The sequence below is a fragment of the Gastrolobium bilobum genome, unplaced genomic scaffold (assembly GCF_033153095.1).
Source record: "Gastrolobium bilobum isolate Gb01-03AN ecotype WA unplaced genomic scaffold, APGP_CSIRO_Gbil_v1 utg14319, whole genome shotgun sequence".
Classification (NCBI taxonomy): Eukaryota; Viridiplantae; Streptophyta; class Magnoliopsida; order Fabales; family Fabaceae; genus Gastrolobium; species Gastrolobium bilobum.
Genome location: NW_026898237.1, coordinates 84,922 through 157,010, shown reverse-complemented (window position 1 = coordinate 157,010; position 72,089 = coordinate 84,922). Strand labels below are relative to the sequence as shown.

The window sequence follows — 72,089 nt, the reverse complement described above, 5'->3', positions numbered from 1 at the left end:
CGGGATGGAGCAGGGAAGATGTGGTGGACTCGCTAGGTGTCGTTGGAGACGAAGGAAAATCGTGGTTGGAATTCCACCAGGAACAATCCACCCTCAACATCAAGGACCTCTAAGATTCTCACTTGTCAATTTGGCTTTGGTGTCCTTTCCAATTCCAATACTACTAGCTAGTCAACCACTCACCCTTGATGATTTGTCCTCGTGGTACATTTTTTTCACTTACCCTTTTATCAATTTTTGTGCATTTTAAAAAGTACAAATAGAATACAGATAGATATATTCTTTTTTGTAAACAAATTTTCTGGTGGCAATTGGCATGACTTAGATTTTATGGACTCCGTTTATACACCTAAAAACAAAAATTGCATTATTATTATAGGAACCGAATCATACGACTTTGCATGGAATATGACAATTGACAAACGCCATTTGTCACGCATTACTGTACGATAGATGTGCTTCTGTTTCGAGCTTCCTGAACCACTATTGGACGGTGTACCCGTATAAATTTTCGTGAAGGCAAAAAATACAAAGCAAATCTTTTGTTTTTTTTTTTTGTTTTTTTGTTTTCAATGGGTGACCGTGAGATTTTTGAGAATTAGTAGTATGCCAGTCAATACGGTGGTGTAGCCGTGTGGAGATGTGTGTGTGTGTGTGTGTGGGGTGGGGTGTTGTTTAGCACAATTGGGCACATTTCAAAATTCAACATGCGATTCGAAAAAGTCCTTTCTCTGACTTGTTCGTAGAAAAGACTTACGTGATCGTAGTAAGGGGAAGGTGAGCTTTACGTTAGACAAAGAAAACCGGCCGAAGAATAAGTGGTGCCGTTTCGATGCAAGTGGCAACCCATGTGGAATTAATGCAACACTGATTTTAGATCCTTAAACAATTTCAGGATTAAGTACATCTAGAACTTCAGTTCAGGTTCAGTCTTCTTCCTACCAACGAATTCTTTATTATTTAAGGGATTATTACCCTTTTCTTTTTTAGTTAGCATAAATTATATTTATATCTTTTATTTGAAAAATTACACCTGTATCTTCAGTTATTTTTTAAGAGATTTTGTGTTTAGTTAATTATAACTAATATTAACTCCAAAGAAATCTGTATACTTATCTAGTTGGTCTCTATCTTGATAAGCTCAATAGACCTGACTTGAGCTCAATTAATTACATATAACAGTTATCTTTTTTATAAATTTATAATTATAATAAATTAAATATTTTAAATTTATAACTAAATGAGTTTCATTTTAGAAATAAAAAATACTAAATAAAAAAATTTAGACAAATTTAAACGTATGATTTAATTTGATTATATAGCGAGTTGATATGATCTGTACAAATTAATTGTTATGATTTGCTAGTTTACTCAGGGATCACTTTGTTTTGGTTTGCACTGAGCGTATCGCCATTAAAGGGTAAGTGAAAATGTCTTTATTCCTTTAAGTTAAAGAGCTATAAGTTTTGATGACAGGAAGCACCGTGATACCATATAATTTAATGTTATGTCGCTTATCTTTTGGCATATATATTTATTAATTTGTATGTTAATTTCTACAGTTTACTTCATTTTCTTTTTAACATTTTTAAAAGTTAAATTTGGTTTTGGAATAGAAACCAAATTTGGTCTCTATAATGGTTGGGGTCAGCAATTAAACCTTGTATGCACGTTGACTCCTTTGACCTTGAAATTTTCGGTTCAACCTGTGATTCCTGGGTCAGAAGGGATTATTGCATTTCTTTTTTTAAATTTACACACAAAAATATGTCATTTAATTAAAAAAAAATTGCTATTACCTAAGATATGATATGAGCATGATAAATAGGTCCACACACATAATACATCAAACAATCATTCCACCTCATTATACAATTAGGGCTCATTTGGTGGACATGATCGAATAAAAGGACCAGATAAGGATAGGATATGATATGAGCATGATAAGCTCATATCCTGTCATGTGTTTGATGTATACTGGATAGAACAATCTAATAGGATTATATTATCCTATCATGTGTTTGAAGTTAATCAGATATCATCATGATATAATATAAATGGAATAAAATATCCTTTATAACAAAATATCACATAACATATTAAAAATTAATTTTTAATTTTATTTATACAACTCTGAAAATTATAATTTTGAACAAAATATTTTAAATTAATTTTTTGTTTAATACAAAGAGAGAGTACCAAAATATACTAAAAAAAAGAGAGAAAGTAAAAAATTACAGCAGGACACCCTAACACAACCTAGCAACCTTCGCAGAAAGAGAAATGGGAAGAACGAAATGAAAACGCAAATCAGAGAAGCACGACATGAAGATGCAATTTGAAAAAAACTCAACTCATCCTGATTCACCTTCATTTTCTAGAGATTGATTTTGATTTTTATTACTATTATTATTATTATTATTATTATTATTATTATTATTATTTTGTGATTGGGATCAAGGACCATTGATTTTTCTTACAGGGAAACCATGAAGCTTTCCTTCTTTATCCTTTCAAAATCTTCATTCAAAACGAACCCTATCAAACCCTCTTCAACCAAACAAGGCAATGAAGCAAAATCCAAAGACTTATATCACTAAATTCGACCCTTCAAAACCCCCCAAAAGATCCCAAATCTCAAACCGTTATCATTCCCAAAATTTAGAAAATACAAAGAAGTTTTGTTCCTTGTAGGATTCCTCCTGAGGGTCGAAGCCGGAGAAGTCTTCAAAGTTATTGCGTTAACATCGTCATATTCGTCGTTGTCGAAGTGGTCGAGATCTGGGTAGTCATGGTGGGAAAGGGTTTGGAATATTATTTTTTAGGAATGAGCTGGAAAAAAATAATTAAATTTTCAGAATCCCTATAAGCATACCTTTCAATGACATGTTAGATTCTCTTAATTTATTGTTTCATAAATTGCTTCAGTATTGGAAGCTGAAATTTAAAGTTATTGTAGAAGAGTATACTATTAGCAAATAAAATTACAAAAAAATTTAAAATGAGTTATACATTTTTTTCTAACAAGATGAAACAATTTTTGATTTTGGTTTTATTTTTTTATAAAAATGCATGACCTGGTCGGGACACTAGATCATTGGTTTTGATCGGATTTTGACCAGGTATGATACATAAACGATCTGATACTTGACTCGAACCGGTCCTATAAGTGGTTCCTTCTGAATTGACCTGGCCGGATCGGGCCAAGTTTAATAACATCGATTAACACCTTTAAACTCCTAAAAAAATAATCAAAATATAAATTTTAAAGATATGATAGTAATATTGATAGTAACATTATTTGATAGTAACAATATCCTATCCCTTAAATAAATTAGTGACATAAAAATATTTTCCCAAAAAATAAGCTATATTTAAAATAAATAAATATTTATTATTTTAAATAATACAAATTTATATCATGTTAAGTGAAACTAACAGTACAATTTTCCATTCTTTCTCCTTCACTTAGGGGGCGTTTGGTTGAAGAAATTTTTTTATGAATCATAGGAAAATGTGATTAGTAGGAAAATTGTTGGGAAGTGAGTTTGGTAGGAAAATGTAAAAATAGTTGTTTGGTTGGAAAAAATTTTACCGGAGAAATTAGGTAACTTTTGTAAAGTCTATGTTTGGCTTTTGGTAAAATATAGATGGGAAAAAATGTGCTATTACGAAAATAACCTTGTTTTTCAAAAATGAATCAGTCATAAAAACAACTATGGATTAAAACGAATAGCTAAGGTATTCAAATCGTGTTTGTTTTTTTCTTTATAAAAAAAGGAAAAAAGAAAGAAAAAAGATGAATTACAGATAGTAATGCATGGACCGAAACAAAAGATGATGTTTGCTAAAATAATAATAAATTATTTGTCTTTTATAAGAATCAAAAGTAGATGGCAACATTACAATATTAAAATATTAAAACATTGATGTACACTCGTAACAGAAGGTAAGTTGTTCTTTTGCTTATTACACCCACTAAACCAAATACATAGCTAACAGCAAATACCATATATGAAAAGAATTTTTTTGGCTGGCAATCTCTTCCCAAAATAATAGACAAAATGGTTTGCTAGATAAATTTGGAACCTCTCTCAACCAAACATCGACACCCAATTGATGCACTTACAGTTGGCCCATTGTACATGGCTCAATCATTGATTGAAGAAGCTCGTAGTCAACTAGAGTTGTGGCCTAATAAATATGGCCCAATTGTTGAAAAAGGCAATGATTTAAAATATAACAAATTACAATCAAATCCAAGTCTCAATAAAGCAGCAGATGTGATTGTGATTTGTTTTGGAAGAAAATAAAGCAACATATTTGGCCTAATTTGAGATTAAAGATTTGGGATGTATTTTGAATTATTTATTTGTAATTTTTTATTTATTTTTGAGATGTTAATTACTTTTATTTATTTTAGGAAGTTTTATTATTTTTAGAATTTTAGATTTTTGAATTTTGAATCAATTTGTAATTAGTCTATAAAAGGGTGCTTATGACCCTTATTCTAGGAGTTGAATTTTGTTATTTGAGAATTATAATTGAGAACCGGAGGGTTACTCTTTTATGAAAATCCTAACTTTCTGTTTAGCCATCTTTTCTATGCGCTTTCGGCACCATTTGGTATCAGAGCACTAGGTTGCCTTCAACCAATGGCTGAAGAGAATCGTGGAAGCCGTCGACGGCGGAGTCACGAGAGTAGGGAACGTGGATTCGTTCCTGAAGAATATAGACAACTGCATCAGATTGACCCGCGAGACATAAAAACTAAAGAGCTCGGAAGGCGGATCCAGGATTTGAAAGAACAACTTGAGCAAGCGTTGGACAAGAAAATCCAAGTTTTGAAGCAACTATGTGTGCGGCCACCGAGAAAGAGAATTCAAGATTTGGAGCGACGACTCATGCGGGTATGCATGAAATTTCAAATTTTGAAGCAAACTCTAATAGAGGTGCAGAGCATGGAAAGTCAATATTTGGAGCGGCGACTTGCGTGGATGATGTGCCTCTGGCAAGTGTGGTTTTTCCATATTAAAATTGATAAGAATTGAATCATAACAGAGCAATTTAAATACATATTTGCTATTTATATTGATTCTTTCTATGTCAATAATATTCATCTTTTGGTTGTGTTTTTACAGGAAAAAGAGGAGTGAAAATTACAAATTATAAAAAGCATGTTGACACGACTCCACACGTACAAATGTATCACAGTATAAATGCCAGAGACTTGGCGCATGTTGGCACCACATTGGCGTAAACCAGCGCTAGATTGCGAACTTTGCAGCGGAGACCTTGTGCATGGCGCCACTAGGCGCCCAATCATGAAGCAAATGGCGCCTCCTAGCACCATGGCGCCGCTAGCACCCACAAAGAAGGAAATTGGCGCCAAGTGGACTGGTTATTGTAGTACTTGGTTTACAATCCCTGTGGAGATGATACTTTACTTACACATTATATTACTTGTGCGATCGGTATACTTGCCGGAGAGCATCAAGTTTTTGGCGTCGTTGCCGGGGATTGCTAATTCCAATATTACCAATAACCGTTGATCTTTGAGATTGGATTTTTACTTTTTATTTTATTTTGTTCTATCTTGTTTTGTGTTTGCAGGTGCTACTAATTATTTTGTTTTCTGAGTTTATGCGAGGTAGACTTGCTCCTACAGATTTTGTGATTGATTCTGAAATTGCAAGAACTGAGAGGAGACTGAGGAAAGTTGCCAAGCAGATAATTTGGGAAGAATTCAAGAACATACCTGTACAACCAATACAAGAAATGGCGGGTAACAACAATGCAAACAACCCACCTCCAAGATTGTTGGACACCATTCTGACTCCGGTGTTCAATAGGCCAAATTCAAGTATAATCAGGCCAACGGTGGAGGCAAACAATTTTGAGCTGAAGCCATCTCTGATTACTTTGGTGGAAAGGGTTCAGTTTTCTGGTGCTGAGGAGGAAGATCCTCATGAGTTCATAGATCGATTTCTGATGATCTGTGACACTACCAAGCATAATGGAGTGTCTGCCGATGCTATCAGGCTGCGATTATTCCCTTTTGCTGTTAAGGGAAAAGCTCTCAGATGGATAGAGAGGCAGCCAACTAATAGTATCATGACATGGGAAGACTTGTCCACCAAGTTCTTTGCCGAGTTCTTTTCTATGGAGAAGTACAACCAGCTGGTAAATGAGATCACAAACTTCCGCCAGTTTGAAGGAGAATCGCTGTGTGCAACCTGGAAGAGATTCCAGGAACTTATCCGGAAGTGTCCGTACTATGAGGGAGATGATGACAGAAAGGTAGCAATCTTCTTTAATGGCATCTCTCCTGAAACAAGATTGGTGATAAATAGTGCAGTTGGGGGTTCTATTCGCCAGAGTACATGTGAGCAAGCCATTGACTTGATCAAGAAACTTGCAAGAAATGAGAATGAGAGCTTCCCAGTTCAGGCAAGGAAAAGAGTAATAAAGCTGGAAAGTAATGATGTTATGCTTGCTGAACAAAAGCTGTTGTCCAAAAAGCTTGAATGAGAAATTTGAGAAAATGCGAGTGTCCAAGGTTCAATCAACTTCTGTGATGTGTGAATACTGCAAGGAAGCTCATGAGTCTAATGAGTGTCCCACTCTAATGGGTGATAATCCACAGCAGTTGCAAGTGAATGGGGTTTGGTATGAGCAGAAGCCCCAACAAAATTTTCAAAGAAATCAGAGTTCTCCTGGCAAAAGTAATTTTCAGAGGAGAGGTCAAGGAGGTGATCTTGATTATAGCTCAAACAACTTTCTGCAACCTCCTCCTATTCCACAGAAGGAACTTTCTGATTTGGAGAGATTAGTTGGACAAATGGCTCAACACTCCAATGCTTTTATGGAGGAGACTAGAGCCAATACAAAGAATACAAATGATTTCATGGAAGAGACTAGGGCTAATACCAGAAACATGAGTGCTTCAATCAGAAATCTGGAGAATCAAATTGGTCAGCTGGCCAAGCAATTTGCTGATAGAACTCCTGGTAATTTTCCTAGTAACACAGTTATAAATCCCAAGGAAGATTGTATGTTTGTCACAACTAGAAGTGGCAAAGTGGTGGCTGCTCCAGAAAAGCCGAGCATAAATGTGGAAGCTGAGAAGAAGCTAGATACTGCAGGTGAGCCCGCAAAAGAAAAAGAAATTGAAAAACCTGCTGAAGTGGAGAAGCCAGTTGAAAAGAAAAAGTTTGAGCCGAGTCCTGAATATGTGAGAGCCATGGCACCCTATCCTGAAAGGTTCAAGAAGGATGCTCAGAAGCAACAGTATGCCAGGTTCCTTGATATATTCAAAAAGCTTCATATAAATCTTCCATTTGCTGAAGCCTTGGCTTGCATGCCTAATTATGCCAAGTTCATGAAGGACTTGTTATCAAAAAAATATAAGCTGCAGGAATGCCAAACTGTAACACTCACTGAGGAGTGTAGTGCCATCATACATAAGAAGTTCCCACCCAAGCTGAGTGAGCCAGGGAGCTTCAATATTCAAATTGAAATTGGCAACACCAAAATTGGCAGGGCATTATGTGATCTTGGGGCTAGCATTAATTTGATGCCCCTTTCTGTTTGTAAATCCTTGGGGGTCACCGAGTTGAAGCCCACTTTGGCATCTCTTCAACTTGCTGATAAGTCTATAAGAAAGCCTAGTTGAATAGTGAAAGATGTTCTTATGAAGGTGGACAAGTTCATCTTTCCTACCGATTTTGTGGTGCTGGACATGGAAGGGGGAGCCGAGATGCCTCTTTTGCTGGGTAGACCTTTCTTAGCTACATCTCGTGCACTGATTGATGTTGAAAGCAGGAAGCTTGAGCTAAGGATGAATGATGAGACCGTTACCATCAACGTCTTTGATTCTTTAAAACAGTCTTCTCACAAAGATGATTGTTTTAGTCTTGAAGTAAAGGAAAAACAAAGTGTAGCGGATGATGCCAAGGAAGATGGTGCCATAAGGGTGGATTTGAAGGAGCTTCCTCAACCTCAAAAAAATGTCTTCTTGGGTGATAAGGAGGCAGTGATTGAAGCACTGAAGGAAGAGGAAACTGAATTGAAAAATAAAGATTCTTTTTCCCATACCAACAAAATTCTCAATGAGGATGATGACAAACCTGAGAGGAAATCTAAAAGGAGGCGTCATCCTATGCTGAAGAAGGTACTGAGAAAGGAAGTGGTGTAGCTCTTTGATACGAGTTGGAAGAGACATCGGGAGCTGACATTTGACAAGAGACACCGAGACTCTATCTCTCGGAAAAACCAAAGCTTCAAAGAGTTCCTCACATGGCTTCATGGTTTAGAGCAAATCTGGGAATGGTGGTCTCATACACCAAGGCATCCAGTACCACCAGATCCTCCATTTGCTGAGTCATCCCACGCTGCTGAGGGGGATGACATGGAGGGTTGAGTATATCTCCTTGCTGATGGAGAACTTGTATATTAGTTTATTTTTCTGTTTCGTATTTCTTTTCTTTAGTTACTTTGTGTTAGTATATTTTTCTCTGATGTTTTAATGTGCGCATTATAGTTTCTTCTATATGCCACTGTTTGTTCTATTGTGCAGGTTTTTCTTCTTTCTCGTGGTTTAATTATTGTTGAGGACAGCAATTCTCTAAATCTGGGAATGGTAGGCAGGCTTGCACCTGAGAACTGCAATTCTTCTATCAGGGGAGATACTCTAACTCTTTTAATTTTCTTAGTTATTTTTATAGTTATTTTGTGTGATATATATATGAAAAAAAAAATTTGAACATGTTTTCTGAGCAAGTCTCAGGTTTAGATATGCTTTCCCTGGTTAACTTGCCTGATTCATCCTAGGAAACATGTTTTGTATGAACTTCTGGCATGATATTGTATGGGCATGAGTAGACTTCATGATTGCTCGTTTGTCTGAATGTTGTGTTTGAATGATTAATGATGCCTGATGTTTCTTTTGGAAGTCTAGCTTGACATCGTAGCTGGTGAGGTTTTGTGCTTAAACACTTATTTTATTCTGAGAGACCTCATTGTGATAGCATACTAGAACTTGCTCTATTTCTCTGAGATGCATGCATTGGTTGATATGATAAAGGCATTTTGTTCTTGTTAGCTATTGGCAAAAAATAACCCACCTATATGAATTTTTTCATTGCTAACCCCTTTGAGCCTGAGCCTTTTTGTTCATAATTCCTGATTGATGGCTTAGCCTATATCCATGTGACTTACCTTAATTGAGATTGAATTACTGATGTGTTGAAAAATTAAACAAAGAAATTGAGGTAAGCTCCACAAAGGTCAAGTAATTAGGGGAGGTAGAATTTCATCTGAGCCCTTAAAACAAAAGGGAGAAAAAGAAAAGAAAAGAAAAGAAAAGAAAAAGCAAGAAAAAGAAAAAGGATGAATGTAAAGAAAAAGTGGTTGATAGGAATTAATTCCCAAAATTCTGTGGGAATCTGAGTGGAGCAAAAATCATTGAGTTGAATGTGTTAAAAATGAAATAATACCAGTTTTTCAATCTCATTGTTGTTTGAGCTACTAACCATAAATTCCTACCCTTAAGCCTGGTCAAGTTACAACCTGTGAAGTCCTTTTGATCAATTATGCATGTGTTAATGTTCCTCATCTTTAGGAACTTGAGAATATGATCAAGCTTATGGTAATGTTATTGCTGTGATGGATTGAGTGTTTGTTACTCCCTTAAACACTTGAGTGCTGAGCGTTATATGATTATCTTGGTGAGGGGTGTTCAAGCTAGATTCTGACATGTTCATGAGAATAGAAGGCATTGTTAGGAGTTCTTTGCATTGATTCAGTCATGCTTAGCATAATGGTCTCTTGATTGTTTGTGTGATGTTGTGTTGGAATAATTGATTGTTTCCTGGATTGAGTCTTGTACATTGCTGGCGACAACAACGTTTAAATCTGAGAATGATTTGATGTGCCTCTGGCAAGTGTGATTTTTCCATGTTAAAATTGATAAGAATTGAATCATAAGAGAGCAATTTAAATACATATTTGCTATTTATATTGATTCTTTCTATGTCAATAATATTCATCTTTTGGTTGTGTTTTTACAGGAAAAAGAGGAGTGATAATTACAAATTATAAAAAGCCTGTTGACACGACTCCACACGTACAAATGTATCACAGTATAAATGCCAGAGATTTGGCGCATGTTGGCACCACACTGGCGCAAACCAGCGCCAGATTGCGAACTTTGCAGTGGAGACCTTGTGCATGGCGCCACTAGGCGCCCAATCATGAAGCAAATGGCGCCTCCTAGCACCATGGCGCCACTAGGCGCCCACAAAGAAGGAAATTGGCGCCAAGTGGCGCCCAAAAGATGAAGAATGGCGCCAAGTGGCGTCGAGTCACAGGAATTGGTTCCGAATTGCAGCATACATTGGGCAGGATGTTGGCGCAAACGTGCGCCGGGTTGCGGGATAGAAGTACCGTGTTATCTCGGGGGTATTTTTGGAAGAAGGAAAAGAGTCATATAAATAGGATCCTTTTCACAGAATTAGGGATTCAGACTTCTTCTCTTTTCTTCTTAATTTTATGCTTTTGAATATTGGATTATTTTTAGCCATGATTATGCTTGGCTAGTTTTCTTTTATTGTAGTTAGGGTCACAAACCCTATGTGAACCCTTGTTACGCGGATTGATTTATAATTGCTCGTTTATATAATTATCTTTATCTCTACCTTGTTCGTATTTGATATTTTCTTTATTAGAATTGATCACTCTAATAGTTGATAATAGTCTGAGGGTTAGAACCCTAGATAGAGATATTGGGGTTTTCATCCTGAAAGGGGGTAGGATAACGGTTCGTATGCATGCTAGGAATAGATGTGTATTGAATTGCGGATGCCTAAATTATAGAGTTCATCGCTTAATTTTCATGAGGGGTCGCTAAGGGTTTAGGATTCCAAATGGGGATTAAAGGGTTAAATTGACAAGGGATTGGGATTTAACTAAATTATTTTAGATAATAATTTATCCGAGTAATTTTATAAATTAATGTTGTAAATCAATCCAAAGTAAGAAGTGAGGATCATAAGGTGAGTGCGCTCTAGCTACAATATTTTTCTCATTTTTACAAATCAATTCTCGTTTTTATTGTTTCATTTCTCTTAAATAAAAATATATAAAAACAAGTCTTTACTTTTATTTCTTATTGTTACTAAAAAATCATTTCGCAATTTTTCCAACAAAAAACCCGAGTTTTCCAACTTAAGGGGACTGGTTATTGTAGTACTTGGTTTACAATCCCTGTGGAGACGATACTTTACTTACACATTATATTACTTGTGCGATCGATATACTTGCCGGAGAGCATCAGTGGACAAAGTTGGGCATTCAATCCGAAGAAGGAATGGAATTAGATGACGCATCTGATGACGAAGAAGAGGACGTTAATCCCGTGGGGATTCTAAACCAAGGACAGAATTGGAAAGTACGACCTGGAAATCAGTCCACTTTTCAAGATATCGAGATGCAAATCAGGATTCGTGACTTTCATGTCTATGATCATAATCCAGTTTGTGATGATGATCCAATCTATGATGATGAACCGATCTATGATGATAATCCAATTTATGATGATTGCCCGATTGTTGATAATTATCCGATTGTTGATAATTATCCCATTTATGATGATTATCCATCTTATGATGAACATTCATTTTATTATGATAATCCAGTCTATGATAAATCTGATGGAGAATCAAATTATGAAGACTTAAAAGAGGAAGATTTATCATTTGAGTTTTTGTCCAAAAAAATTGATATCAGTGGAGATAAATAAGATTCGAGGACGAATCTTTTCCTAGCAGAGGAGAATGATGCACTTACAGTTGGCCCATTGTACATGGCTCAACCATTGATTGAAGAAGCTCGTAGTCAACTAGAGTTGTGGCCTAATAAATATGGCCCAATTGTTGTAAAAGGCAATGATTTAAAATATAACAAATTACAATCAAATACAAGTCTCAAATGTGATTGTGATTTGTTTGGGAAGAAAAGGAAAATAACATATTTGGCGTGATTTGAGATTAAAGATTTGAGATGTATTTTGAATTATTTATTTGTAATTTTTTATTTATTTTTTAGATGTTAATTACTCTTATTTATTTTAGTAAGTTTTATTATTTTTAAAATTTTAGATTTTTGAATTTTGAATCAATTTGTAATTAGTCTATAAAAGGGTGCTCATGACCCTTATTTTAGGAGTTGAATTTTGTAATTTGAGAATTAGAAATTGAGAACCGGAGGGTTACTCTCCTATGAAATCCTAACTTTCTGTTTAGCCACTTTTCTATGCGCTTTCGGCATCATTAATGAAATTGATATTTATTTAATGATATTTATTTATTTATTTATTTATTTATTTTGGATACATGAATGTGGGAAACGGTCGGTGTGTATATGTTTATGAAATTGATCTAGTTTGCTCTCATTCATGTTTTAAAACTTATGTACTTCAAAGCGTGCTTTTCAACTCAATTTGTTATCTGGGGAAACGCATTCGCCTCAATTTTAGTTTCCTAGCGTGTTGCAATGTTTATTCATTTCTCAGGAAATTGTTTTTGTTTTAAATCCCATTGTTGAATTCGATATTGAAGTCGCGTTCGAATTAATGGATTTAACCTCATCGGATTTACATTTGAACTGCATGTGAGTTTTCCTTTCCATACACAAACAATTAGTTATGAGTTTGACATGAATTCTATTCTCCCTTTTCCCCTTTCGAATGCAATGTAAGGATAAGTGTGTAGTTTTCTCTGAATTTAAACAACACATCACACATAAGATACAAAGAGTTTCAAGTATACCCATATCCAAACGAATGACTTTAATTCAAGGGGGTGCTTTGGAAGGGGTTTCTAAAGAAAGAATTTCTCTCTATTTGGGGAATGGGCAAGAAAATGAAGGACTTACAAGAAAGCACTCGGTATGAGTCAAGGGTCTAAATCCTTCAGTCTAAGCTAGAAGACAAATGAATAGAATCCACAGAAAGAATTTCTCTCTTTTTCATGCACATCCGTAATATGGAATTTCCATGGGGTATGTTTCATTTACTGCATACGTAATAAGAACATCAATTACAAGATTTTTTTCTCCTTTTGCTTTTATCCAGCAACCTGCTATTTTAGCGTGCAACAGATATTTTAGCTCTACAGTCGTTTTCTGTTAGCTGCAGAGGCACCATCGAGTGATCTTAGCAATTGAATTCATCCTGATACAGTCGTTTTATATTTTAGCTCTATAGTCGTTTTATGTTAGCTGTTCAGTGATCTTAGCAATTGAATTCATCCGGATTTTTTTAACTCACAGATCACATCTTATTAGTGGTAGTTTTATATCCTAATGAGACAAAATGATGTTGAGGGAAAAAAAGAAGTAAAAGTCGAAGATCCAAAATGATGTAAGAAACAAGTGATTCGATCTTATTCCAGGAGCAATCTTGTTCTCTTGACAACAGCCTTATCCATGTCGAATAGGGAAGCAGGTTTTTCTTTTATCCTTTCCCATTGTTCCCCATTTCATATTTTTTGCAAATTGTCAAAAGCCGAAGGTGTTCATTCAATAAATACTTTAAAGAAGTAGCGCAAGTCTATAATAACGTGAATAGTGGTCAAATGATTTATGCATAAAATGCTTCATCTGTCTAAATTCCTTATGTCACTGTTAATAAACATGATGTCATTTTTGGACAATCTTTTTACAGCAAATTTCAAGAAGCCGAAGAACGTCACACCTGTTCAACAGAATAGAAAAAACAAGAACTTGATACATATTGGCCACGCAAAGAACATTACATCTCTCGACAAAAACGAAAAAGAGGGTAGGATTGGAAGAAGAAGAAGAAGCATGATACAATTAATTTATTTGAATTATCACTCCGTAGCAGTAACATCATTGTGATTAATTGCTGTATTTGTTTCTGGAAAAGTTCCTATATTTATTCGACATCCTGGGGATTTGAAGAATCAGAACTGCCTCGATCATTCAATTTAGAACTGCTGTGGCCATCTGAGTGTGTTGATTCTTCTTTCTCTTTTTGCCATACCACTGATTCATTTTGAGCTCCATCTTCATTTTCACTTGTCTTGCTCTGAACAGTTTTCTCATTCTCAACCTGCCCTGCATCATCATTATTCTTTGAGTATGCAACTTTCTGTTCAGGAATGGAAGAATCAGAAGCATTGACTAGTTCATCATGGCTATCATTTCCATTGTCATTTGCATTTTCCTTGTGGTTTGGGTTATTCTGGCCAGCATTATCGCTAACTTTTGAACTTGAGGATGCCTCTCTGTTTTGTTGGGATGAAGTATCACTATCGGAGGAATTGACTTGGCTTGCATCTATGTTGCTATTAGTACTTCCATCGCTGTTTGTGTTGCTCTGAACATAGTTCACACTGTCATTCTGCCCAGAATCAGTACTATTCACCGACTTGAAGGATTCATCTTTCTTTGGTTCTGATGATGTATCAGAGGAAGTGAGTTGCACCTCTTGGCTAGCATCTTTATTGCCATTTGAATTGGAAGATAAAATTTTTTCAGGTAGACCTTCTTGGATGGAATTGTTGTTGGTATTTTCTCTCAGAGCAGAATTAGCAAAGGTATCCTTATATCCCCCATTAGTCACATTGCTCTCGTGAGCTCCTGAGGAATCTGTAAAGGTTGAATCAGCTTGTGAATCTTCCGTTTTTAGCGTTGTATTGTGCAAGCTGGAGTCCTCTACCTTGGAGTTGGAGTTTTCTGATGGTTTAAACTGTTTTTCAGTTGTATTAGATGTTGTGCCAGTCCCATTCTGCAAGTGAAGAGTTTCCACACCATCATTCCGCTGCTCATCTGACTCTATAATGGAACTTTTCTGCGAATCATTCTTTGTCTCAGCCTGATTCTCACTACCATTTCCTTGGTTGGTTGTTGTGACAGCAGAATCAGTCACTTCTGTAGTTTCTGGTTCTGTTACAATTGACACCGGCTCATTGTGATCAAGATGAGTTACTTCAGTACCATTTGTCTGAGAGTCCACCAATTCAATCTTTTCTGTTTTGTCAGATTGTTGTGTCTTGTTAAAACCTACAGCACTATAGGCATTATTATCTTCGGCATAATGATCCTCTCTAGGCTCCTCACTGTTCCTTTTCCCATCCTGAACTCGTTCTTCAGATGAAACCACTTCCCTAATCATATCATTATCTTCTCTCTTATTTTGTGTTGCATTGCTCTCCTCGTTATCTTTTTTACTAACTTCCTCATGATTTCCCTCCACATGTTCCTTCGCTTCAGTTTTGTTTTGGTTGATCTCTTCATTCTCCTTATTGTCCATCCTTGTCTCTCTTGTCTCTTCATTTTCTTGCTGACTTTTTTCCTCACTAATCTCTCTACTTTCATTGCCCTCCCCCTCATTTTTGTTTTCTTCATTCTCCTTCATTACAATATCACTCTCCTTGTTGGCCTTATTGTCATTCTCTTCAATAATGTTTTGGTCATGCTCCTCACTTCCCTTGTTGGCTGTAGCATTTTCAGACCTCTCATCAGTGTTTTGATATACTGAATCCTGTCTATGCACAGAATTCTCATCATACTTATTTTGCTCCCGCTTTTGCATCAGGATCTCATCTTCCACACCATTAACATCGTCTAGCTTGTTTTGCTCTTCATGCTTGCTTTCTTCTTCATCCTCCTCCTCCTTGCTCCTTGCTTCTATGACAGGAGATTGCCCCACATAAGGATGGGGGTCCTTCCTCCCTAACTTGACAACCTCACTGCCAGATTTTGTAGTTTCACCATAGGATGCTTTCTCGTCACGAGAGTGTCCAACTTGATAAGCCAGCCAGACACAAACGCCAAGCAGAACACATATTTGTAGAGCATGCTTCACCTTGAAGCCTCTGGATCTTGGATTTCTCTGGGGAGAGAACCTGAACATGCCGAGCCTCGAAATTTTACCTTAACTTATACACCTGTCCAGATGAAAACTTATTCTATCAGAATCAGATACTCCTTCTCGTCACTCATGGCTAGTGGCTACTCAACATGACTGATTAGAAAGAACAAGAAAAAATCTCCCCATGATTTCGTCAAGCAAAATTGCAAATTTAAGGTTGAAATATAATATTTAGGCTGATCTACTGAGAATATTTTTACCAGCAGTATCCATGGACCATGGTTTACAAGAAGTAAGATCACATCTGTGTAAACTACTCATTAGGAAACAATAAAAAGCACCAAGTGGACCCCTTTTTATGTTATAAACTTCTAATTAAGATCAATAGCAGACAACAATGAAACGACCAACATATTCGCATTCTGGAGCCAACCGAGTTTGAGAAAATAACATTATGACTACGTATGACCAGAAATAATCAAATGCTGAAGGAGCGCATACTCAAAGGTACTAACAAATTCACATCGATCACTTGTTTACGTGAAAAGAAAAAAAAAAAAAAAAAAAGCAACAGAATTCAAATTACATGGAAATTGAAGAAGTTTCCCAGTAACAATAGAAATGGAGAAACATACGAATGACATACATACCAGTGAGAAACCAGAATGCTTTTGGATATGATACCTTCCCTCCTAGCAGTAACCAACAAGCAATCAGAGTTCAGATGTAAACAAGAATTTTTTGTACTGAAACTGCGGATGGCAATAGCCTGTCAGAGATTTTTATAGCAAGTGCACTGTTTTGAAAGTCAAATTGTTGGTTTATTTCAGGGGAAATCACTTCTTATCCAGCAGTAAAAAATGAGATTTTATGCTATAGACAGATCTTGAAATGAAGTTTATTATTTAATTAAAAAAAATAAAAAAGGAAATCACGGCTCCCCATGAGTCTGTTGCAAAAATTTTAATTTTACGATCGAATGAGAAGTTAAAACTCCTTTATTTTAAGAGAAAAATATTTGTTTTTAAAAGATATAAAATTAAGTGATTTTAAGATAGAGATAGATATAAAATAAAATTTTTTTATTTAAAATTTAAATTAAAAAAAATCACTCACTTTTTTTTTTGATTTTTATTCTTTATGTTTATTTCTCTCCTAAAATGACATAACTAATATCATTTAAAATGACAAATATCAAACATTTATTTTAAACAAAAAAATATTTATCATTTTAAATAACATAATATGCTATTTTAATATGTTTTTACATTTTTTTCTTCCATTTTTAATTTTTTTCCTAGTTTTATAAATAGGTAAAAATGTAAAAAATATCAAAATTACACAAAATTACATTAAAAATAATATAAAATTATATAATTGAAATGATAAATACTTAACCCTTATTTTAATTATGGGTAATATAAATTCATGTAACACAAACAATGCAAACATGGGATTTATCATTTTTCTTTTCTCTTTTTTTATCATTTTCTCTCTCTTCACTTTTGTTTATGTGAGAAAATTAGCTAGGGTCACGTGACATAATACTCCTCTAACCCTTTAATTATTTAACGATTTTATCACTTATTTAGTCAAGTAGAGAAAAGGTAAAACGACGCCGTCGTCTGAAAAAGTTAGGAGAACTGTCGTACTTAAGTTACAGGAGAAGAAAACCACCAGCGAATCAAATGGCAACGCGTGGCATCATATAAAGCACAACTTACCTTGGAAGAAGGTCGGTGACACTATTATACTCTTACCATCAGAATCACCCAACAATCCACAAAAGAGAAATATCACCCAAAAAGTGGGAAACACTTTGTTCCATGTTATCTTCAAAATCCCAAAACTCAGACCAAAATAAAAATTAGGTTTTTTCTTTCTTTACCAAACCGACAAGCAAGGAATAGCAGGTGGGACTAATCTCTCACAGCTCACCGATCCAATGACGTCAAGGTTAGTTGCTTCCAACCTCCGTCAGCACCTCACAAAATCAACCCATCTCTTCCGCCGCAAGCTGCTATCCACGTCAGCGGCGGCGGCGGCAGTGGCAGAGCCCCAAGACAATGAAGACTCCGCGGGAATCACGATGAAAGGTGTGAAAATCTCTGGAAGACCCCTTTACCTGGATGTGCAAGCAACATCACCAGTGGACCCTCGAGTCCTCGATGCCATGCTTCCTTTCTATCTCACTCGCTTCGGGAACCCTCACTCTCGCACCCACTTCTATGGCTGGGAATCCGATGACGCCGTGGAGCACTCTCGCGCTCAGGTAGCAACCCTAATCGGTGCTTCCCCCAAAGAAATAGTCTTTACCTCCGGCGCTACCGAGTCCAACAACGTCTCAATTAAGGGTGTTATGCATTTCTACAAGGACAAGAAGAGGCACGTGATAACAACTCAAACGGAGCACAAGTGTGTGCTTGATTCTTGCCGCCACCTTCAGCAAGAGGGTTTTGATATTACCTATCTTCCGGTTGAGACTGATGGGTTGATTGATTTGGAGAAGCTTAGGGCTGCGATTAGACCCGATACTGGGCTGGTTTCTGTTATGGCGGTGAACAATGAGATTGGGGTGGTTCAGCCGATGGAGGATATTGGGAAGATTTGCAAGGAGTTCAATGTTCCTTTCCACACCGATGCAGCTCAGGCTTTGGGGAAGATTCCCGTTGATGTTGACAAGTGGAACGTGAGTTTGATGTCCTTGAGTGGGCATAAGATTTATGCGCCAAAAGGGGTTGGGGCATTGTATCTTCGGAGGAGACCCAGGATTCGTGTTGAGCCTCAGATGAATGGTGGTGGACAAGAGAGAGGGATTCGAAGTGGGACTGTGCCTACACCTTTGGTTGTGGGGATGGGTGCTGCTTGCGAGTTGGCGATGAAGGAGATGGAGTATGATGAAAGGAGGATTTCCGCATTGCAAGAGCGACTGCTTAATGGGATTAGAGAAAAACTTGATGGGGTGGTGGTGAATGGGAGCATGGAAAGGCGCTACTCTGGGAATCTGAATTTGTCATTTGCTTATGTTGAAGGGGAGAGTCTACTCATGGGGTTGAAGGAGGTGGCTGTCTCCAGTGGCAGTGCCTGCACCAGTGCGAGTTTGGAGCCTTCCTATGTGTTGAGAGCCTTGGGAGTGGAGGAGGATATGGCTCACACTTCTATTAGATTTGGTATTGGGAGGTTCACTACGGAGGCTGAAATTGACAGGGCAATTGAGCTCACGGTTCAGCAAGTGGAGAAGTTGAGGGAAATGAGTCCACTTTATGAAATGGTGAAGGAAGGTATCAACATCAAGGATATTCAATGGGCACAGCACTGATTATTGATCATTCAGGTTTCTGGTAGCCTTTTCAAATCGTTTTGAGAATCACAATAGGAAATTCAGGATGAAACATGCTCATAACTAGTGATTATGTATAATAACTTTATGGTATTACATGCATTTTATTGGCATGTACCTAAATTAGATTACGATGAAACAATAAGCATTCATGCTCATTACCCATTATCAAGTTTTATTTTTATTTCTTTTTGGTGCCTTGCTGAATCCTTAATAGGTATGGTTAATTACATATGGTGTATTCTTGGTATTGAATGCATTTTGCTGGCAGATTACTAAATACTAAACTAGATGATGATAACAGAATAAGGGACAATTGTTTATAAGCCATTGTCAACTTTCAAATTTTCTTGGCTGTTTTATTTACTATCTAAATTTATATATCTTAAGTGAAGAGAGTTAGTTTTAAATCATACTTTACTTCACTGCACTCAATTTCAAACATAGTTAATTGTGCTGCAATAACGCGGCGAGCCGCGCCGTATGGGCGTTGCGGTGCCTTGCCGCAAGATATCGCGTCGCGTCGCACCGCACTGGAACGCAATAGCGTCCATTGCAATCGCATTTGCGGCCAAATCGCGGCCATATTACTGTCATAAGACAAAATGTCAATTTTGTCTTAAATTTAAATGTGTAACAGAAATTTTTTAAGGGTTTTTAATCTATATGCGTCTTTCTCTATCACGTCTGTTATCTCTGCCTTTAAAAGATGTTTCTTTTTGTCATTATTTATGTCATGTATCTATTTCGCTATTTCTGCAACCGCAACCCGTTATAGCTTTTTTTAGGGTTGGCCGCGACATGCTGCAATCTGCATTTGATAATTTTACATTGAATAACTTACTTAGCTGAAATAGGATTATTGTGCCTCAAAACCATTGTCCAAAATAGATCTTTAGCTTAGGATGAACTTCAATGTCATTGCTAGAAGACTTGGAATGCAACAGCATGTTACTGTAAATTTCATATTAACATCGGACAGACCTTGATTTGAATAAAAACTCCCAAAACTACAGCTTCAAAAATGTTATACATTCATAAAATTTAATCATCATAAATGCTATACAAAACTCCAATATAAATTGAGGAACAAGTCTTCAACCATTAGACCAATTACTTGAATTTACAAACAACCCTAATTCCCAAGCTGAACCATAAACTTGAAACTCAATTTAAGACAGAGAAAAGCCATTATGTAACATAGGGCTTCCGATTCAGGTTAGGTCCAGGCCCATTCCACCGAGAGATCAAGTTGTAACTAATTCAACAAATTTGATTGGCAACAAGAGAAGGATGTTAGAGTGAGCTAAGTCAAGTGTGAATCATATTCCAAGTTGTCTTCTGGGTTTTATTCCATTTGTTTTATTCAGGGAGAGCTATGGACAAACCATCAGGTGGTTGGGAATGTTGGCGGCTCTGTCTTTCCTTGAGTGTTTCTAGGGAGCGATAAGTGTTCTTTCTGATGTTGTTGAAGCCTCTTCCTACCAACAAAGTTGTTTGGGTGAGGCATGTGGGCCCCTTTCTATAGAACAAATGTACTGATGTCGTAGATGCCTCCTACCTTTACGAGCGACCACGAGGGAAGGTTTGTGTGCTCATGATGCTATGGGAGGAAGTTTGCCTCTTTTAACAAAAGACGCCAATGTTGGAACCCAATGTCAAAGCAAATGGTTTGTTATGACCCAAAGATGGGGACATGATCTCAGGGTGCAAACTTTTTTTAGTTTCTATGAACTCGCAGTTGTCTGAGGTTGAGCAGAGATGATGTTAAGGGCTTGTTAGATTTCCTGTTGTGTAACAATAAGAGGATGGCTTAGGAGCAGATTGTTTTAAACTGTTCCTCTTGTGTGCACTTGCAGGACTCCAATGCTCAAGTAAGTGTTTGAGTGAGGTGGAGTTTGCATAGAGGAAAGTTCCAACTTGAAGGTGAAAACCTTATATTTATAATGAGGTTGAGGGTTCTTTTGTGGAGTGTGTGAATCACTACTATAGGTTGTTGGGCAAGACTTGGAGCGTGTGAGTAACTATCTTCAAAGCATGGACATGGCGTCGGAAAAAAAATTGCGTGTCGGACGGTCAACTCTCGGACACGCGGTCAATTTTTTCGGACACGCGGTCAACGCTCGAACACATTTTTTTTTTAATTTTAATTTTATTTTGTTAACTAAATATAAAAGAAATAATTTATAAATTAATTTTTTTCTGTTATGAAATTTGACATTATAACAAAGTACGAAAAATTATTTATATTTATATTTATGTTATGAAATTTAAATATTTGATTGGTTATATGACTTATTATAACTCTTATATGTATTAAATATAAATTATATTATATATATTAAAATTTTTATTTAATATCAAAACGTGTTCCAACGTTTCAAAATATGATATTTTTTAAAAGTAACGCGTCGCCGCGGCGTGTCGTGAGTGTCCGTGCATCATTGGTAACTATTATAGCCTTATAGGTTGTTACCTTGCTTTTGTGCAGTTCGTATACTGTTGTGGTGTCGTGACTCAGGCGGCACACAGAGTTTGCATGTGCTTGTTCATAACATGTTAGGCTCCCCTTATACATAATTGAGAGAAAACTTGGGAAGAGATGATTTGGACAAGTCCATACTCGTCGACATGTAGGAGCTACAATTTCTAGTGAATAAACTAGTTTCAACTCATGCCGGTTCACTTAACCAACATGCCACCCCCTCATAAAACATGCTACATAACTCCATTGGCTCTTAATAACTTAATTTATTTATCATCAATATCAACATTGTGGTCTATTATATCTTGTTATGTATTATTTTTCGTTAAAGTGCAATTTGGAGTTATTATAATTGCTAACAATTCCAGATGATGTAATTGACTCGAATACAATGATAATCGCCAGTGTTTAAAACTTAGTTTTCATCTAAAAGTTATTGGTTATAATTGCATACTATATCAATTATGCATAGTTGAATAACTTATCATCACTTGAATCTGATAAAGATTCACCAAAACAAGGATCACTTTCTGATGAATTATTAACAACATCCATTATAGCTAAAACCTGTCAGACAATTTCATAACAAGAATATTTTAATAAACAATACATGTACAAATATCAGTTAAGAGTTTGATCTGCTAATAATCAGCACACAGACAAACATTTGATAATGCGTTATATTTTTATAAAAATATCGATAAGTTAAAATTTAATGATCTAATAAAAAGCACATGTACAAATGGACATCATAAACTTCGAAAAATAATAACCATAAAGACAATAAACTTACCACCAAAGTAAAGTACATAATTAATTCAACATCTACATGCACAATTTCTCATTGAAGTCTACCTAGCCATGCCTTTCTCCTATCTGTAGCCATGGTAAGAAACATTTCCCTCCAATCAGGCTCCATAAATTTTTGTGAAGCTTTCCAATAGATGTCATCTGAAATGTCTTCAATCTCATTAAGAGCATTCATACACTTAGCAATAGAATAATCGGGCAATGTATTTGAAGTCTCCTCCATACTTTTAGCCATATGTGTCTCTGCATGAACCCTTGGCTTTGGATGTGGCTAAAATCATTTAAGAAAATAGTCAAATGATACTTAAAAATGTTGACAATTAAATAAAATCATAACCCCACAAATTAAATCTTAAATATACCCAAATATAAAATTGCCAAACTTCTTCATTAGTAGTAATGGTGTTGGTTTCTACATCCCAACCAAATCTAATGTATTGCAAGAGTAAAGAGAACTCATGATCCTTAGACCACAATTTATTGAACGTTTGCTTTATTTGCTTAATTCTAAAAGATGGATTAATTATTAAATTCAGCCTATCCTTCATTGAATTTCATATTCTAGAGTGAAAAAAGCCCTTATGCATATTTCCTTTGGGGTGACCTCATCAAATCATAATGTATACGTAAGGCGTAATTATTGACCAAATCTTTCACTCTTTTTTATCAACATTAGTTTCCATCAATCATGAACAAACATTGAATGTAAATTGGCAACTCAAATCTATTGGTGAACTGACTTGAAAAAAATGTTCACAATAACTCATAACAATGTTAGGGCACAATAAAATAAGAACATTATGGAGTAATGCTATCCCATAATCATGCATTACAGAATTGGTTGTCATCCCTTGCAACTACTGTAAAAAGGATTACCCTTTTAAATTAAGTTCATTACTGTTAACATTTCTTAGTCACTAAATTATTTAAACTGACACACCAAATTATTGCAGTGAAAGTCAAACAGGAAATCGAAATCAATGACCACAATTTTTAATGAAATGCAATATTGTATTAAAAGCCATATAGCAAAATCAATGACTACAATTTTTAATCAAAATCATTGAAGGTCACATGTTCCTAACATCCAATGAAGTCAATGAATAAATTGAAATTATCAAATCTATCCATGAGAGAACATAATAACGAAAGACAAATCTACTAACTACGCGACATAAAAATTGTTAGAATAGCCATTGACTATAAAGGGAAGTTAAAAAGCGCAGTAAGTTGTCATAAAGTAATCACTTGACTATCTAGTATATAATTGTTTTAACTCCATTCAGTAGTCACAATCAATATAGCAACATGGCAGTGAAAAATAGAAAATAAAGAAAGAATCATTTTACCTCATGATTGTATGGAGCACTGGTAGCATCACCTGGAGTTGATAACAAATCCAAGGGCTCCACATCTAGTCCTAAGTTTTTTTGATTTAGCGTAGTCCTTTGAAGTTGAAACTTTTTCTCCACTGTTGCCATTTCATTATTATGTTTTGCCTCTATCACTTCAATCTTTTCATTTAAATGTTTGGCCTCATTAGCATTTATTTTCTCAATTTCTGTCATTTCTTCATTAATTTTCAACAGAGTAGGTGTGGTAGTTCTTTCATAGCAGCACACTTCTCCTGGCTTTTCTTTCCCATACACGGCCGGAAAAGCTTCAGTGGAAGGCTGACCAGAATTTTCAATCTAGCGATGAAGTTTGGTCCAGTATATTTAAAGCAATGTTAGTAAGAGTTAATTATATTTGACTTTATAAATTATAAAGATAAACTTACAATTGCATTATTTGTTTCTTGGTTTATCTGCTTTCCCTTCTTCCTTTGTCGATTTCCAAAAAACATTTCAGCTTGAGCGGGGGGATCTGAATTCTCCTTGCTTATACTCTACAGCAAGCAAAAAATGGTTTTAGCACAAAAAGCATTCTGAAAATTATGCTAAAATATATAGTTTTCACAAGTAACTGAGTCAGGCTTTATTTGGATTCGCAACACTAATAATTATGTAATTTGACATATTCTAACTTTTGTAGATAAATTAAAAATCAATCATATTTAAATGTGCAAATAGTGTAACTTTAATTAATATATAAAGTAGGTGCATCTTATTTAAAACTGAGAATTATAAATTTGTCCATATGCAGAATATATCAAGTGTGACTCCCTAATTCAATTGAATTCAGTGTGTGAATTTTATCTGCAAGTGTAAAAGTTCAAAGAATATTAAGTGTACTCCTATGATGCACAGAAACTATGAAAACAGGGGAATAGAGGTTTTAGAAGCTACATACTTACTCAACTGGTTCAGAGTTGGTTGTTCAATTCTTAAATCTTGCTTCCATCACAATATGAAAAACAGAAAAAGGAAAAGGGAAAAACAAACTTTCACATAGAAAAATGTACATTTAGACTATCATGACTTACATTTTCATCACCACCAGAAACAACAGCATTTTTATCTGGTGTATGGCAGTGCTCCAATTTTTCGTTAATTGGTTCACCATATATGAGAAAAACTGTTGTATAATTCACAATGTATCTGTTCTCAAAAACAAGAACAACCTTCACTTTGTTACCCGGTTCTATATTTGATACTACTCTCAGCCACTCCTCGTCTTCAAAGGGGGTTAATGCGTCTCTCTTGTAGAGCTGAATGGTGTTCTTTGTGTAATTTATCACCAACATATTTTTAAGGACTTCTGGTGTCATACTGTCTGGGGAAGAAATATAGACAAGGCACATGATTGTCTTCAAGTTACGCTCCTTCACTTGAGGGACATCGAAAACTACAGAAGAACCTTCACCACTGAAGGCTAACCAATCAGGATAATTGTCACTAGGGAGGAAAACGGGCCCAATGGGAGACATTTTCTGGACAATGAATTAAAATTATTGAACGTTATAATCTATTTAATTGTTACTGACGTATTTTTCCTTACCACATTATATATATATATATATATATATATATATATATATATATATATATACGAGGAGGGATATTTTAACTTTAGAGTAAGACTTACAACTCTTACTCTTCATCTCAACAGTTGATTTCCGTCCATCTAATAGTTATTATTTATTTGAAATAAATAAATAATTAATTGTTATATATAACCGTTATATGGACGGAAATCAACGATTGAGACGAGGAGTAAGAGTTATACTCTAGAGTCAAAAGATTCATCCTCATATATATATATATATATATATATATATATATATTCTGCAAGTCAGAGAGAGAACCTGTAAAATGCTTTCTCTAAGAATATTGGTGACATTGCAGTTCATTCCCATTTGAATTAAAAGAGATGTCAGGGAATTTTTTGATCCTGAAATGCGAGCTTGACTGTGACAAACAATTAATGCAGAAGTCTTCATATTTGATACATGTGATGTGCTTGGCATTGCTTCCAACTCCTCGTAATTTGTGGTTTTTAAAGTATCCAAAATTCTTTCTACAGTTTCATTTAGTTGAACTTCTGAGTCGCACTCCACCCAAAGACGTTGAAGCTTCTGAAGGTCTTTGAGAGTAGATGATTGAACATGGAAACTACTATTTTGTTCATCTAAGAAAGCTAGAGATGACATGCCCGCAGATGTTTGAACTTGGGATAAGACAATGTTTGTTGGAGACATCCAAGACCATATAAGAGATGGAAACACATCACGTGAGGATCCTTTATAGCCACACAATGAAATATATGCAATGCTTTTTGATCTCACAATTGAAAAGGGCACTCTTTTTATAGCAGTCTTATCTGCAATCAGGGTGGTTAAAGATTCCATCTGTTCCAAGTCCTCTTCCAACATGTCAATTTTTGAACATCCAGACAGAATGAGAATTTTTAATGTCTTTAACTTATAGATGCTTCTTGGAAGTGTACTAAGGCCTGTACAGTCTTTCAAATTTATCAGAAGAATTTCTTTGAGATGTTCAATAGTATCAGAAACCGAAGACAAACGTGGACAATCTTTGAGTATTAACTAGGGGTGTAAATGGGTTGGGCTGGGCTGGGCTTTGTCCATCCTGGCCCAAGCCTACGTCAAAAAAAATTCAGCCTATCTGGCTTACTGGCCTATTAAAGGCTTTATTTGTAGGCCAAGCCCGGCCCATTTTAGAAAATAAGAAAGCCTGACATGGCCTACAAGCCTTGTAGGCCTTCCATTATATATACTAAGCAAAAAAAATAATTGTATAGAGCAAAGAAAGTTCCATTCATGCATGCACTAGTACTTCTCATAAGAAAAAAATGACAAACAAGAAAGAGTTAACATAATATCAGCTCTAGAATGTATATCATAGAGGAATAAAGTCAAAGAAATGGGAAAAATAAGAAAAATACAATTACTCGATGCTGAAATAAAGTCTACAAAAGAATGTCATTCATCTAAAAATCTTTAAACCACCATCAAGACAAAGGAAAGAAGGGTATTATTGAAAGATCTTCATCAGTAACATCATAATCCAGCAAGGTACCCATTGCTCCATGGTACTAAGCTGCAACAACATGTAAAATTTGGAGACATTAGACAAATTTTCTTTTCATAAAATAAAACAAGCACAAAAAGTAAGAGATATTGGTATTTGGTACTTTGTGTCTTTGCCACATAAAATAAATATTATTTTATTATTTTATTTTAATAAATTAAATAGGCCAGCCTACAAGGCTGTAGGCCGGGCTTGAAAAAATTGGCCTATGGCCTATTTATTAAAAAAACTTTTTTATAGGCCTAAGCCTACTCTACTTTTCTGAAAGGCTGAGCCTGGGCTGGGCTCAATGTAGGCCGGGCCGTAGGCTGGGCTGGGCCAGCCTGGCCCATTTACACCCCTAGTATTAACTTCTTCAGATTTGGTATCTTCGAAAAGTCTGGGGTTTCTCTCAAGTTAGGAGAATGACTGAGATTGAGAATTTTCAGCTTCGTCAGCATCTGTAAGGAAAGAAAATTTGAAGATATATTAGAGAAGAAGCCTAGAAAAATTATATGGAAATAAATAGAATGCAATGCTAGTGAAATTATTAAAAGACATTGATGAGCCTTCTCCAAATAGTTTAAATCCATTTTTTGTTTTTTAGTTATATACATAGGGAGAAAATATTTAAGCAGCCACGTTAGATAAGGTTGTTTACAGCTATTCTTTTTTTTTTACTAAGTACGACCAGTCGTACATTAAAATTGTATTTTCTCTCTCTGCCACGTCAGCCGACAATGTCTGAGGAAAGAGAAAAAAAGAACATTTTTAGTGTTATAACTAAGTACGACCGATCGTACTTAGTGAAAAAAAAGTAGCTATAAACAACTTTATCTAAAGTGGCTGTAGAAATACTTTTCCCTATATATATATATATATTGCTTTTGACAGGATGAGCCTAAAACAGTGGTAAAACTAAAACTGTTCCTTTTTGTGATTGAAAAGTTAAGTGTTCAAATTCAAAAAATAGTTTTTTTGTAATATAAGTAAAGTTGTGTACAAGTATTGACTTCACCCTCACATGCTATTGCTTTTGCAATTCAACTCGGGTATTGTAAAGGCCAAAAATCTTCCACTCTTCTTCGAAAATTGAACTTTCGACCTTGGAGTTCAAACTATTAGATTACACTATTTCTGACTTGATATTGGGCTTTGTCTGATAAATATCAATTGAGTAATCCTTATATATATCTCTCACTTCTCTTTATTGAATTCAAGTTTTAGCACAAATTTTAACAGGTCGTATGCTTTAACTTAATTAAAGTAATAATATTGTTTTTACCAAAAAAAAAAGTAATAATATTGTTAATTTTAAAATTTCTATTTTTAAGAAAAAAATTTAAACTTTATACTAAGTATAAGAAAATCTTGAGGTATATTAAAAAAAAATAAAAAATCTTGAGGTAAACTTTTACAAGAAGCACTTAAAATGCTCAAAAGACTAAAAGAAACCAAAATTAAAAGTGTGAAATTTAGTACTTATATACAGTGAACTCTTTCTTTTATATATAAAATTCATTAAATAATTCTTTATGCTTAGCATTCGATTTTTTTTATTTTTTTTTTGGTGAATGCATTCGATTTGTTTTAAAATGAGTCATTTCAGAGAAGGAATGTTCTATCAACTTTAGGATATGTCATTTTATAACACATCACAACATCAACATAACAACACCTCTGTTCCACCTTTGAAGAGCGAGCAGCAATCCCCTAAAATATGTCATTTTATAAAACAATAAGCCATTAATTATTTCTTCTAACTCTATCTTGTCTTTTCAAATTTTAACTAATTGAAATAAGAAAGAACATTAATGTGATAATAATATATTGAGTATTTGAATAAAATATAAATAATCATATACAGTTATATATTTCTATATATGAAGTTATTTAGTATTTTTTAAATTCATGTATAATTGCATTAAATGACAGATATTCTAAAAGGAAGTAAAATGTGAAAACATTATATTTTTCACATTGACCCCAGTTTTCGACATGCATGCTTATCAAATTCTCAAATCATCACATATCCACTTTCTAAAAGCAAACTATAGTTAAGTTGAAGTACTGTGTGAGACACTAAATTTAAGTTTATTGCATCCAAATATATTATTAGTATCGAAATAGCTAAAGAAAAGGGGAAAGGGGGGGAGGTAGAACTTATTATACCTTGGACTTCATCCACACCTGTTGCATATTGGAATATTTTAACTCAATGGCAACTAAACTTCCTTGATGAAAGTCTTCAGGTGTATATATTGAAGGAAATCCATCCCAGCAAAGCCATCTAAGATCTTGTGAGAGATATTTATAATCACCATCAAGTTGTATGCCAGCAAGTTGAAGCAATCTCAGTCTCTTCATCTTCTCAAATGCTTTGGTTTTCAAACCAGTTGTTGTTTCCATCCTTGGCAACTTCAAAGTCAGTCCCTTAACAGCTATCGTTCCCTGTGAAATAAAAGGAACAGAAAAATAAAACGCATAGCAGAAGTAAATGGCAGCAAAAGGTCTAGGAGCGTAACTGAATGTAATTATGAATTTTGAAGCTCATTAGGAAGCAAGCAACATTAAACAATTCACAATCAAGCTATTTTTTATTTTATTTTTTTGGAGATATATAGCTAGTTTTCTTACTTACTGAGTTAAATAAAGATAACAATTGAATGCTAACAACTGATTCACCAATGTTTATCTTGCATCATTTGACGTTGGATTAGATTTAAAAACAAAAACCAGGCATGAGTTCTTACTGTATCTTTTGATAACACATCAAGCACATCTTCTTGGAGCCATACCCTACTGCGCTCCTCGGCCAACTCTGGTGATTTTTCCCGAACGATTTCTCTTCCCATGTCTCGCAGCAAATCATGCATTCCGAGCCTGTTCTTATTGTTAACAGTTACAAGACTTTTTTCTACGAGTTCGCTTATTCCAATTTCTGCAAAAAGCCCACAGTCATTTAATATCTCAATTACATCATCTCGATCCTTCCCAATAAAGAAAAAAGCTATATCAAGGAATATTTCTTTCACTTTATCATCATTTAAACCATCAAAACTTATTTTAAGCTTCCTCAGTATTTCATGATTGGGAATGATTTTGAGTTTTTCCAATGCACTCTCCCAGTCCCTTACCCCCCTAGAATTCAAAAAGGATCCAAGTACTTGAAGAGCTAGCGGCAATCCCCCAGAATATTTAACAACATCTCTAGAAATGTTAGCAAAACCTTCATTAGGACTTGCTTGCTTGAACGCATGCCAACTAAAAAGCTCAAGAGATTCATTTTTGTCCATTTCTTTCATTCTGTATAGGCGGTCAACTCTAAGCACACTAAGTAGATGTTTATCTCTTGTTGTGATGATTATTCTGCTTCCCCTACCAAACCATTTACGACTTCCACACAAAGCATTCAATTGGTCCAATTTATCTACATCGTCAAGCACAAGAAATATCCTTTTCTGGCTAAGTCTCTTTTGTAATTCCACTTTTCCTAATTCAGTTGTATCTATCTTCACTTTTGTTGTTTTGTATATATCAGAAAGAAGCCGTTGTTGTAAAGAAATTTGTCCATTACTTTTTTCCCAATCTTCCCTGACATTTAGGAGGAAGCTCTTAGCCCGAAAATTGCGACCAACTTCATTATAAATGGCTTTGGCAACGGTTGTTTTGCCAACCCCTCCCATCCCCAATATGCCTAGAAGTAGAGGATGTTTTGTTTGTTGGTTGTTCAATAGTTGAATCACATCTTGCACCCGAGATTCTATTCCCACCGGATGTTCAGCAACAAACAAATCCGTGTTGTCTAGCAAACCAGTAACACTTTCAACTATATTCCTGATATCTTCAGTTTCATCCCTGTAAAATATGAACCCGATATAGAGTGCAAAGCGTTATATGACCATTCTCCAACATGGGGACATACCAAAACGAGGAGGAATTTTTAGTTTCATCCCTGTAAAATAATAGTTGCACATATATATATGCGTGCGCACATGTTTTTTTTTTTTTTATTTTTATACATATGTGAGCACATGCTTAATTTCAAAGAAGTCTCATTAAAATTGAATAAAAAGTGCTCTCCAATTTTTATTTTTATTTTTATTTTACATATAAAAGCATGTGACTATAAATATAGAGTAAATATCATTTTTGGTCCTCATCAAATTTTACGACCCCCGTTTTAGTCCCTAGCAATTAAAAAGGTCTATCGTGGTCCCTAACAAATTCAAAATGGACCCATTTAGTTGAAATTTTAGAAACTTTGGTCCCTCACAAATTCAAAAAAGACCCATATCAGTCCCTAAAAGGACTAAAATGGGTCCATTTTAAATTTTTTAGGGACCACGATGGACCTTTTTATTTGCTAGGAACTAAAACGGGTGTCGTAAAATTTGATGAGGACCAAAAAAGGGTATTTACTCATAAATATATAAAACTATCATTATTTTTCAAACCAAGATTGTTGAATTGCAATATGTATCATATATCGTGAATCGTACCGATTCGTAAGATATAGAAACAGAATAAAAAATATTTAAAAATATCATATAAATTCAAATTCCAAAAAAGATCCAATAAACAAAATACATAAATAACTAAAATGTAAACTAGTTATTCTCCTACTCATCAATTATTAAGACTAATAATATCAATACTATCAATATTAGCATTTATAACTGACTTTTCGACTTCTCAAGGCTAAAGCAAAGTCGATAAAGATATTTTGAAAAAACATTTTTTTGTTTTTGTTTACGCAACCTTCTGTTGCTTTAATAATAATCAGTTTTTTATTGATTTATTTTTCTTTTTGAAGATTGCATAGATTTAAAATATTCATTTGATTATTTTTTTATTAATACAAATTTTTCATATTAATTTTTGAGTTTAAATTACAAATTAAATCTTTATTTTCTTTATTAATAATAATTTTAAAGTTTTTTAAAATTAAATAACAAATTAAATCTTTATTTATTTTTTTATAGTAAAAATTATAAATTTTAATTTAATTTTTGTATCGTATGATACACGATACGTATTGTATAGTATGATATAACCTATTTTCCGATATATCTCTCGATACATATCACTTAACCTGTGAATCTTATTGTATTTGATATATATCATGAATCTGTTGGATTTTAATTGCTCTTTCACTAAAGCCCAATAAGGCCTAGTGTGTAAGAAGAGTCCAAGAAAGCTAAAGCTCATTCTGCTTAGGGTTAGGGTTTCTTGAAACTCATATATATTCTACGGTCATTAGCTCATCTAGTCTTCACTTGGTGGTGCAGAGGCTGAGGTAAGGTTATCTTCCTGAAAGTGAGAGAGTGCCCACACACTTCCCATTTCCTCTTGAGACATAGTCTGGAAGATCTGCCATAGTCCAGCTTCAAGGAGGTTGTTAGTGCTGCAGCACTGAGGTCAGCAGTTCGTAAGAGGTGTAAATGGGTCAGGCCGGCCTACAGGGACCTATGATCTGGCCTACGAAAAGCCTGTTCTGGCCTGGCCTACGAGGTAATTAGCATAGGTCAAGGCTTGTGTATGAGCCTGTTTAGAAACAAGGCCGTAAGGCTAAAAAAAATGCCTGGCCTTTTAGCCTGTAGGCCGGCCTGTTTAATATTTAAATAAAAAATATTTTATATATTTATTTATTTATTCTAAAAGTTAGATAACCTAATTGCTTTTGTTTTAGTATGCGTCGCTTTTCTCACTCACACTATCACCCAATTTCTTTGATCCCATTTTCTCTCAAGTCAGAAAGTTGAAGTCCCTCACCGCCGATTACCCATCTGTTCTCACCGCCGTTCATGTGTGATTCGTTGCCTATTCACCACCGCAACATCTTCGTCGATTTCGATTTTTGTGATTTATCAAGGTATACAAACCCTAACCCACAAACCATTTCTCTGTCGGTATGTCCCTGCTTCATACACTGTTCGATTTTCATGCACTGATCGATTGCATTTGCTATGTTGATGCAGAAGTGGTTTGTCTTTCAATAGATTAGGTGCTCACAGTGATTTCCCAAAAGCAAAAGGCAGCCTTGAGGATTTTTTTCTTTGGATTTGCGTTCACAAAGCACCAGGTACTGCTTTTTTTCTTTTCTTTTTTCCCCCAAGAAAGGTGCAAGTAATGTGCTTATGCATGTTTTTCTTTGTTGCCTCTGTTTCTTTTTATCACCTAAATGTACAATTTTTAGATCTTTGTGAAGCTTGCTTTGAGATATTTTGTTGTTTCTTTGTTGCCCCTGTTTCTTTTTATAACTGTTGTGTACAATTTTTAGATCTTTGTGAAGCTTACTTTGAGATAGTTCGTTGTTTCTTTGTCTCCTTTTTTTGTATTTCTTATGGATATAACTGATGTGTTTCAAAAAATTATAAATTTATATGCTTGTCATGCATTCCTTCCTAATACAGATTTTAGTGTTAACTTATATATAACTTCAGTTTTTTTTTAATTTAAATTGCCAGAGTCCCTCTTCTATGTTAATGTTTAAGCATTATAGTTGTTTTGTAAATGAAGTTCTGATATGAATAATCGGTTAATGAGGTTAGGAATTAGGATAAGGGTCTAGAACATAGAACTCTGTAGCAGAGAAATCAGGGATGCCAATTTTCCATATGGTATGTCCATTTCTTGTTCTTGTGTATGTTCTTTTTTGGGAGTGTGAAATTGAAATGAGCTTTATGTATCAAATGAGTTATGAGATGAGATATTTAATATTTTGAATTAATTTGTATTACATTAATTATTTATTTAACCTAAAATACAAAAACAAAAATTGGTTTCTTCTAAACTGCTTTAAATTATATTAGATTGAATCAGATTTAAATTTAGAAACAAACTAGTTAGATAATAAAAATATGACTCGAAATTCTGTATTTATATAAACAAGGAAGATGATAAACAATATATATATATATATATTTTTTCCCAAAAGATAAACACGTTGATGTTTCTTTTCAAAGTTTCACGGACTCAGCTGAACTAAGATTTTTGAATGAATGAAAAAGATACCTGTTGGCATAGATATTCGGCATTGTGTGTCTTATAGCAAATTTGGACTTTCTAACATTTTGTGCACTCATTGGTAAAGAGACACCTATATAAAGCTGAATGGAATAGAATGGATTCTTAAGGTGTTAGTCACTAACATGTATTGCTCTGAATGTAATAGATTGATTCTTAAGTTTGTGTTAGTTTCATGTATTTTTTTTTATTCAAGTTTGTCTGCTTTATATGTTTTGCAGGTTACAAGATTTTTACCTCACTCACTCTAATGAACATAACTTTTTTTTGCAGGAAGATGATGTTTCATAGATTCAAAAAGTGAAAGTGTATCAAAGTAAGAGGAAGATAAGAAGGCTCACTAGAAGATTGTGACATGCCAAGAAAAATTCAATCTTTGTTGTCATGAATTTTTATAATCTGTGTTCTTGTTAAAAAATATGTTGTAGAATTTTTATAATTTGGACCCATGCTAGAAATATTGTTTAATGAATGAGATATTTCATTTTTTTTTAATTTAATTTGCAATATGGTAGGCCTAAAAGGACTCATAGGCCATGTCAGCTTTTTATTTTTTAATAATAGGGCAGGCTTGGCCTTTAAACTAAGCCTTTGATAGGCTCAACATTTTTTTGTGTAAGCCTAGGCCATGAAGGCCAAAGCCTGCCCTGCCTTGGCCTATTTACACCTCTAGTGAAGAGGAATCATACACAAGAAGATTCCACACGAGATCTGTGCACCAAGAGGTAATTGAAACGAGGATGATTCAGTAAGCATACCAATGTACTAGTCCTAAATCGCTTTCGCATGAATCCAATAACTCCTACAATTGGTATCAGAGCCTTAGCTGTACATTGGTATGTGAATCTAATTTCACTATTCAGGTAATTAGTTTTGCTTCATGAAATCTGGCACCTAGGGTTCTATGTTTAATAGTATGTATTTTGCATGAGTCTCTTTATAATTCCTTTCATTAAAAATCAATTCTTTATTTGGTTTTAACTTTAACCCATGGTAGATATTTCTTTGTATTTTCTTGGGTTGTAACAAGGAGGCTAATCTCATATGATTAGATTTTCTCCTTGATTTTATTTCAACTTTTGTATATTATTTCTATGTATTTCAAAAAATTATAATGAAAGAAGATAAAAAGATACAAAAAAGGACGTTCGTCATGAGAGCTGGCTACCGAAGCCTCGGTGAACAGCAGTTGTAACTATAATGGTCCTAAGAAACTGTATAAGCTTCTTCCAAAGCGTATGACTTTCTCGATGTAGATAATAATATCTATACAGGTGGATCTTATATATATCGTAGGACTCTTCTATATATCACACAATGAAGTACAGCATGAACGGATATAGAAGAATCCAAATTTGACGAATCACTCATGTTATGATCTTCTATTGGACCCAATTATTATATTTTTATGGGGACCTAACTTCTCCTTTCACTATAGAAGAAATTTTCTACAACAACCAATTATAACTATGTATTACGAATAGTACATAGATAGTATATAGTTATAATATTAAAGTTATTTTTTTCTCTCCTCCACGTCAGCCAACATCCTTCTGAGGAGGAAAAAAAAGAGCTTTTAAAATTTTAACTATGTACTTCCTCTAATACATAATTATAATTAGTTGTTGCATAAAATTTCTTCTGCAGTGAAAGAAGAAGTATATTTTTCTATTTTTATATGGGGCAGGTTATATTTATAAACTTTTTTGTTAACAAACTCTTACAAACTACACTATCTTCTCCCGGGAGAACACTAAGTTTCACTATGTTCTTTCGGGAGAAGATAGTGTAATTTGTAAAAATTTGTCAAAAAATTTTGTAAATAGATCGTTCCCCTTTTTATATAGGGTTTAATAATTAGAAAAATGGGAAATAGTGGTATCTTTGGGTGAAAAAAATTTAAAAATTATCATTAAGGTCTTTATTTATGTTTATGAATTGTTTTGAGAGAACGACTTTGTAAGAATACAATATCTAAAAATAGTATGGTTAGCCTTAAAGTTACTAGGGACTTGCCTAGTTTGCATGAGATTATAATTTGAAATATTCGTAAGTGTTAATCTTAACAAGCCATGACTTGTTACACCTAGAAATCTTGTTATTTATTGATTTATTTATTTCAACCGTGTGGCCTGGCATCAGTGGCAGAGCCACATATCATTTGAGGCAACAGTGGACCTAAATTTTTTTTTTTAATGTCTGCACATTTACAATAAAAGAATAAAGAAAAAAAATTTAAAGAAAATTTTAAATATATTAAAATACAAAAGAATATATAAAAAAGAAAATTTTAATTTAATATAAAAAAAGTAATCAAGAGTCAACTAAACTATTACAATACAACATTTTGGGTCATCAACAAAGATTACGGGCCTTAATTTAATCTCTTAATTAGGGAAAAAAATATACTCGTTATCCCTCAGAATTCAAAAATAGATCCAGATAATTAAAATCATGATTCTCTGAAATACAAAAAGACCTACATTAATCCCTCAAAAGAACTAACATGGGTTTATTTTGTAATTTAAAGGGATCACGAGTCAAATTTTTTTTAAAAGATTAAATTGAATCCTATAATTTTTGTTGATGACTCAAAATATATTTTATTCTTTTTTTTCAAAAAATTTGTGTGTGCACTTGCACTCACCTACGTCCCACTGATTTGAGAGTGGCCTCGACTCAGACTAAATTTTAATAAATTGTACTTATTATATATAATTAATTATAATTTGGCATGGATTAAAATTGTAATTTGGCCCTATCTAAAAATTAAAATATATTTGGTGGGAGATTTGGGTAAGTTATATTAGGTTATGTATTCAATTCTCACTTGTGTAAAAAATATTTAATAAAATTATAACTCTTCTTAATGTTACCTTCTCAGGTGCTCTGTATTTAAAATAATTTAAATATATTATGATATGAATTAACTAAAATTAAGAAAAATAAATACACATATAATTTTTGAAAAAAATATTTCAGCAGTTAATGCAGATAAATTATCTACATTTACTTCTAAAACGACGTCATTTTGGGATTGAAAGATTAAAAAAATATAATTATAAATACTATAATAATTCTGAAATAAATTAAAATTACAAAAACATCATGATTTTCGTCCCAAAACGATGTCGTATTGGGCTTACTGCAGATAACTTATCTACAGTAACTGCAGAAAAAGTGAACCCATAATTTTTGGGCCTTAGCTTAAACTGGAGCTTGGCTCCGCCACTGGCATTATAATTATATTTTTAGGTGTGATAATTAATAAATGATCTTAATTTAACATGGATGAGAATATACCCTCAACTGATGAGTCTTTTATAATTCTAGCTCAATATACTCACACATGAAATAAGATTATTATATATATTGAATTTGGCTAGTTATTTATTTTAGAGTAAAAGCTCATTTTGGGTCCCTAACAAAAAACATGATCCTCACTTCAATCCCTCACAAAAAAAAATTAGTCCCGAGGTTCCTAAGAAATTCAAAGTGAACCTATTTAGTTGAAATCGTGGTCCCTCACAAATTCAAAAAAGACCCACATTAGTCCCTCAAAATGACTAAAATGGGTCCACTTTGAATTTCTTATGGACTAGACGACTAATTTTTTTTGTAATGGACTACAGTGAAAACCGTATTTTTTGTCAGGGATTCAAAAGTAATTTTACTCTTTATTTTAACTTTGAGATATCTGGATTATTATTTCTTTGTTTATATTTCAAGGGAAATTCTGAAAAAAAAATATTTGGTAAAATTTCTTTGATATATATGATATGAAATTAATATTAATGTTTTCTTTTTCATAATAGATTTTTATGTTATTAAAGGCTTACCAAACAATGTCAATAAAGGCAAATCTCCCAGTATTAACTTAGGGTAAAGTGTGTGTCATTTTAAAGGATGTAAAGTTATGTCATTTTAAGAGAGAAAAAGAGATAGATAAAGGAGGAGAGAAAGTTGACAAAAAAAATAAAGGTGTGGGTCCCACCTCTTTGTGAGAGTGAAATGATATAAGTTGTGTCATTTAAAAAGATAAACACTTTTCCCATTAACTTATCCATTTCCAAGACACTCCCATCAAGACACTCCCATTTTCATGTATATATATATGAGGTAGGATCTTTTAACACGAGTGTCAAATTTGAAATTTGACACTCATATGAGAGTCATTATATCAAAAAAGATCAACGACTCTGATTTGTAAGCATGTGACACCATTGATATTTTGTGATCTAATGGCTCTCAGACAATGTGTCAAATTTCAAATTTGACACTGGTGTCAAAGAATCCTACCTCTCTCTATATATATATATATATGTACGTATATATATAGGGTTTTATAAAAGTTATGTTGTAGGAAAAATGATTGTGCTATGTTATAAAGATTCATTTTGCGTGCCGAAGTTTTTATTTTATTTTTTTGTTGCGGGCCCCACAAAATGTTGTGTGTGTAGAAAACTTTTTGTGGTCATGTTAAATGATAGATGATAAACGCATATATATATATATATATATGGTAAAATCATTTTTGCAGCCGCTTTACGTACAACAACGACAGGTATATGGTTATGATTCCCAACATTTAATGCTTTCATCCTTTTTATGGGTATGATTCCCCGCATTTTATGCTTTCAAATATATATATGGCAAGTATTTGATTGTTGCACGTACAACAGCTGCAGAAATGTAAACCCCTATATATATATATATATATATATATATATATATATATATATGGAAAAATTATTTTTGCAGCTGCTTTACGTACAACAACGACAGATGTATGGTTATGATTCCTCACATTTAATGCTTTCATCTTTTGTATGGTTATGATTCCTTGCATTTAATGCTTTCATATATATATATATATATATATATATATATATAGCAAATATTTGATTGCTGCACGTACAAGAGCTGCAGAAATGTAAATCCCTATATATATATATATATATATATATATGGAAAAAGAATTCTCATGTGATAGGAGAGCTCTCTTCTTATGTTAGTGAGAGTTCATTTTGTGTGCAATAATTTTTTTTATGTGTGGGCCCCACCATGAATTTGAGTGTGTAGGAAACTCCCCTCTTCTCCATAACATGAGAAATGTATTTGCCCATATATATATATATATAAGGGATATGATCATTTGATACTGGTGTCAAACTTTAAAATTTGACATCAAATCTTAATTGTAGATTTTTGCCAATAAACGGTTATCATTTATTAGAAATTAAATATTAACTAATAAGTTTGATTCCCAATAAATGATAACCGTTAATTGACGGAAGCGAAAATCAACAGTTAGAATTTGATATCAAATTTCAAAATTTGACACCGGTATCAAAGGATCCTGCTTATATATATATATAGGGAAAAAATATTTGTCATTTAAAATGATACAACTTATTTCATTTTACTCTCACAAAGAGGTGAGACCCACACCTTTATTTTTTTGTCTACTCTCTCTTCCCTTTATCTATCTTTTTCTCTCATTTAAAATAACACGATTTTATATCCTTTAAAATGATATACACTTTTTTCATATATATATATATATATATATATATATATATATATATATATATATATATATATAGCAAAATAATTTGTAATGTGACTGCATATAAGCATTGGTGCAGTCACCTAAAAACTATGTTGTTTTGGTTCGGATAAAGGAAGTTCAAGTTCAAAATTAATTATAGAAAATTGAAATATTATATTTAATTCTAACTTTGAATGGTTATGATTCCTCATATTTAATATTTTATATTTATTTCTGTCTTTGTATGGTTATGATTCTCTATATTTAATTATGTTACACTATAAAACGACATAGTTTTATATTACTGCACCAATCCATAAGTGCATTTTCTGTACATCCGCTAAACCCTATATATATATATATATATATATATATATATATATATATATATATAATGAAGAATTTCAAAGCATCAACACCAACAAACAATATTCAAAAATTAAATGAAGAAATTAAATCACCTGGAATCTATGACGACAAATCCTGCGATGCCACCAACTTCAAGGAGCACTTTCCTCCAATTCTTCTCCCGGTTTGCATCCATTGAGATTCTACTTTTAAGATCTTTAAAAGCTTCACCAAACTCACCTGTCAGATTACGTACTTCTGAGGGATCTACGCCGTAGAACACAGGTACAACCACCTGACCCTTGGTTCTGCAATTTTCCATTATGAACTCTAACTCTTCCATACACCATCTTGAATTAGCATAATTTCTAGACAAAACAATGACAATAATTTTAGACATTCTGATTGCTTGCCACAATGAGATTTTGATCTGATCTCCCCTTCGAATCTCATCATCGTCCCTAAAAGTACGAATTGCGGCATTTTGAAGAGAGGTACATAGATGAGAAGTGAATGATGCACGAGTGTCTTTGCCTCTGAAACTCAAGAACACATCATATTCGAATATCCTTGGCTGAAACAAAAAATACAAATTCATAGCTTAGATATACAACCAATTTTCAATGCACAATTTGGCTAACATCAGCTATGTGCTTTAAGACCCACAATTTGTTACTAATATTCAATACACAACAAAATTAGCTTTCAAAGTTTTTTGTGATAATTATTAACCAAATGTCAACAACCCACACACTAATGTTCACTTGGCTTCCTTTGGTGTTATATATTTTAGAAACAGAAACCATATATCAATAATAAGTCAAGCACATCCTCACAATACTAGATCCTACTACGTACCTCAGGCTGAATCCGTGATTCCTTCTTAATAATTTCTCTTGCCATGTCTCGTAGCATATCATGCATTCCAAGCCTGTACTCCTGGTCAACAGTTACAAGGACTTTTTGGACGAGGACACTAATTCCAAATTTTGCAGAAAGCCCAGAGTCATTTAATATCTTCACTACATCACCTTGAACCATCCCAATAAAGAAAAGAGCTATATCAAGGAATATTTTTTTTACTTCATCCCTTAAATCATCAAAACTAATTTTGAGTTTGCTTAATACATCATCGTGGGGAATCATTTTGAGTTTTTCCAATGCACTATTCCACTCCTTTTTTCCTTTAGAAAATAAAAAGGACCCAAGGACTTGAAGAACTAGCATGAATCCCCCAGAATATTCAACTATAACATTAGAAAGGCCCTCAAAACGTTTAGTAGGACTTGCTTGTTTGAACGCATGCCAACTAAAAAGCTCAAGAGATTCATTTTTGTCCATTTCTTTCATTCTATGTGCATGGTCAACTCCAAGTTGAAGAAGTAGATGTTCATATCTTGTTGTGATGATTATTACACTTCCAGGACCAAACCATTCACGACTTCCACACAAAGCTTTCAATTGGTCAAATTTATTCACATCGTCAAGCACAAGAAGTAATTTTTTTGGGCGAATGTTTTCCTTTAATATCACTATTTCTGCTTCAATTGTACCCATCTTTATTTTTGTCTTTTTGTAGATACCAGAAAGAGGCCATTCTTGTAAAGGAGCTTGGCCATTATTTTGTTCCCAACCTGATCTAACATTTAGGATGAACCTGCTATCATCAAAATTGAGACCGATTTGTTTATAGATGGCTTTGGCAACTGTTGTTTTACCAATCCCTCCTATCCCCCATATCCCTAGAACTAGAGGATGTTCTGATTTTTTGCTGTTCAATAGTTGAATCACTTCTTGTACACGAGATTCTACTCCCACTGATTGCTCAGCAAAGCCGAACAAGGATATCTTATCCCGCAGACGAGTAACAACTCCAACTAGATTCCCGATATCTTCACTCTTACTTCCATTAAATCTGAACCCAACATAAAGAACATTATCATTGTATAACCATTCTCCAACACGTGCACCAATCAAAAGTAGAGGTGGGTTTTTACCCAAAAAACGATAGTTGCACATATATGATTGCATGTGCGAAATCTCAACTATTTTAAAATAAAAGATTGCATTGAATACAAAAGCATGTAAAAATCATTATTCCAACAGGTAAAAACTATTATAGTTTCTTACATGTAAAAAAGCATGTGAATATAAATATATGCAAAAATCATTATTTTTCCAAGTGAACCAACAACAAAACAAAAAACAAAAGTTTTGATTCGAAATATCATGTGTCATCTATCATATCACATATTTGTACTAGCAAAAAAATGATCATTCAACATGCGCGTACGCAGTGGTTTGTACAAAATTAGGAACATTGAAGAAAAAAAAAAGTTACTAATAAGAAACTCATATTATACAAAAGTGTTTTGAGTCTAACAAAATTGATGCAAGTAACACTATGTTAGGGTTCAACCCTAAAGAAAGAGAGAAAGAAGTGGGGAAGGAAAACCAAAATGAAGTATCAGTGGCAGAGCCGCCTTCAATTTGAGTCCGGGTCAAAAAAATTATATGTGTATTTATTTTTCTTAATTTTAATTAGTTCATATCATAATATATTTAAATTATATTAAATACAGAACATCTGAGCAAGAGCACTAAGAAGAGTTATAATTTTATTAAATATTTTTTAATTTTACTAAAAATAATTTACTTTTTTATACAAGTGGAAATTAAACATATAACCTAATGCAACTTACTCAAATCTTTCACCAAAATATTTTAAGTTTTATATAGGGCCAAATTACAATTTTATCCGAGTCAAATTATAATTAATTATATAATTATATATAATAAATACAATTTGTTAAAATTTAGTCTGGACCCGAAGCCAAACCCATAGTACATGTGGCTCCGCCACAATTGTGTTATTCAGATGCCTAAAAACATATTACACAGAGTCTTTTATGCAATTCTACAAACAATTACAATGCTAACTGACTACAGAAGGTACCCCCGTGTATAGTAACCGCCTAGCCTATCTTATGTGGCAACACAACTAACACGTACCCTCAAGCTACAAAGTCTTCCAATCTCTTAGGCAACTTACGTACATGAGTTGAGCCACTACGCAGTGTAACAATTCCCCCCTCTCTCTCCCAAGCGTCCTCGGCAGAAGTATGTGACCACTACGCCAGCAATTCACGGATTGCCTCGAACCAGCACTGAACGAACATCTAACACAGCTACAGGATGCTGAACATGCATATTATCCACAGAATCAGCGGGTAGGGAATTAGAAGAGACAGTATCAGCTTCAGAAGCTACAAATGGTTTTATCTTAGACACATGAAAAACGGCATGGATTTGACCTCCCTCGGGTAATTGTAACTCATAAGCCGCCGGACCCAGCTTTTTAGAAATCAAAAAGGGGCCAAAGAATCTCTTGCTAAGCTTATGGTTTGCTCTCCGTTCTACACTGATCTGCCTATATGGTTGAAGACGCACTCAAACTCTTTCTCCAACAAGAAAGGAACGGTCCTTGTGATGTTTGTCGTACTGAGTCTTCATTCTGTTTTGGGCATGCTGTAAATTGACTTTCAGAAGAGCTAGAGACTCATTACGTTGTTGAAGTAGCTTATCCAAGGATTCAACCTTCACCAAACCCCTTGGATAAAAAGGTACCACCATTGGAAGCTTCCCAAACACTCCTTGGTAAGGAGACATTCCCGTAGCTGAGTGAACCGTCGACAGACATTCAAACCACCGTCTTGGTTGCTCAAAACAAAAGCAGCGTATGTATTGTTCAACATATTTATTTGTGACTTCAGTGAGACCATCAGATTGCGGATGGTATAAAGAGGAAGTCTTCAACTTTGTTCCACTCGACTTAAAGATGTGAGACCAAAATTTGCTGACAAATATGGGATCTCTTACAGTAAGGATAGGGCAAGGGAAGCCATGATTTTGAACTACTATATGACAAAACAGATTGGCTACCGAAGCTATAGTGTAGGAAGAAGCCAAACAACCAAAATACGCATACTTAGATAACCTATCAATGATGACAACTATTGTGGTATACCCTTTTGATGCAGGTAATCCAACAATGAAGTCCATTGAAAGATCTTCAAAAATACCATCTGGTGTAGGTAATGGCTGCAACAACCCTGTTAACTTAGAAGTTTCATACTTGACCTGCTGACAAGTCAAACATTTGTTGACAAACTCGTGGACATCCTTACGCATTGAGCTCCAAAAAAAAAAAAAGCTGATAACCGTAGATATGTTCTCAAAACCCCTGCATGCCCACCACTGAAAGAACAATGGGCTTCCGTGATTAAGGTCGGAATTAGAGAAGAGTTTGTACTCAGCAAATACCTCTGTTTGTGGAACAAAATACCATCCTTATTCACTATATCTGGAACAGCAGGTTGATCTCGCAACTTCTGATGAAGCTGCACCAAAAAATGATCGGAACTGTTTTGATGTTTTATAGCTGATAACATATCAAACTGAGGTTCCGAAAATAAAGTATTTAAAGAGCTATCCTCATGGACGCGTGATAATGCATCAGCAACTAAATTTGTACAACCCGACTTGTATTCAATTCTGAATGAATATCCATTAACTTGCACAAGTATTTTTGCTGCTCCGGCGTATGTATGATTTGTGTCAACAATTCCCTAATGCTTTTGTGGTCGGTACGTATCACAACTGTGAGCCAAGCAAGTATTGTCGCCAACGCTTCACAGCGGCTGTGATGGCATACAACTCCTAAATGTAAGTGGAGGTGTTTGCTAAACGATACCCCAACTTGATGATCACCTTGCAAAAGGACAGCCCCAACTCCAGAGCTAGAGGCGTCAGTTTCCAGAGTAAAAGGCTCTTCGAAATTGGGCAACTTCAACACAGGAGTGGTGGCCATTGCATCCTTAAGGACCAAAAGTGCTTCATCTGCTTCCTTTGACCAAGAAAACTCCATGGAACCCTTGAGCAACTCAGTTTGAGGCAAGGCTAGTGTGGCGTAATTCCTAAGAAACGCCTATAGTAACCTGTAAGACCTAAGAACCCTCTCAACTGCTTCAAGTTCTTAGGAATGGGCCACTGAACCATGGCTGAAATTTTTTTGGATCTGCCAAAACACCATTTTTGGTTTCAATCCCAAAGGCACATTTACTGATTTTAACAAAGAATCTATTACGCAAAAAACAATCAAGAACCAACTCTAAATGTTGAACATGCTCCTCCACAGATTTGCTAAATATAAGAATATCATAAAAAAAAGACTATAATAAACCTGCGAAGATATGGCTTGAAAAGCTGGTTCATGATCGCTTGAAAGATAGCAGGCGCGTTCGTTAAGCTAAAGGGCATGACAAGAAATTTGTAGTGCACGTCATGTGTCCTGAAGGCTGTCTTGGGTATATCAGAAGGTTGCATACGGAATTGATGGTATCCGCCTCTAAGATCAAGCTTGGAGAAAATGTGGAAATTGCCCAATTCATCCAAAAGTTCATCGATCGTGGGAATTAGAAATCGATCTTTAATAGTGACTGAGTTCAATGCCCTGTAGTTGATACATAAGCACCACGAGTTGTCTTGCTTGCGAACTAACAGCACTGGCGAAGAGAATGGGCTCTTTGAGTGCTGAATAAAACCAGCTTGTAACAAGTCTGACACTTGCTTATCAATCTCAGACTTCTGATGATATGCATAGCGGTAAGGCTTCACATTAATGGGCGCTATGCTATCTTTGAGGTGGATGGCATGGTCACGACCCCTAAAGGGTGGTAGCCCTCGAGGAATAGAAAAAATGTGCTGGAAATGAACCAATAATTGACACAAGGAAGGATGGACCGAATCTTACAATGCTGACAACTCTGCAAGAACATCTTTATGATTTTTTGAACTCCCTTATACTGCATCATGTTGTTGCACCTGTAAAGAATGACATGTTGTTGCTACTTGACCATGACAGCCATCATGTTGTAGGCCCCTCAAGAAAACTTGTTTACCTTCCCAAATGAACTCCATGGACAATAGAGAATAATCATGGGTGACACGACCCAACAATCCCAACCAAGGCATCCCAAGGATGATGCTAAGATCAGCAAGGTCTATTACCCACAGATCAAGAAAGGAAGGAATGGCCTTGTATCACAATAGGAACTGCCAAACATTTTTTATCAGAAATCAAGAATTCCCCATTACCCAAAAATACCTGAATTCTGTGAACATGAACCATGGACAAACCAAGTTCAAGCGCCAGCAGCCTCTGGATGAAGTTATGCGTACTACCAGAGTCTACCAAGATGGAAACGACCCTATCTTTAAGCTGGGTCGTGAACGACAAGGATCTGGATTGGTCATTAACATGAAGTGCATGTAATGAAGCGTCTTTGGACTCCTTGTTACTAAATTCTGCTTGTCATAAAATCTGTTGCTACTCGCTTTCAAGATCATTGTCCTCCACATCACCAACTAACAGTAACAATTTATTTTTGCACCTGTGCTTCATTGTCCATTTATCATCACAATAATAATAGAGGCCCAATTCTCATTTTTTCTGCATCTCAGCATGAGAAAGCTTCTTCACGTTGGCAGGAGCAGGAAGCGCATATGTTGTTGTGCATTGCTCGTTGACATGGGAAGTGGGTTAAGAATTGGATCAACAGGTGCAGCCGTGCAGACGCTTTTGAGGCATACCTTTTCTGGGAAGGATGAAATGACTCCTTAAGTTTGCCAAAATGGTCATCATAGGCCAATGCAAGGAGAATAGATTGATGAAATGAAATGGGTTCTCTGAGTTGCACAGTGCTACGCAATTCAGATTGTAATCCGGAAACGAAAAAATTCAACAAGTCGTCATCGAGGCCGGGAACTTGATTCACTAAGCTCTCAAAGCTTTGAATATATTCCCTCAACAAAGAGGTTTGGGTTAACTTCAACAAAGCACCCTTCAAACTCTTATAACTTGATGCACCAAACCTCTATCTTAAAGCCACCGTGAAATCCCTCCAAGAATTGATGGTCCCACTGCTGAAAGTCCATTGGAACCACGCTGAAGTCATACCCTCCATACGAAGACCCGCCAATGAGACCTTGGTTTCCTCTGGAATCCTTTGAAGGTCGAAAGACAACTCAGCCTTGAAGATCCAAATATTTGGGTCACTCCCATTGAAAGGAGGTATCTCCATACGAACACCTTTGAGCAACATACGTTGGTTTGATACATTCTGTGGTAATGGGTTCTAAGATGACGAGGACATGCCCCCCTGAGGACTGGAACGAGAACGTTCTTTGCTATGGTTATTCCCAGCCAGCACAACTTTTTGAAGTTGTTGCATCTGGGTCATCAACAGAGCCATCTGCGATCTTGTATCAACGACTTGATTCCAAAGCTCATCCAGCTTGGAATCTACACGTTGTTGAAATGAAATTAACTCCTCTGACAATTCCTTAACTCCCATGGTGAATTCAAAGGAATGAAAACACCAATTGTTAGGGTTCAACCCTAAAGAAATAGAGAAAGAAGAGGGGAAGGAAACTGAGTGAACCAAAATGAAGTATTGTGTTACTGAGATGCCCAAAAACATATTATATAGAGTCTTTTATGCAATTCTACAAACAATTACAATGCTAACTGGCTACAGAAGGTACCTACCGCCCAGCCTATCTTATGTGGCAACGCAAGCAACATGTGCCCTCAAGCTACAAAGTCTTCCAATCTCTTAGGCAACTTACATACACACTACTTATAGACAATTTTTTTAAAAAAATTGTGTCAAGATAGACAAATATTAAATTTGAGTCAATACCAGATAAATTTAAATATGCCAATATAGCACAACATTACCCAAGTTTCTTTCGATTTCAACTAAGGAGCTATACATTACTAATTGAAGAGGGAGAATTGCAACCTGTGTCCCTCACTTTGGGAGGGACGAAAGTCTACAATAAATGAACAAGCAAATTATATTTAGAATGAATATTAAATTATAGTCCGAATCACGGAATTAATTAATAATTGCAATCCAGCTCAATAAAAAGTGGAAGATTAGTTAATTTCTCTTTCTTATAAGTTAAATAGTTATAGTTAAATAAAAATGAGAAATTAGCTAAACAAGGATTAAAATGCAATGAACATTAATTATAAAAAAATAAATAAAATAAAATAAGAAATGCAATGAAGATTGAAGAATTTCGAAGCACTGACTGTTAAATTAACTAGAATGTTCGACAACTAACCCTGGAATGCCGCTAGCGTCACGAAGCGCCATCCTCCATCTCTGCACTTGGTCTTCCTCCGGAGAAATTCTGTTCAAAAGTTTATCAAATGCTTCTCCAAACTCACCTGTTTGACTACCTACATGTAAGGGATCTACACCATAGAACACTGCCAGGACCATCCCAATTCCGATTCTGCGACGCTCCATTATTTCCTCAAATTTTTGCAGACACAGTAGTGAATCTGCATAATTTATTGAGAAAATAATAACATAAATCTTAAGAGTCTTGGACTGCTGGCGATAGAAAGGTTGAAATCATATGTCGATGTCGAAACGCGTCATCATCATCCATAAAAACATTAGTTCCGGAATCTAGAAAACGATCGCGGAGATCTGAAGTGAATGTGTTTCTTCCACTGAAACTCAACCATACATCATATAATTTATGGCTTGATGTGGATAGATACATGGCGATCTGGACTTGGATGAGATGAAAGGAAACAGTTGACTTGCTAAACTGCAGTGCAGGTGCACAATAATCCTTTTTGGACAAGAACAATAAAACAGAGCGTAAGGCCAAATGATATGACTGCAAAACCTTCGGGGCGTTTCCTACACGAGAAATTTTTATTTGTCCGGAATCTCGATTTTCAAAAATATGATTTTTGCATTCGTGAAAATTTAAAATTTAAAAAAATTCAGTTTACCAGGAATTCCTCAAAATTCCGCGTACCAAACGCCCCCTTGTATAAAATGGCACCCCTCAATTTCCATCTAGCACTCTCTCTCTCTTTAATTATCTCTTTACCGGTGCACGGAGAAAAAGATAAAAAAATTTGTCGTCCGTACGTGGTAGTGGTTAATCGCAATGACACAATAAAAAAAATTGTATTGCTATCTTGTTCTATATTTCAGATGAAAAAACTACGATAATGACACAGAACTTTGCAAATATTAACCATAAACAAAGATCTATTATTCAGATGAATCAATTATTTTTGCATACTAAAACACCATAATACTCCATGTTAACATCAGGAAGGAAGATAAAAAGAATAATGTATATCACTCAAACTAACAATAACACCAAGCACATATAGAGTTAAAAGATCAACACTTACCAAATATGTCATTTGCTATGTGATTTCCGTTCCTTGTGTCTACTCTGCAAAAACTCATTAAATAAGTTATACTAATATGTTAACACCCAAAAGTAATACTATCAGAAAAAAAATGATCGGTTTGTCAAAAAAAAACTTATCGAATTGGAAAAACAGAGTTATGTACCATTTTTACTATCACCAAGCGATTGTATAGAATTATAGTAAAAATATATATATTTATCACATCACACTCGAGGTATTCATCCTTTTATAGTCAAAAATTAAGTATCCACATTTTGTATAAAAACTTTATTTTAATAATAATATAAATAATAAAATCTCTTTTGCTTTATTTCTTAAGTTCCTTTCACAATTATCCAGTATTTAATGAATAATTTTTTTTAATTGGTAATCCATTCCAATGGACCCAATTAAAACTTGTCTATCGAAGCATTTTCATACACGTAATCATTTTTTGCAAGCCGAAGAAATTCTTTTTAAGTAAATTTGATGTTGGATGTATCTTCGATGGTGGAGGTATAGACATGTAGGAAAAAAAAAACAAAAATGTAAACCTATTACTTGAGAAATATGGTAATGCTGATCTCTTTTCTATGGGTCTTTTGGTTTTTCGATAAATATGGTAAAAAATATTCAATGTTTTTTAAAATGAGAGTTAACAATTCCCAGGTAGAAAATAGAGAAAATTTAATATAGTTGTTTTCCACTAAAAGATGTTAAATTCTTTTTCCACCTATATTAACTTCAAATTTTGAAATTTAAAAAAAAAGTGGGATATTAATGAACCTTTCTGCCACTAATTAATGTTGAACTCTTTTCTTTGGGTCTTTTGGTTTTTCGATAAATATGAAAAAAAACATTCAATGTTTTTTAGAATGAGGGTTAATAATTCCCATATAGAAAATAGTAAAAATTTAATACAGTTGTCTCTCACTAAAAGATGTTAAATACTTTTTCTACCTATATCAACTTCAAATTTCGAAATTTCAAAAAGAAGTGGGATATTAATGAACATGTCTTGCCCTAATTAATGCTAATAGGCATAATAATAAATTTTCTATTTGTTTGTTTAGGTTTTTTTAAAAAAAATTAAAAATTAAAAATCCAATGATACAGAAGGCCATCATTAATAGCATTAAAATTTCAAACGTTTTTGGCTATCCTTATTTTTTAATCACCTCATTTTTAATGCATTTAATTACTTGAATGGCACGAATGAATGACCTACATTAATGGATTTCAAATAAAATTCAATTGGTTTGTTTAGGTTTTTTTTGAAAAAAATCAAAAACTAAAATTTCAAATGTTACAAAAGGCTATCATTAATAGCATTAAAATTCCAAAAGAAATTTACTATCATCATTTTTTAATCAACTCGTTTTTTTAATGCATTTACTTTAATGACACGACTAATGACCTTCTTTGCCTCTTCAAAGAAGTGAGATATTAATGCACATATCTGCCACTAATTAATGCTGATCTCTTTTCTATGAGTCTTTTGGTATTTCGATAAATATGGTAAAAAGTATTTAATATTTTTTAAAATGAGTGTTAACAATTTCCATGTAGAAAATAGAGGAAATTTAATACAATTGTCTCCCACTAAAAGATGTTAAATTCTTTTCCCACTTATATCAACTTCAAATTTCGAAATTTAAAAAAAAAAAGTGGGATATTAATGAACCTGTCTGTCACTAATTAATGTTGAACTCTTTTTTTTGGATCTTTTGGTTTTTCGATAAATACGGAAAAAAGAATTCAATGTTTTTTAGAATGAGGGTTAACAATTTTCTTGTAAAAAATAGTGAAAATTTAATACAGATGTCTCTCATTAAAAGATGTTAAATTCTTTTCCTACCTATATCAACTTCAAATTTCAAAATTTAAAAAAGAAGTGGGATATTAATGCATATGTCTGCAACTAATTTATTTAATATGTATTTTTTATACTTTTTCTTATTTGAAACTAAACAATAGAATTAATATTTCCAAATTTTAACTTAAATATTATAGAAGTAAAGCTCGAGAAGATGAAAATATAAAGAAACATAAATAATAAACAAACATAAGTTTTAGGTTATTTGCACAATTTAAAAAGTTATTTTCCTTTATTATGAGATGTTTTTGAAATTTCAATAGTTTATTCACATTTAAAGCATATTAATTTTTTGAAAGTAGTGAGATATTAATACAGCTGTCTACCACTAAAAAATGTTGAAGTATTTCCCCACTTATATCAAGTTTAAAATTTGAATTTTTAAAAAGTGGTGGAATATTAGTACAGTTGTCTGCTACAAAAAATTGTTAAACTCTTTTTCTACCTATATCAAGTTTAAAATTCGAAATTTCCCACCTATATCAAGATTAAAATTAAAATTTTAAAAAAATAGTGAGATATTAATACAAATGTCTGTCAACAATTAATGCCGAACTCACTTCCCACCTAATGAAGTTTAAATTTCAAATTGTGCAAATGAGGATGACTGCCTAGCATTGAAAATGAGGTATTGTTATTTCATTTTCAAATATAATCAAATAGTTGATAGTAAAAGATGCAACTACTTCAAGTATGTGCTTATATGCATGAATGCTTTAATTAACCTGCACTCGTAAGATCAATTCAATTAACATGCGCTCAAGAGATGCAATACATTTGTTTTTGTATTAAAACTTATAGGCACTTTTAAAATTCCAATGTTTCTGGTAGGTTCTTATAATATCTATCAAGTTTCAAATTCGAATTTGACAATTTCCCACCTATCAAGCTAAATATTTAAATTTGAAAAGTTACTAAAAGATGAAAAATTGAAAGAGAGAGCTATGTATGATCCTATTTATACACGCAATTAAAGACTTTCTTAATTTTTTTTTAAAATATAATAATACACTTTCAAATTCCAATAATACACTTTCCAATTCCAATGTAGAAAGTAATGGGATTTTAAATGATGTGTTTGCCCCAAAAAAATGTTCAACTCTTTTCCTATTCCCACTATATCAAATTTAAAATTCAAATTTTAAAAAAGTAGTGGGATATTAATATAAATGTCTGCCAACAATTAATGCTGAACTCATTTCCCACCTAATAAAGTTTAAATTTTGAATTGTGCAAATTTACTAAAGCAAGAAAGATTTTAAATGGTTTCTAATGTGAACGCAAACTTGAAATTGAATGAGAGAGTGACATGTCAGCAAACTTGTCAAAGAATAACATTCTCTTTTAATATATAGATAGATAGGTGACTTTTTCATGCTCTTATAATAATATAATCCTATTGTTATACGAAATTAATTTTAACTCGAAGAGTTTAATTTTATATTATCGGTTGATTTTTAAATAAATTTATAAATCTAATAAATTAAAAATCCACTGATAAAATAAAGTAATTATTTTATGAATACGTAGATACAAATCATTTACATATAGAAAATATACCAGTAAAGTATTAAAAAATAAATATCGATGGTATGATTTTATTTTTTCAATCAATAGTAAAGTATTAAATCATTAATATATTTCTAAATGTACAATTAAATAATAAAGTACTGGAAAAAAATGACGAAGAAAACTAAATTATTATTGTTGTATTCAATTTAAAAAAAATAAATGACGAAGAAAACTAAATATATAGAAAATTAAAGGAAAGACAAAAAATGGCAAAAGATTTTCTACGCAAGGATTTGTAACACCATTGGACAGAAAGGATTCGAAGAGTTTGCTTGAATAAAAAAAATCTCAACTTGTAAGAAGTCACAAAGTATGATTTCTTTTAGTTTTTCTACATAAACAAATGTCAAAAAGAAAATTTTACGGAACAACGGGAGATGCTAATCGTGGAGAAAGATTTTCTACAGAAAATTTTGCCATACCTTTTGCGAATTGGGGAGGCAGAAAATGGCGAAAGATTTTCCACAGAAGGATTTGTAACACATTTGAGGGAAGGGATTCAAATATTCTGCTTGAATAAAACAAAAAAAATATTGAATTACAAAAAAATCGTAAAGAAGAATTTGTCACATTGGATTGAAAGGATTCAAATATTCTTGTTGCATAAAAATAAAATCCTATCAAGTTATAAGAATATTAATGTACGATTTACTGTTTGTTTTAAATGAATGACTAATGAAAAAAAAACTTACGTGATTACAAAGAGGCTGAATTTTGCAAGAGATCTTCTACCAAAGATTTGTTGTACCATTTGATGGAAAGAAATCATTACAATTCTCCTTGCGCGATTTACATAGGATACCATTAAAACGATCTTGGTTTCTTCCTTGTTGGGAAGAAGTATCTGTATATGAAATAAAAAAATATGTTAAAAAAAATTGAAACGGGATCTGCATTTATACATGGAGAAAAATTTCTTTAACCTTCCTGAACCTTATATACGTACCATTAGAAATATCACCAAATATCTGTCTGTTGAAAAAAAGAAATGAAATATGGTCTTAATATTTAAATTAACAAACGTAATTAAGCTTATTTAGAAAGGAATAATAATGTAAAAAAAGCTTACCTGCCAAAAGAGGAAATAGATAATGGAGAGGACTCATCAATATTCTCAGGGCATGGATTCAGTAAGTTCTCTTTAAAATGACCTGTGTTTCTTCTCTTTCGTGAAGGAGTTTCTTTTTGTGATGTATTTTCTGTCATAATGATGCAGAAAACCTTTAACTGTAGCATGTATTTTTCCACCCTACAAAAGAGATACATTAATATATCAATGGAAAACAAAACAAAAGAGATTAGCAGGACAAAAATTGCAGAAGCAAGAGATGAAGAAATGTCAGGAGTTAGAAGGAAGAAGCGTCTGAATGGTTTGAAGTTTTTTCCAAAATATGAGATGATGAGTTTTTCATATTAAAATTTTTAAAAACCTTTCATCTTCCAATGCAATTTTTAAAAACCTTTCATTTTCCAATACAACAATTAATGATGGTGCGTCATTAATCATCCATTTCGATTTTCATTTTTTCATAAAAAGTCATTAGTATGATTTTTTTCTTTTATTTTTTTTAAATGTTAATGCAAATGTGAACATATAGTGTGAACACACAGCTGAACATGAATTAGAGTTTGACACGTTAGCGTTTTGGAGGGTTTCAAGTGAACACACAGTGTGAACACAAAAGGAATTTGCTTTGGTTTAACTTTAGAATATATATGTATATATATATAGGGAATTAATTTTCTCATTTTACATGAGAAAATTTTCTCATGCTACACTCACAATACATGAGTGGGGTCCACAAAAAGGTGAGATGACAAAAAAGTCAAGATGGGACCCACTCATGTATTGTGAGTGTAGCATGAGAAAATTTTCTCATGTAAAATGAGAAAACTATTTTCCATATATATATATATATAGATCTTTCCGCCCAGTATTGCCAATATTTTACTCTTTCCGAAATCCAAAATAATGGAAGGAAGGATGCGCTCAAGTAATTCCCTATATTTTATGCTCTGCCCTTGACGTAAAATTCCCTTTCCAAAATTTGTCATGAAATTATTATGCACAGGCCAGTACAGCATAGGATGTATCTAAAATATTAAATTCAGATAAAATTTATAAAGTATAAAGCATAAATTATTTTATAACAAATATCAAAGATTACAAAAAAAATTGTATAACTATTTTAAATTAAGTTATATTTGTTATTTTTCAATTTAAAATTTTAAAGAATAACACCTTTGGGAGGAGTTTAAAGCCTTAATCCTGGACCGCTCCGAATCGGATTAGTTGCGAACAGTGTTTTAAAACCCCGCCCCCACCCCCACCCCCCGGTTGACCCGGGTCAACCCTGACCCCTCCCCTATGAGGGTTGGGGTCACAAGTTGGACTCTATATGCATATCAACCCCTCCAACCCCCAAAACCCGGCCGAGTTTCAGTGACTCTCGGGTCAAAGGGGATCACTGCATGTTTTTTTTTTTTTTTTAATTTTCATGAAACAACATTGTTTATTAAAAAAATAAAATAAAAATGCTTGCAAACCTAAATTTAATCATTCTCTTCTCTCGCAGGGACCTAGACGTTTTCAATCTTCACCTCGCTGTCGTGAATCTTCTAGAAAAGATAAGAATTTTACACATTCAAATGAAATCCTTACAGTCGTCGATGGAAAACAAAAACTCATTCTTACTTCCTTTAAATTTTTCTTTGTCAGAGACCTTCTCAAAAAAGGCAGAACCGGGTCAGCGTAGTGACCCTATTAGAATATGAGTTTTGTACTTTGGTATCTTGATACTTTAATTAGGTTGTGTAATATTGACTTGCAGTTGTAATTGGTGAATTATGTTAAGTATATTTTGAATCTTTGATGATTGGTGGTTTGTTTTTTAATATTTTCATATAAGATATATATATTTATATATTTTTAATATATAAAACCGGGTCAGCGTAGTGACCCCGCTGACCCCCCGGTTGAACCCGTGACCCCTGACCTCGGCCGGGTCGATGACCGGGCTGGATTTTTAAACACTGGTTGCGAAGCGATGAACCGATTGGAATATTTAAAAAAAAAAATTAAAGAATAAAAGTTAAGAATCACATGCGTTATTGTCAAGAAAATAACTAAACTAAAAAAATAAGTTACTCCTGATTGAATGTATTCAGTATTCTAATTAAATAAATAAAGATGGAGGGTTAAATTACTTGAAATATATTTTTTACTTTGACAAAATACATTTTAAATGTTAATTATGTGATTTTATTTTATTTTTATTTTTTTCGTAATAAATTATGTGATTTTATTAGTATAGGGATAACTTGTTTTAGGTAAGGAGATAATTATTAATATTTAATAGTTAAGGATTATATAAATTCGCATAGCTATAGTATATTCAAAAGTATATTTTAGGTCATTATTTTAAGGATTTAGCTCCTTTAAAATAAAAAGTGTACTCTAGAGAAAAAATGCCAAATTATAACTTTATAAAATCAAGAGAATTTTATAAAACGCATATATTATATGGTAATGACTCCCTTAATTAAGAGTTATTACGTGTGATTATATGACTTTCTGGTCTCAACCTTTTTTTTCTGGTCTCAACCTTTAACATTCTAATAATAATGTATTAACCTGCATAGTATATGTATGTGTAACCTTTTCATCATTGTTTTGGAGTGGATCCTCTCATGTCAAAATTTTACATGATGTGATCATGTGAAATTTTTGTGTATATCTATTTTTTTATTAATGTTAATTGGAACACACATATTTAATGCATGTGAAGAAGAGAGAAATATACAAAAAGTTCATATGACCAAGTCATATGAGATTTTAAAATGAGAGAATTTATTCCCATTTTATAACTACTAATTAAGTTGAGGCTTTAATGTTGTGTATATAAATAAGTTATCTATATTCATTCTCAAAACGATGTCGTTTTGAGTTGAAAGATTAAAAAATTATAATGAAAAAAATAATTATAACCTTAGAATAAATTATAATTACAAAAATATCTTGATTTTCTCCCAAAATGATATCGTTTTGAGCTCAATACAGATAATTATCATCTGTATTAACTGCAGAAAAAATGAATCCTTAAATTAAAACAAAGAGTTAATCATATGCTTAATGGTTGTATTGGTCTCTATTTTATCTTTGACTTATTCATTGATTTTTTTAAAAAAAATTTAGAAATATTTAAATGTTAGAAATTAGTAATAAAAGATTAGCATTAATATATTTAATTTATCTTAATATTTTATTTTTAAAAGGGTTGATCCACCAACCTATCTCAAAACAGGGTGAGTTGGTATTTTTAACCCACTCACCAATAACAAGTCAACTCGTCCCGTCCCGTCCCATTTTTTTATAGGTATGGGCGGACCTAGGGAGAGGTATTGACGATCTCTCCTTCCTAATTTTTTTTACTATTATTATATGTATAAAATGATATTTTTATAAGGGGATATTTTACCATCATTTTAGGCTTATCACTCTTACTATCTGTTTGGTTACTGTTGGATTAATTTACAATCAACGATAGTTAATTTTTCTTCTTTTTCAACCGTTGATTTCAAATTAATCTAACGATAATCAAACAAGTATATCATAAGAGTAGTGTTATGGAAGGTAAGTACGCTCTCTTTCTTACTGTTATGTTGTCACTATGCGCACACACACTCCATTTGGCAAAGCCATTATAGTTCTTCTGTGCACAATGATCTGCTTGACTCAAGGTATCTCATCCATAGATACCTTGGAGTAGGGCACTAGATTCAAAAATAACATATTAATCTATTTGGCTAAACATCTCTGTCTCTAAGACAAAACAAGTAGTAAATCTAAAATAATGATAAGTATAGCTGCCCTCATTTTTATAATAATAATAATAGACTATTTATATTAATAGTTAGTCCTCCCTTAAAAACATTGATAATAATGAACTCTTACTATTATTGTAACTTTGATATTTTATTTTTGTCCCCTTATTATTAATATTGTAACTTTGATATTTTATTTTCGTGAAAATTTTGGATCTTACCATTGTTGACATGTTGAAGACAAGCCAAAGCAGTTTGAGATGCGTTGACCCATTTTGCCAATCTTCATACCCGATATGTTAGACACTGGTTACGAAATTGTAAATTACGGTAGCAGTGACTAGTGAGCCAGTTTCTTATCGCAAGGGGGTGGGCAGCTGGGTTGTAAGCATTTAATAATTAGCGTTTGGTTAAACCGTTGAAATAATTGGTTCCATATATTGGCAATAAAATAATAATGATTAGTTCGTAAGGTTTCTTCAATTTTATATTTCGTCGTTGGAGCGTATAATAACCCACATATATGAAATGGTTAATTATTGAATTGACCATGAGATTAAGCATGAATTATGAGATAATTATTATAAAAGTCCAGTTATGCCAAAAACCAAAAATATTATTATGTAAATTAAAAAATGATTAATTAGAGGATATTATGATATAAAAATAATGTTATAATAATTTAAATATGGTTTGGAAATTAAGTTATAAGTAGATTAAAACCTTGAGACTAACTTGTAATTTTCATAAGTGTTAGAAATTAGAGGCAAGAAAGCCTAACTTAAGTGACTTAGGAGTAACTTAGAAGTATTTCCCACTCGTAATTAAAAGTGTTTTTCCATTAAGAACAAACAAAAACCATAGCAAAAAAAATAAACCCTAACACAGCTGAGCCGAAATGTCATCGGAAAGCAAATCGGAGCCATCAACGAAGGAGATTGATTTAGTCCAGAGAAGCACGAAGAAATACAAAGGGGGTGATGCAGATTTCACAAATGAGCATACTATGGCGCCACGTGAAGAAGACTGGATGGAAGAGGGAATATCGTTTAAGGAGATGTTAATGCGTCACAATGGGGAATGGGAGATGCAAGAGTGGGAAGAGGATGTGCGATCGGAAGAGGAAGAAGATCAAAGTCAAGAGGATCAAGTTGAAATGGAATAAGGAGGTGGATCTGATGTTGTTCGGCGTGAGGTAGACGAAGATGGAAGAGTTAATTTTTAAACTTTTTGATGCATTCAGAAAGAAGGCGTGGAGACCATAGAGAAAGGCTTTATATGTGAAGTTATTGGGAAAAAAACTAGCTCTACCCATCATGAAAAAAAGACTAGAAAATATTTGGACAAGAGAGGGGAAAATCCTAGTCACTGGTGTAGAAAATGGATTCTTCCCGGTAAGGTTTTCTGATAAAAAGGATATGGATTTTGCACTGACTGCAGGGCCCTGGGTGATATTTGACCACTATTTGGCAATAAGATCGTGGAAACATGACTTCCAGCCTCATACTGCTGCAATCGGTCGAATTATGGCATGGATTCGTTTACCTAGTTTCCCAGTGGAATATGTGAATACTGAATTGTTAAAAGAAGTAGGCAATTGGCTTGGCAGATACATTAAGGTGGATGCTGCAACAACTTTTCTAGCACGTGGAAAATTTGCAAGAATTTGTGTGGAGCTGAATTTAGGAAAACCATTACAGGCTGAGTATAAAATTGAGGGGCGAATGAATAATGTAGAGTATGAAGGGCTGCATTTGGTATGCTATAAGTGTGGAAAATATGTTCATCACGCTGAGGTTTTCCCTATGAAAACAGAGCAGAATAATTTTCACGCAGAAGAAGTTGAGTTAGATCAAGGAGGAGATGGTTAGGTGAGCACAGGTGCAAATGAAGCTATTATTAATAAAGAGGGCAGATTTGGCCCTTGGATGCTAGTTAATAGACAAAGGAAGAACAATAAAACTAGCTTTAACCCAGAAAATTTAAGGATAGGTAATTCTCCTTTCAATCCCAATAAAGAAAGGGGAAGTAAAAACTCAAGATACAACGTGTTGTATCATCTAGAGGAGCAAAACAATAATGAAGAGGACGATGGGAAGGATACTAGCCTTGAAGTGGAGGAAAAAAGTCAAGATAGAGTTATTAAGAAGCTTGATCAAAGATATAAAAGGAAGAGTAAATCCCCTACTCGTATCATTGAAACTTCTTCTGCATATATAGTGGTGGGGGATAATTCGGATGATATAAATAGAGTGACAAATATGGACAAAAATGTCAACCATAGAATTGTAAAAGAGAATGTGCAATCTCAAAACACTAGTCCTTCCAGACTTATGATGATTGATGAGCAGAATGTTGTGAAAGAAGATCATGCAGTCTTGAACCAAGAAGATATAAAAAAGAAAAAAATTGAGGTCCCTTTAATCCAAAAGGCTAATTCAAACATACCCCGAGGGGTGACTACCCAAAGAGGTCAAAGAAGAATGGAACATCTTAAGCATCATACTCCAAGACCCCCGGATAAAGTTACCAGAAGAAAAGAAGGGTCTGACAACTTAGGAGATGGTAGTTCCTTTGCTCAAGCACATCTAGGGAGTAAATCAGAGAAAAGGTATCAGCAGGTATACCCAAAATCTGTTACTTCTCAATCTAGTTTTTAATGTCTTGTCGATTTTGGAATGTTAGAGGGGTTATCAAGAAAATTTTGTGGCATGCCCTTAAATTTTTGATTTGGAAACATAGAATTGGTTTGGTAGTCCTGTTGGAAACAAGAACTCAGAGTACTAATTGTCAGAAACTCATGAAATATATTGGCTTTGATGGTTATTGGGTAGAAGAAGCACAAGGCTTTTCAAGTGGTATGATGTATCTGGTTATCTAGAAGCATGCAAGTAGATATTTTAAAGCAGTCTAAACAGTTCATTCACACGGAAATCCGAGTCCAAGGCTGTGTCAATTTCTTGTGCACTGCGATTTATGCAAGTCCAAGAGAAACAGAACGTCATCAGCTTTGGAATGATTTGAGAAGTATTAGAGAGAATTGTTCTGAGTCGTGGATTATAGGGGGGATCTTAATGAGATTTCAAGACTGGATGAGAAGAAAGGAGGCATTCCTGCAGATCAAAGGAAGTGTGAAGTTTTTAACTCAGTCCTAGAAGACTGTAATGTGGCAGATCTTGGTTGTTCTGGATCTCAATATACATGGCAAGGTCCGAAATAAGGTCATCTAAATAGAGTATATAAAAGGTTGGATAGAGTTGTTGCCAATTTGGTTTGGAGGATGGAATATGATGTGGCCAAAGTAACAAATTTGCCTAGAATTTATTTGGATCATAATCCAGTACTGCTGGAGTTACTTGAAAAAAAATGTTAATTCTCATAAGAGGCCTTTTTGTTTTGTAGCTACGTGGCAAGATCACCATGATTTTCAGCAACTTTTGAGGACTGAGTGGAATAATAATTTAGATGTCCCTCATATGCTGCAGCGTTTTGTTCCTGTAGAGAAGGATTGGAACAAGAAGGTTTTTGGAAACATCCATATAAAGAAGGAAAGGTTACTTAAAAAGTTGGAGTGCATCCAGAATCAGAGAATTAATTGTGAGTCAGAGGGTTTAAAAGGATTGAAGGAAAATTGTCATATAGAGATTGGGAAAATTTTAGAAGATGAGGAGAAGTTTTGGTTCAAAAAATCTAGACATAAGTGGATTAGAAATGGGGATTGTAACATCCCCGTCTCGAGCCGGTTCAATTAACATACATATGATACAAACAGAAACAGCAGAAGACTTAACTTACGAAAATACAAGCTAACTTTTTCTTTTTCTTGTTTAGTTCTTATTTGATGGAGACGAAAATCGAACATAGTAACCTCTGTAAATCGGACAACTGGAGATTTTCCAATCCCACTCTCAGGAGTTCCTGATAGACAATTTATACAGCATATACTTGCAGAAGTACCAGATATCCATATAAAATCATATACTCATCCATGGGCGCATACATAACCTAGCTCCGTGCCACTATGTCTAATCAGCATGCAATTCAACATATAAACATAAATTGAATACTACATCATCATATCAACATGCCTGAATACTCAAATGTACATGCATCCAACTGAAAGACATGTACAAAACATATACAAGCCATATACAAAATAAAGGATCAGATATCGTGATCACCAATGAATAAAACACTATACAACAGTACATGTTATCCAAAAATAACATTCATAATAAATAGTAGCCTCCGGCTACCCAGAACTCCATATCCTCATACTAGTACCTCTAGCCACAAGTAGTGTTCTTTTCCCATGAGGGCTCTTCAATTAACTATGTTCCCGAAATCATATCCTCAAACGGGGTTAAAGACGAATCTCTAGTAAGCTCCAGGTTTATAGAGAACTCTCCATACCCTGGGCTCACTTCCTGCATGACAGTTAGATACATAATATACAAAACATCATATATCATACTATACTGAACGTATCTCATAAAACATATCATGTAATCCAATATCATAACTAAAAAAAGCATATACACAAATCTGATCAGAGACGTACGCAGTCATTCCCAAGGGATGACCCCAAGTGGAAAGCAACGCACGTAACAAATATCTTTTACAAAAATCATCACAATAATCAAATCAGAACAAAACATGTTATCCCAGGAACGTACGCAATCATTCCCAAGGGACGACCCCAAGCGAAAATCAACGTACGTAACAAATATCTTTTACAAAAAACATTACAATAATCAAATCAGAACAAAACAAATCATATCAGAGATGTACATAGTAATTCCTAAGGGATGACCCCAAACGGAAATCAACGTACGTGTTCCCAAGGGAGGACCCCAAGCGGAACCAGAACATATCGGACGCGTATATCGTCAATCTCAGGGGGAACCCCAAGAAGACATCAGTGTACATAAGATCAATGACCATAGATCATCACATAGCAAAGTGTACACAATCAATCCCAAGGGAGGACCCCAAGCGGAAATCAGTGCACATGTTCCCAAAGGAGGACCCCAAGCGGAACTCAACATATAACATATATATACACAGTCAGTCCCAAGGGAGGACCCCAAGCGGACATCAGTGCATAAACAAATCACTAGCTAGAGATCATTACAGAATCACTTCAAAATATATCAAAGTAAACACATCAAAACATATCATATCACATCATCATATAGCTCTATATGAATGCATCTATACCATATATCTCATACATATCATACAACCTGACCACAGTCCGTACACTATGGCGGAACACAAAGTAGGAGCGAACCCATAAACATAGAGCTTACCTCTTGAAGCTTTACTAATGCGCTTACTTGTCGCACAAGTTACTTATCTTGCTCCCCGATAGTCCAAACGTTCACAGTCCCTAGGCACACCTAGAGAAGGAATTCAATACAAAACTCAATAAAATGATATAATGCCACATAAGTATACAAGACACACACTTTATTGTTTATTTTCTTTTTACTTAATCATATTAGGCCATGAGTGGATGGTTCTTTATTCGACAAATTCCCACAAAATTTCACATATTCACTTAGTCTTAGGATAGTCCCAAAAGGCCTTTAAAACACTTATTACTTGTCTTAGCACCTAAAATCCTATTTTTTCCAATTTACGGCAAAGTGCCCATTACAAAGGAGCTATAAGATTCCTCTTTGTCTACTGCCTAAACCCAAGCTTAGCCACCTATAAAAATTATTTTACGCATATAAGTGTTCTCACTTTGCGAAACAATATCTCCGAACATACACCTCCTTTGAAAATGGCCAAAACTCATTTTAAGGCCATACAAAGGAGTTACCTTATTTTCTTTCTTTTTTTATTTCACCAAAGCGAAGGTCCATACACCTTAGAATATTATCCACGCATAAAAGTATGCTCGCTTTGTAAAACAGTAACTCATAGCACATACTTCCTTTGAAAATAGCTAAGAGGCACATAAAGGAAATCATGCCAACTTCATGATTCCAATGTTTTAGTCCATCAAATTCAAGTTTATCACACATCTCTAATGCAAGATTCATTAATTCACATATATACAGTATTGTTCATCTCTACAGTACTATTCATGTATACGTCACTATTCACGTATACGACACTATTCAAAAATACGGTATCTTTAATTTTCCAAATACATTTTCACCGTTAAAATTATCATCTAAACACTTTTCTCAACATTAGCTAAACCTGAATCAAGCTCTAACATGCTCAATCAAACCAAACTTTTAAAATGAAAACTTAAATTCAATCTTCCTCCAAACTCAAAGAAAACCAGGATTTCTCAACATAAACTTACCTAGAACGAAGGGGAAGGCTTACTTCAAGCTCCCATGGCTTCAAGCTCCATCAAAATCCCTATTATCCATGAAATCTGAAATCTTAGAGGAGAAATATCTCTCTCTACAGTGAAACCTACCCAGAAATACTGGTACCAATGGATTCCTCTCGAAATTTCTCACAAGTTTGGCTTTGGAACAGAGTGATTTGGAGATCTCTAGCTCAAGTTATGAATTTTGGAAGATTTAAACCAAAATCTTCATTTTTCCATTTCATCGCCTCTGTCGCTGCGGGGACGAAGACGCAGATTTATAATAGTGAATAGTGATTCACTTAGTCACTTAAGTCAGTTTACTTTACCAGCAGTATAAACTTATCTATCTATACACCTCCATTCAATACCAAACTTAACCCACTAGACTAGAATATTTTTCTAGTCATATTTCTAACTTTACTTTCACTTTTCGGGTAACTTTCTTACCCGCATTTTTACCTCTTAACTGTCATTTTAACTCATTTTTTACCAAAGGTGACTTTATTTCTTTTTCTTCTAAATATTCTTCAATATTAAATCCATAATAAATGTTAGGGTCATTATATTCACAGGATTGTAACACAAGATTTTACCACCTCTGCACAATCATTCGCAGAAATAGCAATAAAATATCTAGGCTGAAAGATGATGCTAATAGATGGGTTACAAATCCGCAGGAACTGATTTTATAAAAATCTCTTTAAGGCAGAGATTGCAGTTAAGAAATGGCTAGATTCAAAAAATTTATGGCCCCGGATGACTCAGGAGGATAGATTGCAATTGGGTAAAACTCCTTCGATTGAGGAAATCTAGCATGCTGTGTTTGATTTGGGTGCTTTAAAAGCTTCGGGTATAGATGGTTTTCCTACGATATTTTTTCAAAGAAATATGGATACTGTAAAGAATCAGATTCTTAAGCTGGTTGATGCTGTCTGGAGCTATCCTGAGCTCATTTCTACCATAAATTCAACACTTCTAGTCCTTATCCCAAAAAATCAGTCTCCATCTCATATTACTCATTTCAGACCCATTTCTTTATGCCCGGTTATCTACAAGATATTGAGTAAAATAGTGGTTATGAGACTGAAACCAGTCATGATGAAGGTAATATCCCCTGTGCCAGCTAGCTTTGTTCCATAAAGGCATATACAAGATAATATCATAGTGGTGCAAGAGCTCATTCATACTATACTACGTAGCTTTAAAAAAAAAACTTTAAGTCTTCCACTTATGAATGTTCAATTATGCTGCGCTTTAATACCATATGTATGTTAACTAACTGGCTCGAGAGGAGAATGTTACATTTATGGTATTAGAGCAATTTCTTTAGGGAATTCATTGATGTATTATAGTTATTCGATGTTTATAAGTGCCTTTTAGGATTTTCTATGATAATGTATGTGTGACCACAAGGTGTGAGTCTGATCAACTCATTCCTTTGTGTAACATGTGCATAGTCATGGTTTCTCCTAGAAGGACTCGGGAGGCATATGAAGAACAACCGGATCCTCCTTTGGCTACATTGATTAGACCCTGTAACAACCGAGGGGCGAATGTGGAGCAGCCTGATCCCATAGTAGCAGCTTTAATTGCTCTACATCAAAAAATGGCTGCCACAAGACAAACTAAACTCAAATTAATAATGAAAGCTAATCAAGATATACTGGCGGCAAATATTGAATGATGAGACTCCTACTAATCTGTGAGTGGAGATTATCATGCATGTACTCGAAGAGAAAAAATAGGAATGCATAACAAAAAAAATGAGTAAATACCCTTTTTAGTCCCTAACAATATCCATGAAGTCCTTTTCAGTCCCTAGCAATAAAAAAGGACAAATTGGTCCCTGAAATAACAAAAAAAGGGGCCACGTTGATCCTTCTGTTAACTCCCCCTTAACGGCCCAACTAACGGTGCCCATATGGCACGTTAGTGTGCTGACGCGGCTTGGATGTGGGACAACGTAGAAAAAGAGACGACGACATTTTGTGCAAAATGGGTTGAGAGCTTTCCAAATTAGCAGACTACGTCGTTTCTTGCGTTGAGAGTGAACCCTAAAGATGAAAATCCCCCAAAATGCTCAATCGAACCCTAAACAGAGAAATCCCCCAAATTGATGAAATGAATCCTAAACAGAAATAAGCCCCCAAAATCTCCAGACATTGATGATTGAAAATCGACGGCAGTAGAAGACATCTACCGGATTTGCTGGGGTGTAGGAGAAGTTGAGTGTTTCTTCTGGCATGGGGGGATCAAGTGGGAGTACTTCAATGGGGGGAAGAACACTGACAAGGACCGCCAATCGTAGGTGCAAATGTGGGAGACAAAGTATTGTGTATACCTCCAAAACTGAGAGAAACCCAAACAAGACTTTCCTTGGGTGTTCTAATTTCAAGGTATACATGTGTAATCTGCCCTTTATTAAGTTGAAACACTTTCTAATCGTGGTTTGTTATTTTGGCAGGAGAAAAAGCCATTTTGTGATTTTTTTAGATTGGTAGATGACGTCTGTAATGAACGGATGGAGCTGGAAGATGCAAGAATTCACAATATGGAGTTGGATGTTGCTGAAATTAATTTCAAGTTGAAGTATGTGGACATGATGATGAGAGAGCAAGATGTGAAGATTAGTGATCAAGGAATGTGATCAGATCCACTTCCAAATGACTCACGCTGATTATCCTCATCCCCATCACTGCCTTCAACAGGTGTAGGTGCAATAATATCAGGGATTGCAATGCAATCTTCAAAATATATTTCTATGAAGTTCCTATTACTTAATGCAGCCTTAACCATCTCCACAATATCAGAGTCCGTACTCAGAGGCCTTAAACCTACGTCTAAATCCATTGCATTTGGCATGAGCCACAACATCTGCTTACAACTCTCATACCCATAACCCTTGAACAGAGTATCAAGGTCACGCAGGTTGACAAAGTCAACATCCATATCAGGTAAATCAACTACTTTGCCATTTGCATAGGTTAGGACCCCTTCATCATCTCTGACTAACACACCCCCATCATGATACCTTATAACTATATATTCATCCATCTGTAAAAAAAAACAGACCACATGACATTTACTTCACAACGTTAACAACCAATCAGTTTTAACGACAATATGAATTTGCATATATAACTCAACACTGAAGAAGAACATACAGGGAAGTCACTGGCAAAAATATGTCACCTTTACAAAATATGCATGCAATATAGGGACTAACATCAGGGTCTACAAAGCACTACGAAATGCCAAAAAACTTTTCAAACCGGGACCACAGACATAAAAGGGTTTGTTTTCTGTAAACCCTAACCAAAAAACAAACAATGGACTGCACATGGGGGACCATATCCAACATAAAATACACAACATGTAGTGAAGGGGGACCACATATATGGAAGGACTTCTGACAACACGTACCTTAGTGCATGTAAGACAACACCCACAATCGAACTTTCCTTAACCACCAAAGAATCAGCCGTTCCAAATCCTTCACTGTCCACGCTCGATTGTCTTACCAGAAACCACCGTCTTTGACAATGCTCACCGTTCAACGAAGCTTCAAAGGTAAACAATGGGGTTCCTCGCAAGTTGCAAAAACTTAAGTGAAATATGGATGTCTAACTACGGTAACTTTCAGTGTAGTTGATGAGTATTTGAAACGCAAGAAACGACATCGTCTGCTAATTTGGAAAGCTCTCAACCCATTTCGCACAAAGCGTCGTCGTCTCTTCTTCCACGCTGTCCCACATCTAAGCCGCGTCAGCACACTAACGTGCCACATGGGCACCGTTAATTGGACCGTTAAGGGGGAGTTAACAGAAGGATCAACGTGGCCCCTTTTTTGTTATTTCAAAAACCAATTTGTCCATTTTTATTGCTAGGGACTGAAAAGGACTTCGTAGATATTGTCAGAGACTAAAAATGATATTTGCTCAAAAAAAACAAAACAACGGAGGATAAAACAGCCTAGTGGACTAGTGACAGACTAAGTCTTTCTTAATTCTAGCCGAAAGAGTTATCATTTTTGGATAAGACCTCAACAAATTGGGCATGCTAGATTCAACCCAGCTTTCAGGATGATTTATAAAGAGCTTGGTTGATGATTGTAAATAAAATGAAAAAGAGAATAACATAAGACAGCAAATGAACTGTAAATAATATCATAGGCCCAAGTCTTCAAAATGCATCCGGGTTAATTCCAAAAAAGATTGGTATTGGAAGGTGAAAATGTCCTGACAAAGGGGTTATAGAATGATCTTGCTTTATCCCTCACTGGTGCCGCTGGCCCATCAGCATCAAGATGGGAACTAGAGTATGACTGTTGTGTAGTTCAGCGCAGTACAGCTTGTCCATGCCACAGGGATGGGCCAACTTCAAAACCGTGTTGCTGATATTTACAGCACAAAAAAACTTGAGGAAAAAAGGTCTGTGAATTGGATTTCGGAATTCATTTTCTTCCAGTGGTCCCAGAAGCTTTTCAGTTGCGTCTGTCTTGACCTTTGCACCAACATTCCCTTTTATCTTTTCGAGTTTAAGATAGGATGTTCGTGGGGCTCCTTGCTTCCACTTCTCACAACCTCACGTGAATGCTGCCATCGACTGTACTCGCATATTCTTCTTTCATTGTGCCTTATGTTGATCTAAAGTCACTGACCATAAATTTTGCTTATCGCTTCAAGTGTTAAACTAAAAAAATGGCAGAAAGGGTTGTTTCGATCTGCCTTTAACTTTTAACCTAAAGGTTCTGTTCTTTCTCTAGTCATTGTCGTCGGCATCAGAGAATTTTATAAGATCTCTTTTGGGATAAAATGTTATACTGATTTGATCATTAGTCCTTCTTGTTGTCCTCAAGGCTCTTAAATCAGAGAAGAAAAATTGTCCAAATACCAAATTAAAGTACAACCAACGGCTGTAATAAAATTAGCTTCTTTCATGTTGTCTTCCTCAAATGAGACCCATTTATGGTCATGCTCCACATGATTTTTTAAAGTTGCGTATCCATTTAAATTTACAAGAGGTCAATGCTTGTTGTGCTTTTTCAACAAGCTATGCTCATAGAAAAGAAACTATGCACATGAGGTTCTAATTTGCTTCACGACAAATGGGTTTTTGGAGCGCAATACTGTTCTAGCTTATATTTATGCAAAACATATCTGCACAAATCAATCAATCCTGAATTCAATTCATGTTAAGGGGTTAATGTATGTCTTTTTAAAAGTTATAAGTCTATGTGGATATATAATTATAAATTTATAATTATAGTAGGTATTTTTTTTCTCTCTCCACGTTATCAAAAAGATTTTTAAAGATGGATTTTTTTTTTAATATTATAAAATAAAATTATAATATAAAAGTTATTTTTTTTTTCTTTCTATCCACGTCATCCCACAAGTTTTTGAAGAGAGAATCTTTTTTTAATATCGTAATTATGTATTTCTTGGATACATAATTACAAAAGAATGAAAGATTATAAGTTTATATTCTTTAAAAGTACAAATAATTAAGACAAACTTATCTAAACTTTAAACGGTCTAAAACACAAGTTTTTTTTTTCTTTTATTATTTATAATTTTATTTTTTGGCTGTGTAAAAACAATTCAAGTTTGCTGCAGCTTGTAGGTAATAATAATGCATACACCTTTTCTATTAAGTTGTCTCCTCCCCGTTCTAATTCCTTCCATACCAGCGGGTAGTGCGGCTGTTGGTAACTTGGTACTAAAATTTGTTCAAATAAAAGTTTCAAGAGAAAAAAAAAAGTAATTTTTTTTGTCTTTGTTTTTTTTTTTAAAAAAAAAAAAAACATGTCTGCCTCTGATTGTAAAGAAGCCAGTTTTCTTCCATCGTTTCAACACCTAAAATGAGAAACGGAAATCATGTGAAACATTCCTCAGATTTTGCTTTACTCAAAACAGCAGCTGATCTCGTGCCTTGTAACTATTGGTATCCCAATCAACAGGTTCAAGATGGGAAATGTGTTACATCAAGTGACTTGAAATCGTCTTGTCATTTTGAATAGAAATCACACAATTGGGTTTCTTTCCAACTAACCATCTCCCTGTATTCACGGACACAGTAGTTCACCAGCACATTATTGGAAATATTGCAGCCAATTTTCTTATGATATTAGAAGAAATTTAGCACTGGATATATCATCCACTGCTTCCCTTCAGTGACTAGTTATCAGTGCCTATTGCCATTTGACCCCACACAATATATAGCGATATTCGTGTTGTGCAGCACATAGTAGAGAGTGAAACAGTGGCATTGCATTGACATGGCTTAATCAATTTCTACCGGCAAAAGTTGTAAACTTTCAACGTTGTTACATTACTACTTTCTTTTTAGTGGTTATATTTATTCAGCAAAATTACAGTTTTCTTAAGTATTTACTAAAATTTAGACTCTAATGTCATAATTTTCTTTCTTTTTTTCATTTTTTGTTTCAGTTCTTTTTTAAGTGAATAAATTCAACCATTATATCAGAAACTGCTTGATATCATGTATACTAAGGTTTTGTTCTAAAGGTTTTGTAGTGGATGGTGGAGATAGTTATCCACATTGCACAACTACAGGGTAATATATAGATTGTTCACTCCAATTCAGGGGAATGGGACAATGCAGATGAAAAATCTATCTGAAAGCAACCTGATACTCGCTCAGGACAAGTAGCAAGCTATCAATCTCTTTCACGTTTTGAGGGATATTATAAAAAAACAGGAGATTTTAAGAGTACAATCAGTGGTTAGCATGTCAATTTATTTTTTGTTGCTTCCTCTGATTGCATGTTGTAGAGTGTGGCTCTAGCTACAGAGTACTGACTACAGGATGTCTCAATCTAAAAAGTAAAAACCAGATATTACTGCATGGCATTGGTTTTTCAAAAATTAAAAGATTGATTGTATTCTTTAACCTCACGTTTACGTGGAGCATCCTCGAAGAAAACAAATGGGGGCCATGTTAAGTTAAATCCTTTTCAACTCATGACCGAATATTGTGTCTACGTCTTCTCCTCATCCTCAATTAAATGTTAATAGTGGAGATTTCTCACCTATGTTGGCCATGCTAATATTTTTCATTTCATGCATATATTTTCAAAAGAATAAAAGAAGTAATAACACAGAAATTTCCACTCCAGCCTCCATGTCAAAATGTTAGAAAGGATGGACAGAAGAAAGTAACCTTTGCTGCTCTATGAAGGTTGAGATTTTAAGGACATAAAAGTGGCACTCATTTTAATTTTTAAGCTGGCAGAATCTGTATAGAGCAACAGAGGCATCACCTCAAGTAGCACACTTGCAAGTCACATGTTGAATGATTAGCAACCGCAAGTTATACTTCTAAATATTTCCAACAAAGACATGGAGGATAGTTTCTAGGGGTACAGCATGCATAAGATTAAAGCTTTTCCTCAGAGAGAGGACATTTAGAGGTAAGAACAAAAAAGGCTAAAAAAAAGAAGAATTACTTAGAAGTGTATATTCATATACAAAATCAACAAATTGATTGGTATCCTTGATTATCTAAAAGAACTAAACTGTGAGACAATTGGAATCAGGGGTTGAAAATAAGGTTCCCACATTTGCACTTCCAACTCATGGGCTTGTAGTTGGAACTATCTTCTCCCCTGTCATAAGCAATTATAGACACTGTTGAAAGGTTGATCTTCCCCTTCTGCGCTTGTGGATTTGTAGGTACCTGAATGGCCTCACAGTGTCCACAGGACCTGCATCTTCTCTCACATTTTGGTGGCCTCGAGCCTATCTGTGCCCTCACCATCGCCTTATCATCACGTAGTGTCTGCACAAATCAGTATAGTTCTTGAGAAAATTAAAGTGCTTCATCACTCATGCTAATTAAACGAGACAGGAAAACATTATAAAGGTAAGCCAAATTTTCTACCTGGTGAAAACCATTCTGTTTGAAAGTCTTTCTACCTGTTAGAACAAAAGAAAAGACATTGTTAGTTGGAGCTGGTTTCTATTTGGCATCTTTAAAATTGTTCATGTACCTTCAGTAACAAATCCCAGCTGGGTCCAGCTTGAAATTATCAGAAAAAGAAGAGAAATGCTAATAAAACTGAGTCTTTGACCACAAATGACATGATGATCACGCCCCATTTGAGATACAACTCTGCTGTTGCCCGGGGAAGTAGAAAACTGAAAGTGAATGGAGTTAGAGAGAGAGCTGATCAAAGAAAGAGAATCTGAGAACTGAAGGGACGGATATATAATATAGGATGT

General features: G+C 34.2%; 5 protein-coding genes across 5 annotated transcripts in view; 2 read left to right on the top strand and 3 right to left on the bottom strand.

Moving 5' to 3' along the window:
• The window catches only part of LOC133314160 (uncharacterized), a 1,223-nt gene extending 1,110 nt beyond the window's left edge, over positions 1-113 (top strand). Inside the window, exon 1 of the mRNA XM_061515604.1 lies at positions 1-113. This exon is cut by the window's left edge and continues 1,110 nt beyond it. Within this exon, the coding sequence (XP_061371588.1) occupies positions 1-113 (113 nt within the window).
• Positions 114-13,957: 13,844 nt separating this feature from the next.
• On the bottom strand, positions 13,958-16,588 carry LOC133314159 (uncharacterized). The gene is made up of 3 exons (XM_061515603.1): positions 16,549-16,588; positions 15,640-15,974; positions 13,958-15,480 (listed from the first exon to the last, which is right to left on the bottom strand). The coding sequence occupies exons 2-3, from the start codon at positions 15,938-15,940 to the stop codon at positions 13,958-13,960; spliced, it is 1,824 nt and encodes a 607-aa protein (XP_061371587.1). The 5' UTR covers positions 15,941-15,974; positions 16,549-16,588.
• Positions 16,589-17,683: 1,095 nt separating this feature from the next.
• LOC133314179 (cysteine desulfurase, mitochondrial-like) lies at positions 17,684-19,507 on the top strand. Its single transcript, XM_061515624.1, has one exon. It carries the CDS (start codon positions 17,844-17,846, stop codon positions 19,215-19,217), a length of 1,374 nt encoding a protein of 457 aa, XP_061371608.1. The 5' UTR covers positions 17,684-17,843; the 3' UTR covers positions 19,218-19,507.
• A 4,788-nt stretch (positions 19,508-24,295) lies between these two features.
• LOC133314158 (TMV resistance protein N-like) lies at positions 24,296-48,344 on the bottom strand. Its single transcript, XM_061515602.1, has 9 exons — positions 48,127-48,344; positions 40,792-41,848; positions 40,047-40,507; positions 29,759-30,863; positions 29,178-29,456; positions 27,365-27,466; positions 25,781-26,521; positions 24,959-25,405; positions 24,296-24,421 (listed from the first exon to the last, which is right to left on the bottom strand). Exons 1-9 carry the CDS (start codon positions 48,312-48,314, stop codon positions 24,296-24,298), a joined length of 4,506 nt encoding a protein of 1,501 aa, XP_061371586.1. The 5' UTR covers positions 48,315-48,344.
• Positions 48,345-71,365: 23,021 nt separating this feature from the next.
• On the bottom strand, positions 71,366-71,966 carry LOC133314188 (EPIDERMAL PATTERNING FACTOR-like protein 2). Its single transcript, XM_061515636.1, has 3 exons — positions 71,858-71,966; positions 71,749-71,783; positions 71,366-71,646 (listed from the first exon to the last, which is right to left on the bottom strand). Exons 1-3 carry the CDS (start codon positions 71,964-71,966, stop codon positions 71,401-71,403), a joined length of 390 nt encoding a protein of 129 aa, XP_061371620.1. The 3' UTR covers positions 71,366-71,400.
• Between the last annotated feature and the right edge of the window lie 123 nt (positions 71,967-72,089).

What these genes read in the sequence shown, in the direction of transcription:
- LOC133314158 (XM_061515602.1), bottom strand. Translation starts at nt 48,314, where the DNA reads ATGGAGCGTCGCAGAATCGGAATTGGGATGGTCCTGGCAGTGTTCTAT. An exon ending in ATGTGTTATCAAAAGATACA is followed by an intron (nt 29,457 to 29,758) that starts GTAAGAACTCAT and finishes TTTATTTCACAG; the next exon opens with GGAACGATAGCTGTTAAGGG. An exon ending in TGAAGAAGTTAATACTAGGG is followed by an intron (nt 26,522 to 27,364) that starts GTGTAAATGGGC and finishes TTACACCCCTAG; the next exon opens with TTAATACTCAAAGATTGTCC.
- LOC133314159 (XM_061515603.1), bottom strand. Translation starts at nt 15,940, where the DNA reads ATGTTCAGGTTCTCTCCCCAGAGAAATCCAAGATCCAGAGGCTTCAAG. An exon ending in CAAGCTAGACGATGTTAATG is followed by an intron (nt 15,481 to 15,639) that starts GTGTGGAAGATG and finishes ACATTATTGAAG; the next exon opens with AGAATGACAATAAGGCCAAC.
- LOC133314179 (XM_061515624.1), top strand. Translation starts at nt 17,844, where the DNA reads ATGACGTCAAGGTTAGTTGCTTCCAACCTCCGTCAGCACCTCACAAAA.
- LOC133314188 (XM_061515636.1), bottom strand. Translation starts at nt 71,966, where the DNA reads ATGGGGCGTGATCATCATGTCATTTGTGGTCAAAGACTCAGTTTTATT. An exon ending in GCTGGGATTTGTTACTGAAG is followed by an intron (nt 71,784 to 71,857) that starts GTACATGAACAA and finishes TTGTTCTAACAG; the next exon opens with GTAGAAAGACTTTCAAACAG. An exon ending in AACAGAATGGTTTTCACCAG is followed by an intron (nt 71,647 to 71,748) that starts GTAGAAAATTTG and finishes TGATTTGTGCAG; the next exon opens with ACACTACGTGATGATAAGGC.